The sequence below is a fragment of the Durio zibethinus genome, chromosome 1 (genome assembly GCF_047325235.1).
Source record: "Durio zibethinus cultivar Kanyao isolate XHJ-2024 chromosome 1, ASM4732523v1, whole genome shotgun sequence".
NCBI lineage: Eukaryota > Viridiplantae > Streptophyta > Magnoliopsida > Malvales > Malvaceae > Durio > Durio zibethinus.
The window spans coordinates 38,825,423-38,897,511 of NC_143162.1; positions in this window are offsets into that span (position 1 = coordinate 38,825,423).

The window sequence follows — 72,089 nt, forward strand, 5'->3', positions numbered from 1 at the left end:
ATTATTATGACTATTTGAACAATTATGTATTTGAAATTGCTATAACCTTTTATTTTGTCATAAAATAATTTTTTCTATTCATACAAGCTTATTTCGAATAAATTAATACAAATTTATTAATATTAAGATAATTAATAAGTAAAGATTTAAAAGATAAATCTGTTTATCGAACACATTAAAATCATTATGGCTATTTAAACAATTATTTATTTCAAATTGTTATGATTTTTTGTTTTGTCATAAAAACAATTCTTTTTGTTCGTACAAGGTTTTTTAGATTAAAATGATATTAGTTTATTAATATTTTGACAATTAATAAGTAAAAGATTTAAAAGATAAATATGTGTATCGAACAAGTTCAAATAGTCATGACTATTTGAATAATTATCTATTTCAAATCATTATGACATTTTGTCTTATAATAAAAAAATTGTTTTAGTTCATATATGCTTATTTGAAATAAAATACTAATTTATTAATATTCCTAAAATTAATGAGTGAGATAATTAAAAAATGAATCTGTTTACCAAACATGTTCAAATAGTTATCATTATCTGAACAATTATCTAAACAATTATCTATTTCAAAATATTATAACATTTTGTTTTGTCATAAAACAATTGGTTATGTTCATGCAAGCTTATTTTGAAGAAAATAATATAAATTTATTAATATTCCAAAAATTAATAAGTAAAAATCTAAAAAAATATATGTTTTCTTAACATGTTCAAATAGTTATGACTATTTGAATAATAATCTATCTCAAATCGTTATCACCTTTGTTTTGTCATAACATAATTGTTTTTATTTATACTAGCTTATTCAGAGTAAAATATTGCTAAAGTGATAATATTCTAAAATTTAATAAGTAAGAGATTTAAAAAATAAATGTTTTTCCCAAACCAATTTAAATAGTTAAGACTATTAGAACAATTATATATTTCAAATCATTTTGACCTTTTGTTTAGTCATAAAATAATTGTTTCAGTTCATACATACTTATTCGAAATAAAATAATACTAATTTATTAACATTCAAAAAATTAATAAACAAGAAATTTTAAAAAAATAAATCTGTTTATCGCACAAGTTCAAATAGGTATGACTATTTGAGCAATTATATATTTAAAATAGATATGACCTTTGTTTTATCATAAAACAATTGTTTTAGTTCGTAAAAACTTATCCAAAATAAAATAATATTACTTTATTAATATTTCCAAAATTGATAAGTTAGAGATTTAAAAAAAAAATCAGTTTATCGAATCAGTTCAAATAATTATAGCCATTTGAACAATTATCTCTTTCAAATCATTATGAACTTTTGTTATGTCATAAAACAATTGTTTGTTTTTTGTCATACAAGCCTATTGGAGTAAAATAATACTAATTTCTTAATATTTCAAAAAACATAAGTAGAAGATTTAAAAAAATAAATCTGTTTACCAAACCATTCACTATTTGAACTAATATCTATTTCAAATAATTATAACCTTTTGTTCTATTATAAAATAATTGTTTCAGTTCATGTAAGCTTATTCAGAATAAAATAATACTAATTTAATAATATTCCAAAAATTAATAACTAGGAGATTTAAAAAATATATTTATTTGTCAAAGCAATTCAAATAGTTAAGACTATAAGAACAGTTATCTATTTCAAATCATTATGACATTTTATTTTGTCATAAAACAATTGTTTCAATTCATACAAGCTTATTCAAAATAAAATAATACTAATTTATTAATATTCCAAAAATTAATAAGTGATTTCAAAAGTAAATTTGTTTAAGGAAATTAGTTCAAATAATTATGGTTGTGTCAACAATTATCTATTTCAAATCATTTGGTCATATAACAATCGTTTTTTGATTAGTCAAGTATATTAAGATTAAAATAACACTAATTTATTAATCTTTCAAAAATTAATAAGCAAGAGATTTAAAAAAATAAATTGGTTTACCGAATTAGTTTAAATAGTTATGACTATTTGATCAATTGTGTACTTCAAATCGTTATAACCTTTTGTTTTGTCATAAAACAATTATTTTTGTTCAAACAAGCTTATTAGGAATAAAATAATACTAATTTAATAATATTCCAAAAATTAATAACTAAGAGAATTAAAAAATATATTTGTTTGCCTAACTAGTTCAAATATTTAAGACTATGTGAACAACTATCTATGTCAAATCTTTATGACCTTTTATTTTCTCATAAAATAACTTTTTCAATTCATACTAGCTTATTTGGAGTAAAATAAAATGAATTTATTAATATTTCAAAAATTAATAAGTAAGAGATTTAAAAAATAATTTTATTTAGCTAACCACTTTAAATAATTATGACTATTTAAATAATTATCTATTTCAAATCATTATGACCTTTTTTTTTTGTCATAAAACAAATATTTTTGCTCATATAAGTTTGTTTGGAATAAAATAATACTAATCTATTAACTTTTCAAAAATTAATATGAGATTTAAAAATAAATCTATTTCTCAAACTAGTTAAAATAGCTATGACTATTTGAGCAATTATTTATTTTAAATTGGTATGCTTTTTATTCTATTATAAAACAATTATTTATGTTCATACAAGCTTATTCAGATTAATATAATGCTAATTTATGAATATTTTAACTATTAATAAGTGAAATATTTAAAAAATAAATATGTTTACCAAACTAGATCAAATAATCATGACTATTTCAATAATTATCTATTTTAAATTGTTATGAACTTTTGTTTTGTCATAAAAGAATTGTTTTAGTTCATATAAGCTTATTCAAAATAAAATAATACTAATTTATTAATAATCCAAAAATTAATAATAAAGAGATTTAAAAAATGAATCTATTTATTGAATAAGTTTAAATAATTATGACTGTTTGAATAATTATGTATTTGAAATCGCTATAACCTTTTATTTTGTCATAAAATAATTTTTTCTATTCATACAAGCTTATTTCAAATAAAATAATACAAATTTATTAATATTAAGACAATTAATAAGTAAAAGATTTAAAATATAAATTTGTTACCAAACAAGTTCAAATTGTTATGACTATTTGTATAATTATTTATTTCAACTTGTTATGACTTTTTGTTTTGTCATAAAACAATTGTTTCTATTCATACAACCTTATTTGGATTAAAATAATTTTAATTTATTAATATTTAGATAATTAATAAGTAAAAAATTTTAAAAATAAATATGTTTACCGAACAACTTTAAATAATCATGACTATTTGAATAATTACCTATTTCAAATCATTATGACCTTTTTTTTTATAACAAAACAATCGGTTCAACTCATATAAGCTTATTTGAAGTAACATAATACTAATTTATTAATATTCCAAAAATTAATGAGTAAGAGAATTAAAAAAAGAATTTGTTTATCAAATAAGTTCAAATAGTTATGATTATCTAAACAATTATCTATTTCAAAACATTATAATATTTTGTTTTTCATAAAATAATTGGTTCTGTTCATGCAAGCTTATTTTAAAGAAAATAATATAAATTTATTAATATTCCAAAAATTAATAAGTAAAAATTAAAAAAATAAATATGTTTTCTTAACATGTTCAAATAGATATGACTATTTGAATAATTATTTATTTCAAATCGTTATAACCTTTTGTTTTGTCATAAACCATTTATTTCTGTTCATACAAGCTTATTCAAAATAAAATAATAGTAATTTATTAAAATTTCAAAAATTAATAAGTAAAAGGTTTAAAAAATAAATTTGTTTATCGAGTGAGTTGAAATAGTTATGACTATTTAAAAAATTATTTATTTAAAATCGTTATGATCTTTTGTTTTCTCATAAAATAATTGTTTCTATTCATACACGTTTATTCATAATAAACTAGTACTAATTTATTAATATAATAAAATTAATGAGTTAGAGATTTAAAAAATAAATCTATTTATCGAACAAGTTCAAATAGTCATGTTCATTTGAACTATTATCTATTTCAAATCGTTATAATATTTTGTTTAAATTGTCCATTTAAACTTTTGTTCTCTCTATTTGAGCCAGTTGCCTGCCTTTTTCATTTTGTCTTTGACTCTTAGTAATATGCTCCTACTAGGCCTTTTCTTTGCGAGACTCTTTTTTCCTAGTGGGAGTGATCTTATATGAAGTTGGATTTGGATAGTTGGTAATATGATCCAACCAAGGGTCAAAAATTTTTGATCCCAACCCTAATGGTCTTTCAAATAGCGTCTTTCCTCTTATACTATCCCTGAAGGTATGGACAGGTAAAGGAAGCAATCTAGGACTGAAAAGTGCTTAGTTAACGAGAGCAAGGGAGGGTTTCAAAGCTTTATTTTTTAAATATATTCGAGAAATAGATTTGTTTTTTTAAATCTCTTGCTCATTAATTTTTTGAATGTAAATAAATTAGTATTATTTTATTATAAATAAGGTTGTATGAACTAAAATAATTGTTTTATGACTAAACAAAAAGTCAAAACAATTTGAAATAGATAATTATTCTAATAGTCTTAAATATTTGAACTAGTTCGACAAACATATTTATGTTTTAAATCTCTTACTTATTAATTTTTAAAATATTATTAAATTAGTATTATTTTAATCTAATAGGTTAATAATTTTTGAAATATTAATGAAGTAGTATTATTTTATTTCTGATAAGTTCCTATGAACTTAAACAATTGTTTTATGACAAAACAAAAGGTCAAAATGATTTTAAATCAATAATTGTTCAAATATTCATATCTATTTGAACTTGTTCGGTAAACAAATTTATTTTTTCAAATCTCTTGCATATTAATTTTTTAAATGTTAATAAATTAGTATTATTTTATTTTGAATAAGTTTGTATGAACTAAAATAATTGTTTCATGACTAAACAAAATAATTGTATAAACAAATTTGAAACAATAATTGTTCTAGTAGTCATAACTATTTGAACTAGTTTGACAAACACATATTTTTTAAATTTCTCACTTATTAATCTTTGGAATATTATTAAATTAGCATTATTTTAATCCAATAAGCTTGTATGAAAAGAAACAATTGTTCTATGACAAAATAACGATCATAACAATTTAAGATAGATAATTGTTCAAATATTCATAACTATTTGAACTTGTTCTATAAACAGATTTATTTTTTAAATCTATTATTAATTTTTAAAATATTAATAAATCAGTATTATTTTAATTTTGAATAATTCTTTATGAATAGAAACAATTGTTTATTGACAAAACAAAAGGTCATAATGATTTGAAATAGATAACTATTCAAATGGACATAACTATTTGAATTTGTTCGATAAACAAATTTATTTTTTAAATCTCCTACCTATTAATTTTTAGAATATTAATACGTTAGTACTATTTTATTTCGAATAAACTTGTATGAGTAGAAATAATTATTTTATGACAAAACAAAAAATCATAACTATTTGAAATAAATAATTGTTCAAAGAATCTAACAATTTGTGCTTACTTGCTAGACTGATTTATTTTTTAAATCTTTTACTTATTAATTTTTGGAATATTAAAAAATTAGTATTATTTTGTTTTGAATAAGCTTGTATGAATAGAAACAATTGGTATATAATAAAATAATAGGTCATAACTTTTTGAAATAGATAATTGTTTAAATAGTCAAAACTATTTGAATGTGTTCAGGAAATAGATTTATTTTTTAAATTTTTACTTATGAATTTTTAGAATATTAATAAATTTATTTTATTTTATTCAAAATAAGCTTTTATGAACATAAACAATCATTTTATAACAAAAAAAAAGGTCATAATTATTTGAAATAGATAATTATTCAAATAGTCATAACTATTTGAACTTTTCGATAAACATATTTATTTTTTCAAATCTCTTGCTTATTAATTTTTTGAATGTTAATAAATTAATATTATTTTATTTCAAATAACTTTTTATGAACTAAAATAATTGTTTTATGACTAAACAAAATAATTGTATAAACATATTTGAAACAATAATTATTCTAGTAGTCTTAACTATTTGAACTAGTTTGACAAACACATATATTTTTTAAATTTCTTACTTATTAATTTTTGGAATATTATTAAATAGCATTATTTTAATCCAATAAGCTTGTATAAAAAGAAACAATTGTTCTATGACTAAATAACGATCATAATAATTTGAGATATATAACTATTCAAATAGTCATAACTATTTAAACTCATTAGATAAACAGATTTATTTTTTAAATCTCTTATTAATTTTTAAAATATTAATAAATTAGTATTATTTTAATTCTAAATAATTCTTTATTAATAGAAACAATTGTTTAACGACAAAACAAAAGGTCATAATGATTTGAAATAGATAATTGTTCAAATGGATATGACTATTTGAATTTGTTAAGTAAACATATTTATTTTTTAAATCTCCTACCTATTAATTTTTAGAATATTAATAAGTTAGTACTATTTTATTTCAAATAAACTTGTATGAGTAGAAACAATTGTTTTATGACAAAACAAAAAATTATAACTATTTGAAATAAATAATTATTCAAACAGTTATAACTATTTACACTTACCTTGTAAACAAATTTTATTTTTTAAATCTTTTACTTATTAATTTTTGGAATATTAAAAAATTAGTATTATTTTGTTTTGAATAAGCTTGTATGAACAAAAACAATTGGTATATAATAAACTAACAGGTCATAACATTTTGAAATAGATAATTGTTCAAATAGTCAAAATTATTTGAACGTGTTTAGAAAATATATTTATTTTTTAAATTTTTACTTATTAATTTTTGGAATATTAATAAATTTAAGTTATTTTATTCAAAATAAGCTTGTATGAACAAAAACAATTGTTTTATGACAAAACAAAAGGTCATAACGATTTGAAATAGATAATTATTCAAATAGTGATAATTATTTGAACTTGTTCGGTAAACAAATTCATTTTTTAAATCTTTTACTTAATAATTTTCAGAATATTAATAAATTAATATTATTTTATTTCAAATAATCCTATATAAACTGATACAATTGTTTTATGACAAAACAAAAGGTCATAACAGTTTGAAATAGATAATTATTTAAATAGTTATGACTATTTAAACTTGTTCAATAAACAAATTTATTTTTAAAATCTTTTACTTATTAATTGTCAAAATATGAAGAAATTAATATTATTTTAATTTGAATAAGGTTGTATGAACAAAAACAATTATTTCATGACAAAACAAAAAGTCATAACAATTTGAAATAAATAATTGTTCAAATAGTCATAACTATTTGAATTTGTTTTGTAAATAGATTTATTTTTAAATCTTTTACTTATTAATTGTTTGAATATTAATAAATTTGCATTGTTTTATTTGAAATAAGTTTGTATAAATAGAAAAAATTATTTTATGACAAAACAAAAAGTTATAGTGATTTGAAATATATAATTGTTCAAATAATCATAAATATTTAAACTTGTTTGGAAACAGATTCATTTTTTAAATCTCTTATTAATTTTTGGAATATTAATAAATTAGAATTATGTTATTTTGAATAAGTTTGTATGAATAGAAACGATTGTTTTATGATAAAAATAAAAGATCATAATGATTTGAAAAAGATAATTGTTCAAACAATTATAACTATTTGCACTGGTGAAGCCAACAGTTTCATTTTTTAAATCTATTACTTATTAATTTCTAAAATATTAATAAATTAGCATTATTTTTATTCCAAATAAGAGTGTGAACAGAAACAATTATTTTATGACAAAACGAATGATCATAACAATTTAAAATAAATAATTGTTCAAATAGTTATAAGTAATTGAACTAGTTTAGTAAATAGATTTATTTTTTAAATCTCTTAGTTATTAATTTTTAAAATATTAATAAATTAATATTATTTTATTACGAACAATCTTATATGAACAAAAACAAAAGGTCATAACAATTTGAAATATTAATTATTCAAATAGTCATAATTATTTGAACTGGTTTGGCAAACATAATTAATTTTTAAATCTCTTACTTATTGAATATTAATAAATTTGTTTTATTTTATTTCAAATAACTTAGTAAGAACTGAAAAAATTATTTTACGACAAAATAAAAGGTCATATGAACAATTGTTTTATGATAGAACAAAAGGTTATAACAATTTGAAATATATAATTATGCAAATAGTAATAACTATTTGAACTAGTTCGATAAACAAATTTATTTTTTAGATCTTCTACTTATTAGTTTTTGAAATATTAATAAATTAGTATTTTTTATTTTCAATAGGCTTGTGTGATGAAAAAAAATTGTTTTATGACAAAAAAAAGTTCATAATGATTTGAAATGGATAATTGTTTAAATGACCATAATTATTTGAACTAATTCGATAAACTAATTTATTTTTTAAATCTATAATTGATCAAATTTTGAAATATTAATAAAGTAATATTATTTTATTTTTGATAAGCTTTTAAGAATTGGAATAATTGTTTTATGATAAAATAAAAAGTCAAAACGATTTTAAATAGATAATTGTTCGAATAGTCATAAATATTTGAACTTGTTCGATATATTGAATTTTTTTAATTTTTTGCTTATTAATTTTTTAAATGTTAATAAATTAGTATTATTTTATTTTGAATAAACATGTACGAATTGAAACAATTATTTTATGACTAAACAAAATGTCAAAATGATTTGAAATTTTTTCAGTAAATAGATTTATTTTTCAAAATCTCTTTCTTATTAATTTTCTAAATGTTAATAAATTAGTATTAATTTATTCTGAATAAGTTTATATGAATTGAAACAATTGTTTTATGACTAAACAAAAGGTTAAAATGATTTGAAATCGATAATTGTTATAATAGTTTTAACCAATTGAACTGATTTCGTAAACAAATTTATTTTTTAAATCTCTTACTTATTAATTTTTGAAATAGTATTAAATTAGTATTATTTTAATCAAAATAAGCTTTTACAAACAAAACAATTGTTTTATGATAAGAAAAGGTCAAACAATTTGAAATAGATAATCGTTTATAGAGTCTTAACTATTTGAACTACTTTGGCAATTAGATTTATTTATTAATTTTCTTTGTTAGTATGTTACAAAATATTATTAAATTAGTATTATTTTATTCTGAATAAAATAGTATAAACAAAACCAATTGTTTGATGACAAAATAAGAGGTTATAATGATTTGAAATAGATAATTATTCAAATAGTCAAAACTATTTGAAATGGTTTGGTAAACAGATTTACTTTTTAAATCACTTACTGATTAATTTTCTAAATATTAATAAATTAATATTATTTTATTTTGAACAAACTTATATTAACAAAAGCAATTGTTTTATGACAAAACAAAAAGTAATAATAATTTGAAATAGATAATTGTTCAAATAGTTATAATTAATTGAACTGGTTCAATAAAGAGAATTATTTTCTAAATCTCTTACTTATAAATTTTTGAAATATTTATAGATTAGTTTATTCTATTTCAGATAACCTTGTATGAGTTGAAATAATTATTTTATGACAAAACAAAAGGTCATAACAATTTGAAATAAATAATTATTCATATAGTTTTAACTAGTGGAACTGTTCGGCAAATGGATTTATTTTTTAAATCTTTTAGTTTTTAATTTTCAAAATATTACTAAATTAGTATTACTTTATTTTGAATAAGCTTGTATCAATAGAAACAATTGTTTTATGATAAAACAAAATGTTATAACAATTTGAAATAGATAATTATTCAAATAGTCATAACTATTTAAACTAGAACGGTAAATATATTTATTTTTTAAATCTCTTATTAGTTCTTGAAATATTAATAAATTAGTATTATTTTATTTCAAATAGGCTTGTATGTTGAAAAAAAATTGTTTTATGACAAAACAAAAGGTAATAACGATTTGAAATAGATAATTGTTCAAATGGCCATAATTATTTGAACTGATTCAGTGAACTAATTTATTTTTTAAATCTCTTACTTATTAACTTTCAAAATATTAATAAAGTAGTATTATTTTATTTTGGATAAGCTTTTATAAACTAAAACAATTTTTTTATGACAAAACAAAAGGTCATAACAATTTGAACTTGTTTGGTAAAGAAATTTATTTTTTCAAATCTCTTACTTATTAATTTTTCAAATGTTAATAAATTAGTATTATTTTATTTTGAATAAGTTTGTATGAATTGAAACAATTATATATGACTAAACATAAGGTCAAAATGATTTGAAATAGATAATTATTCTAATAGTCTTAACTATTTGAACTAGTTTGGCAAAAACTTTTCTTTTTTAAATCTCCTATTGACTTTTGGAATATTATTAAATTAGTATTATTTTTATCCGAATGAGCTTGTATAATCAGAAAGAATTGTTTTATGAGAAAACAAAGATCATAACAATTTGAGATTGATATTTGTTCAAATAGTCATAACTATTTAAACTGGTTTGAAAAATAGCTTTTGTTTTTAAATCTCTTGCCTATTAATTTTGAAATATTAATAAAGTAGTATTTCGAAAGTGTTTTTATGAACTGCAACAATCGTTTTATAAAAAAATCAAAAGGTTATAATGACTTCAAATAGCCAATTGTTCAAATAGCCAAATCTATTTGAGTTCGGTAAATAGATTTATTTTTTAAAATGTCTTGCTCACTAATTTTTTGAATGTTAATAAATTAGTATTATTTTATTCTGAATAAGCTTGTATAAACTGAAATAATTATTTTATGACTAAACAAAAGGTCAAAACAGTTTGAACTAGATAATTTTTAGCAAAAACATTTATTTTTTTAAATCTCTTTCTGATTAATTTTTTGAATATTATTAAATTAGTATTATTTTAATTTGAATATGCTTATATGGAAATAAACAATTTTTTTTATGATAAAACAAATATCTTAATGATTTGTGATAAATAATTGTTTAAATAGTCATAACTATTTGAATTGTTTTGGTAACAAATTTAGTTTTTACATCTCTTATTAATTTTCAAAATATTAATATATTAGTATTATTTTATTCTGAATAATTTTGAATGAACAGAAACAATTTTTTTATGACAAAACAAAAGGTCATAACAATTTGAAATGGATAATTGTTCAAATGGACATGATTATTTGAACTTGTTTGGTAAACAAATTTATTTTTTAAATCTCCTACCTATTAGTTTTTAGAATTTTAATAAATTAGTATTATTTTATTCTAAATAAACTTGTACGAATAGAAACAATTGTTTTATGACAAAACAAAAGATCATAACTATTTGAAATAAATAATTGTTTAAATAGTCATAATTATTTGAACTTGTTCGGTAAACAGATTTATTTTTTAAATCTTTTACTTATTAATTTTTGGAATATTAATAAATTAGTATTATTTTATTTCGAATATGCTTGTATGAACAGAAACAATTGGTTTGTGACAAAACAAAAGGTCATAACTATTTGAACATGTTTAGAAGGTAGATTTATTTTTTTGAAATTTTTATTTACTAATTTTTGAAATATTAATAAATTTATATTATTTTATTTGAAATAAGCTTATACGAACAAAAATAATTATTTTATGACAAAACAAAATGTCACAATGATTCGAAATAGAAAATTGTTTAAATAGTCTTAACTATTTAAACTTGTTTGATAAATAGTTTCATTTTTTAAATCTCTTACTCAATAATTTTTGGAATATTAATAAATTAGTATTATTTTATTTCAAATAACCTATATGAATTTATATAGTTATTTTTTATGAAACAAAAAGTCATAACGATTTGAAATAGATAATTATTCAAATAGTTTGACTATTTGAACTTGTTCGGTAAACATATTTATTTTTAAAATCTTTTACTTATTAATTGTTGAAATGTTAATAAATTAATATTATTTTAATCCAAATAAGCTTGTATGAATAGAAATAATTGTTTTATGGCTAAACAAAAAGTCATAATAGTTTGAAATAAAATAATAATGTCATAACGATGTGAACTTGTTTGATAAACAAATTTATTTTTTAAAATCTTTTACTTATTAATTATTTTAATAAGTATAAAGTTATATTATTTTATTTGAAATAGGCTTGTATAAATAGAAAAAATTATTTTATGACAAAACAAAATGTTATAGCAATTTTAAATAGATAATTGTTCAAATTGTCATAACTATTTAAACTTGTTCAGTAAACAAATCATTTTTTAAATCTCTTAATTATTAATTTTTAGAATATTAATAAATTAGTATTATTTTATTTTAATAAACTTATATGAAAGAAACAATTCTTTAATAACAAAACAAAAGGTCATAATGATTTGAAATAGGCAAATTATTCATATAGTCATGACTAATTGGTCTATTTCAATAAATATATTTATTTTTAAAATATTTATTAATTGTCAAAATATTAATAAATTAGTATTAATCCAAATAAGCTTTTATGAACAAAAACAATTGTTTTATAATAGAACAAAAAGCCATAATGATTTGAAATAAATAATTTATCAAATAGTCATAATTATTTGAACTGGTTTGATAAATAGATTTTATTTTTTAAATCTCTTATTAGTTTTTGAAATGTTAATAAATTTGTATTACCTTATTCTGAACAAACTTATATGAACAAAAACATTTTTTTATGACAAAACAAAAAGTCATAATAATTTGAAATACATAATTGTTCAAATAGTCATAATTATTTAAATTGGTTAGGTAAATAGAATTATTTTTTTAATCTCTTATTAATTTTTGCAATATTAATAAATTTGTTTTATTTTATCATGAATAAGCTAGTATGAATTGAAAATTTTGTTTTATGACAAAACAAAATGTCATAACGTTTTGAAATAGATAATTGTTATTATAGTCTTAAATATTTTGAGCTGGTTTAACAAACAAATTTATTTTTAATTCTCTTAGTTATTAATTTTTAGAATATTATTAGATTAGTATTATTTTATTTCAAATAAGCTTGTGTGAACAGAAATAATTTTTTTATGATAGAACAAAAGGTTATAACAATTTGAAGTATACAATTGTTCAAATAGTCATAACTATTTAAACTGATTCAGTAAACAAATTTATTTTTTAAATCTCTTACTTATTAATTTTTGAAAAATTAATAAATTGGTATCATTTTATTCTGAATAAGCTTGAATGATAAAAAATGTTTATTATATGACCAAACAAAAGGTAATAATGATTTGAAATAGATAATTGTTGAAATGGCAATAATTATTTGAAACGATTTGTTTAACATATTCACATTTTAAATCACTTATTAATTTTTGGAATATTAATAAATTTGTGTCATTTTATTTTGAATAAGCTTGTATAAGTTGAAATGATTGTTTTATGACAAAACAAAAGGTATAACAATTTGAAATAGATAATTGTTCATGTAGTCTTAATTGTTTGAATTGTTTCAGCAAACAAATTTATTTTTTAAATCTTTTAGTTATTAATTTTTAAAATATTATTAAATTAGTATTATTTTATTCTAAATAAGCTTGTATAAACTGAAACAATTATTTTATAACAAAACAAAAAGGTTGTAATGATTTGAAATAGGTAATTATTCAAATAAGAGTTGGTTCAGTAAACAGATTTATTTTCTAAATCTCCTACTCATTAATTTTTGACATATTAATAAATTAGTATGATTTTATTCCGAATAAGCTTGTATGATGAAAAACAATTGTTTTATGACAAAACAAAAGTTCATAACGATTTAAAATAGATAGTTGTTGACATAGCCATAAGTATTTGAGCTAATTCGGTAAATAGATTCACTTTAAATTACTTACTTATTAATTTTTAGAATATTAACAAATTATTATTATTTTATTTCAAATAAGCTTGTATGAATTGAAGCAATTATTTTATGTCAAAACGAAAGGTCATAATAGTTTTAAATATACAATTGTTCAAATAGTCATAACTATTTGAATTTGTTTAGAAAATATGATTTATTTTTTTAAATCTATTGCTTATTAATTTTTGAAATATTAATAAATTAGTATTATTTTATTTTGGATAAGCTTTTATGAACTGAAATGATTGTTTTATGACAAAACAAAGGTCATAACAATTTTAAATAAGTAATTGTTCAAATAGTCATAACTATTTGAGCTTGTTCGATAAACAAATGTATCTTTTCAAATCTTTTGCTTATTAAGTTTTTGAAAGTTAATTTATTAGGATTATTTTATTCCAAATAAGCTTGTATGATATTAAACAAATATTTTATAACTAAAAAAAGGTCAAAACGATTTGAAATAGATAATTATTGTAATAGTTTTAACTATTTAAACTAGTTTGTTAAACACATTTATTTTTTAAATCTCTTACTTATTAATTTTCTAAATATTATTAAATTAGTATTATTTTTAATCGATTAAGCTTCTATGATAAGAAACAATTCTTTTATGGCAAAACAAAGATCATAACAAATTGAGATTGATAATCATTTAAATTGTCATAACTATTTAAACTGGTTTGATAAATAGATTTATTTTTCAAATCTTTTATTTATTAATTTTTGAAATATTAATAAATTAGTATTATTTTACTTCGACTAAGCTTGTATGATAAAAAACAATTGTTTTATAACAAAATAAAGGTCATAATGATTTGAAATAGATAATTGTTCAAATAGCCATAATTATTTTAACTGATTTGGTAAACAAATTTATTTATTAAATCTCTTACTTATTGATTTTAGAAATATTAATAAATAGTATTATTTTATTCCTTATAAGCTTGTATTAATTGAAACAATTGTTTTATGACAAAAGAAAAGGTCATAATGATTTTAAATAGACAGTTGTTCATATAGTAATAAGTATTTGAACTTGTTCAATAAATAGATTTATTTTTTAAAATCTCTTTCTTATTAATTTTTTGAATGTTATTAAATTAGTATTAATTTATTTTGATTAAGCTTGTATGAAGTTAAACAATTGTTTTATGACTAAACAAAAGATGAAAATGATTTGAAATAGATAATTGTTATAATAGTGTTAACCATATGAACTGGTTCAGTAAACAAATTTATTTTTCAAATCTCTTACTTATTAATTTTTGAAATATTATTAAATTTGTATTATTTTAATTTGAATAAGCTTATATGAACAAAAAAATTGTTTTATAACAAAACAAAATATCATAACGATTAGAAATTGATAATCATTCATATAATCTTAACTATTTGAATTGGTTCAACAATTAGGTTTATTTTTTATTTTCTTGGTTCTTAAGTTTCAAAATATTATTAAATTAGTATTATTTTATTCTGAATAAAATGGTATGGATAGAACCAACTGTTTGATGACATGATAGAAGATTATAATGATTTGAAATAGATAATTATTCAAATAGCCAAAACTATTTGAAATGGTTTGGTAAATAGATTTACTTTTTAAATGTCTCACTGATTAATTTTCTAAATATTAATAAATTATTATTATTTTATTTCAAATAGACTTTATATGCACAAAAACAACCATTTTATGACAAAAACAAAAAGTAATAATAATTTAAAATACATAATTGTTCAAATAGTTATACTTATTTGAACCGGTTTAGTAGAAAGAATTATTTTTTAAATCTCTTACAAAATTTTGAAATGTTAACAAATTAGTTTTATTTTATTTTGAATAAACTTATATGAGCTGAAATAATTATTTTATAACAAAACAAATGGTTATACCGATTTGAAATAGGTAATTGTTCACATAGTCTTAACTATATGAACTGCTTCAACAAACAAACTTATTTTTTAAATCTCTTAGTTATCAATTTTCAAAATATTATTAAATTAGTATTATTTTATTTTGAATAAACGTGTATGAACAAAAATAATTGTTTTATGATAGAACAAAAGGTTATAACATTTTGAAATAGATAATTATTCAAATAGTCATAACTATTTGAACTAGTTTAGTAAATAAATTTATTTTTTAAATCTCTTACTAATTCTTGAAAATTAATAAATTAGCATTTTGTATTTCAAATAAGCTTGTAGGTTGAAAAAAATTTGTTTTATGACAAAACAAAAGGAAATAATGATTTAAAATAGATAATTGTTCAAACGACCAAAGTATTTGAACCAATTCGGTAAAATGATTTATTTTTTAAATTTCTTATTAATTTTCAAAATATTAATAACGTAATCCTATTTTATTTTGGATAAGCTTTTATGAACTAAAAAAATTGTTTTATGACAAATCAAAAGTTCATACCGATTTTATATAGATAATTGTTGAAATAATCATAACTATTTGAACATGTTTAGTAAACAGGTTTATTTTTTTAAATCTCTTGCTTATTAATTTTTTGAATGTTAATAAATTAGTATTAGTTTATTCCAAATAAGCTTGTATGAACTAAAACAATTATTTTAAGACTAAACAAAAGGTTAAAACAATTTGAAATAGATAATTATTCCAATCGTCTTAACCATTTAAACTGATTCAACAAACACGTTTATTTTTTTAAACTTTTACTTATTAATTTTCAAAATATTATTAAATTAGTATTATTTTTATCTAAATAAGCTTGTATGATTAGAAACAATTTTTTTATGACAAAACAAAGATCATAACAATTTAAAATTGATATTTGTTCAAATAGTTATAACTATTTGAATTGGTTCAAAAAATAGCTCTAGTTTTTAAATCTTTTGCTTAATAATCTTTGAAATATTAATAAAGTAATATTATTTTATTTCAGATAAGTTTTTATGAACTGAAACAATTGTTTTATTACAAAACAAAAGGTCATAATGATTTTAAATAGATAATTGTTCAAATAGTCATATCTATTTGAGCTTATTCGGTAAACAGATTTATTTTTTTAAATCTCTTATTAATTTTTGTAATGTTAATAAATAAGTATTATTTTATTCTATAGAAGCTTGTATGAATTGAAATAATTATTTTATGACCAAACAAAAGGTTCGAACACTTTGAAATAAATAATGATTCTAATAGTCTTAACTATTTGAACTGGTTAGACAAAACACATTTATTTTTTTATTATAAATTAGTATTATCTTAATCTAAATAAGTTTTTATGAAAAAAAAAACAACTGTTCTATGACAAAAATAAAGATCATAACGATTTGAGATTGATAATTGTTCAAATAGTCATAACTATTTAAACTGGTTTGATAAACAGATTTAGTTTTTAAATCTCTCATTGATTTTTAAAATATTAATAAATCAGTATCATTTTATTTTGAATAATTATGTATGAATAGAAACAATTGTTTTACAACAAAAAGAAAAGATCTTAATTATTTGAAATAGATAATTATTCAAATGAACATGACTATTTGAACTTGTTTGGTAAATAGATTTGTTTTTTAAATCTCCTACCTATTAATTTTCAAAATATTAATAAATTAGTATTATTTTATTTGGAAAGAAACAATTGTTTTATGGCAATATAAAAGATCCATAACTATTTGAAATAAAATTGTTCAAGCAATCATAACTATTTGAGCTTGCTAGATAAATAAATTATTTTTTTAAATCTTTTACTTATTGATTTTTGAAATATTAATAAATTAATATTATTTTATTTTGAATAAGTTTCTATGAACAGAAACAATTGGTTTATGACAAAAAAAAAAAGGTCATAACTATTTGAAATAGATAATTGTTCAAATAGCCATAACTACTTGAACGTGCTCAGAAAACAAATTTATTTTTTAAATTTCTACTTATTAATTTTTGAAATATTAATAAATTTATATTATTTTTTTTGGAAAAATCTTATATGAAAGAAACAATTGTTTTATGACAAAACAAAATGTCATAACAATTTGAAATAGATAATTGTTCAAATGCTCATAACTATTTGAACTTGTTCAATAAATAGATTCATTTTTTAAATCTCTTACTCCTTAACTTTTAGAATATTAATAGATATATATTATTTTATTCCGAATAAGCCTATAAAACTAGTACAATTGTTTTATAATGAAACAAAAGTTCATAACTATTTGAAATAGATAAGTATTCAAATAGTTATGACTATTTGGACTTGTTCGATAAACATATTTATTTTTAAAATATTTTACTTATTAATTGTCTAAATATTAATAAATTAATATTTTTTTAATCTGAATAAGCTTGTATGAACAGAAAACAATTGTTTTATGACAAAACAAAAAGTCATAAAATTTAAAATAAATAATTATTCAAATAGTCATAATTATTTGAACTTATTTTGTAAACAGATTTATTTTTTAAATTTTTTACTTATTAATTGTTTGAATATTAACAAATTTGTATTATTTTATATAAAATAAGCTTGTATGAATAGAAACAATTGTTTTATGACAAAAAAAAAGGTTATAGTGATTTGAAATAGATAATTGTTCAAATAGTAATAAACTATTTGAACTTGTTTGGTGAACCGGTTCATTTTTTAAATCTCTTACTTATTAATTTTTGAAATAATAATAAATTAGAATTATGTTTTTATGAATAAGCTTGTACAAACAGAAACAATTGTTTTGTGATAAAACAAAATGTTATAATGATTTGAAATAAATAATTGTTCAAACAGTCACAACTATTTGTATTGGTCATACCAACAAATTCATTTTTTAAATCCATTACTTATTAATTTTTAGAATATTAATAAATTAATATTATTTTATTCTGAATAAGACTATATGAACAAAAACAATTGTTTTATGACAAAAAAAATGATCATAACAATTTGAAATAAATAATTATTCAAAGAGGTATAAATAATTGACCTAGTTTAGTAAGCAGATCTAGTTTTTAATTCTCTTGCTTATTAATTTTTAAAATATTAATAAATTAATATTACTTTATTTTGAATAAACTTATTTAAACAAAAACATTTATTTTATGACAAAACAAAAGGTCATAATGACTTGAAATAGATAATTGTTCAAATAGTCATAATTATTTCAACTAATTTGGCAAACAAAATTATTTTTTAAATCTCTTACAAATTAATTTTTGAAATATTAATAAATTTGTTTTATTTTGTTTTGAATAAGGTAGAATTATGTTTTTATGAATAAGCTTGTACGAACAGAAACAATTGTTTTGTGATAAAACAAAATGGTATAATGATTTGAAATAGATAATTGTTCAAACAGTCACAACTATTTGCATTGGTCATACCAACAAATTCATTTTTTAAATCCATTACTTATTAATTTTTAGAATATTAATAAATTAACATTACTTTATTCTGAATAAAACTATATGAAAAAAAACAATTATTTTATGACAAAACAAATGGTCATAACAATTTGAAATAAATAATTATTCAAATAGTTATAAATAATTGACCTAGTTTAGTAAGCAGATTTATTTTTTAATTCTCTTACTTATTAATTTTTAAAATATTAATAAATTAATATTACTTTATTTCGAATAAACTTATTTAAACAAAAACATTTATTTTATGACAAAACAAAAGATCATAATGACTTGAAATAGATAATTGTTCAAATAGTCATAATTATTTCAACTAATTTGGCAAACAAAATTTTTTTTAAATCTCTTACAAATTAATTTTTGAAATATTAATAAATTTGTTTTATTTTGTTTTGAATAAGGTAGTAAGAACTGAAAAAATTATTTTATGACAAAAAAAAATATCAAAACAATTTAAAATAAAGAATTGTTTATATAGCCTTAACTATTTGAACTGGATCAACAAAAAAATTTATTTTTTAATTCTCTTGGTTATTAATTTTTAGAATATTATTACATTAGTATTATTTTATTTCAATAAAACTTCTATGAACAAAAATAATTGTTTTATGAAAAAACAAAAAGTTATAAGAAATTGAAATATATAATTGTTCAAATAGTCATAACTATTTAAATTAGTTTGGTAAATAAACTTTTTTTAAATCTCCTATTTATTAATTTTTAAAATATTAATAAATTGGTATTATTTTATTTTGAGTAGGCTAGTATGATGAAAAATAATTGTTTTATTGCAAAACAAAAGTTCATAACGATTTGAAATAGATAATTTTCAAATGGCCATAATTATTTGAATTGATTCGATAAACTGATTTATGTTTTAAATCTCTAATTTATCAATTTTTAAAATATTAATAAAGTAATATTATTTTATTTCAAATAAGCTTTTATGAACTAAAACAATTATTTTATGATAAAATAAAAAGGTTATAATGATTTTAAATAGATAATTATTCAAATAGTCATAACTATTTGAACTTGTTTAGTAAACAAATTTATTTTTTTAAAATTTCTTGCTTATTAATTTTTTGAATGTTAATAAATTAGTATTATTTTATTTTGAATTAGTATATGTGAACTGAAACAATTATTTTATGACTAAACAAAAGGTTGAAACGATTTGAAATAGATAATTATTCTAATAGTCTTAACTTTTTGAACTAGATTGGTAGATACATTTATTTTTTAAGTCCTTACTTATTAATTTTTAGAATATTATTAATTTAACAATATTGTACTCCAAATAGGCTTTTATGAATAGAAACAAATGTTTTAGGACAAAACAAAGATCATAATGATTTGAGATAAGTAATTGTTTAAATAGTCATAACTATTTGAACTAGTTCAGTAAAGAGATTTAGTTTTTAAATCTCTTATTAATTTTTGAAATAGTAATAAATTAGCATTATTTTATTCTAAATAATTTTGCATGAATAGAAACAATTGTTTTACAACAAAACAAAATGTCATAACGATTTGAAATAGATAATAGTTCAAATGGACATGACTATTTGAACTTGTTAGGTAAACAGATTAATTTTTTAAATCTTCAACTTATTAGAGTATTAATAAATTAGTATTATTTTATTCCAAAGAAACTTTTATGAATAGAAACAATTATTTTATGACAAAACAAAAGAACATAATGATTTGAAATAAATAATTATACAAATAGTCATAACTATTTGAACTCGCTTGATAAACAAATTTATTCTTTAAATATTTTTAATTTTGGAATATTAATAAATTAGTATTATTTTATTCTGAATAAGCTTGTTGGAATAGAAATATTTAGTTTATGACAAAACAAATAGTCACAATGATTTGAAATAGATATAGTTATAACTATTTGAATATGTTCAGAAAATAGTTTTATTTTCTAAAATTTTACTTATTAATTTTTGAAATATTAATAAATTTATATTATTTTATTCAATATAAGCTTGCATGAATAGAACCAATTGTTTTATGTCAAAACAAAAGGTCATAATGTTTTGAAATAGATAATTATTCAGATTCTCATAACTATTGGAACTTGTTCGATAAGCAAATTCATTTTTTTAATTCTTTTACTCTTTAATTTGTTAAATATTAATAAATTAGTATTATTTTATTTCAAATAAGGTTATATGAACTAAAACAATTGTTTTGTTACAAAACAAAAGGTCAAAATGATTTCAAATAGATAATTATTCAAATAGTCATGACTAGTTGAACTTGTTCGATAAACATATTTATTTTTTAAATCTTTTACTTATAAATTGTCAAAATATTAATAAATTAATATTATTTTAATTTGAATAAACTTATATGAATAGAAATAATTATTTTATGGAAAAAATCATAACAATTTGAAATAAATAATTGTTTAAATAATCATAGCAATTTGAACTTGTTCGGTAAACATATTTATGTTTTAAATCTTTTACTTATTAATTGTCTTAATATTAATAAATTTGTATTATTTTATTCAAAATAATCTTGTATGAACAAAAAAAAATCATTTTTTGACAAAGCAAAAGGTTATAGTGATTTCAAATAGATAATTTTTCAAAAAGTTATAATTATTTAAACTCGATCAATAACATATTCATTTTTTAAATCTCTAAATTATCAATTTTCAAAATATTAATAACTTACTGTTATTTTATTTTGAATAAGCTTATCTGAATTGAAATAATTATTTTTATGACAAAAGAAAAGGTCATAACAATTTGACAAAAGAAAAATATAATTATAACTTACCAAACCAGTTCAAATAATTATAACTATTTGACTAATTATCTATTTCAAATCATTGCTACTTTTTGTTTTCTCATAAAATAATTATTTTTATTAATATAAGTTTGTTCGAAATAAAATAATACTAATTTATTAATATTTAGAAAATTAATCAGTAAGAGATTTAAAATGTAAATCTATTTAACAAATCATTTCAAATAGTTACGACTATTTGAATAATTATCTAATTTAAATTATCATAATCTTTATTTTGTCATCAAACAGCTGGTTTTGTTCATACTATTTTATTCAAAATAAAATAATACTAATTTAATAAAATTTCAAAAATTAAAAAGTAAGAGATTTAAAAAATAAATTGTTTACCATATCAATTCCAATGGTTAAGACTATCAGAATAATTATCTATGTCAAATCGTTCTAACCTTTTGTTTAGTCATAAAACAATTGTTTCAGTTCATACAAGCCTATTCAGAATAAATTAATACTAATTTATTAACATTCAAAAAATTAATAAAAATGAGATTTAAAAACTAAATATGTTTACCGAACAAGTTCAAATAGTTATTACTATTTGAACAATTGTTTATTTAAAATCATTATAACCTTTTGATTTGCCATAAAACAATTGTTTTAGTTAATACAAGCTTAGACAGAATAAAATAATACTAATGTATTAATATTTCCTAAATTAATAAGTAAGAAATTTAAAAAATAAAATATGGCCATTTAAATGATTATCTATTTCAAATTGTTATGACCTTTTGTTTTGTCATAAAACAATTATTTTTTATCATATAAGTTTATTCAAAATAAAATAATACTAATTTATTAATATTTCAAAAATAAATAAGAGATTTAAGAAATAAATCTGTTTATCGAACCAGATCAAATAGTTATGACCATTTGAATAATTATCAATCTCAAATCATTAAGATCTTTGTTTTGTCATAAAATAATTGTTCTTGGTCATAAAAGCTTATTTGGTTAAAAATAATACTAATTTAATAATATCCAAAAATTAATAAGTAAGAGATTTAAAAAATAAATGTATTTGTTAACCTAGTTCAAATAGTTAAAACTATTAGAATAATTATGTATTTCAAATTGTCCTAACCTTTTGTTTAGTCAAAAATATTTGTTTCATATCTTACAAGCTTATTTATAATAAAATAATCCAAATTTATTAACATCCAAAAAACTAATAAGCAAAAGATTTGAAAAAACAAATCTCTTTGTCAAACAAGTTCAAATAGTTATTACTATTTGAACAATTTATTTAAAATTATTATGACCTTTTGTTTTGACATCAAAAAATTGTTTCAATTTATAAAAGCTTATCCAAAATAAAATAATACTAATTTCTTAATATTTACAAAATTATTAAGCAAGAGTTTAAAAAAATAAGTTTATTTATTGAACAAATTCAAATAGTTATGACTATTCGAATAATTGTTTTTTTAAAATCGTTATGACATTTTGTTTTGTCATAAAATAATTATTTTAGTTCATACAAGCTTGTTCAAAATAAAATAATACTAATTTATTAATATTCCAAAAATTAATAAGTGATTTAAAAAGTTAATTTGTTTACCAAATCAGTTTAAATAGTCATGTCCATTTGAAGAATTATCTATTTCAAATCATTATGACATTTTGTTTGTCATAAAACAATTGTTTCTATTCATGAAAAAATATTCAGAATAAATAATACTGATTTATTAACATTCTGAAAATTAATAAGCTAGAGATTTGAAAAAATAAATCTGTTTATCGAACAAGTTCAAATAGTTTTGATTATTTGAACAATTATCTATTTAAAATTGTTATGAACTTTTGTTTTGTCATAAAACAATTGTTTTAGGTCATAAAAGCTTATCCAAAATAAAATAATACTACTTTATTAATATTTTTAAAATTAATAAGAAATTTAAAAAATAAATTAGTTTACTAAATCAAATCAAATAATTATGGCCATTTGAACAATTATCTATTTCAAATCATTATTACCTTTCATTTGTCATAAAATAATTGTTTTTCAACATACAAGCTTATTGAAAATAAACTAATACTAATTTATTAATATTTCAAGAATTAGTAAGAGATTTAAAAAATAAATTTGTTTATCGAATTAGTTAAAATGGTTATGACTATTTGAGCAATTATCCATTTTAAATTGTTCTAACCTTTTGTTTTGTTGTAAAACAATTATTTCTGTTTATACAATTTTATTCGAAATAAATAATACTAATTTAATAATATTCTAAAAATTCATAACTAGGAGATTTAAAAATTAAAATATGCTTGTGAATTAGTTCAAACAATTAAGACTATGTGAACAATTAACTATTTCAAATGTTATGACCTTTTGTTTTATCATAAAGCAATTATTTCAGCTCGTACAAGTTTTTTTGGAACAAAATAAAACTAATTTGTCAATATTTCAAAATTTTATATGGAAGAGATTTAAAAAAAATTCTATTTACCAAACTAGTTTAAATAATTTAACTATTTGAACAATTATCCATTTCAAATGTTATTACTTTTTGTTTTGTCATAAAACAATTGTTTTTGTTCATATAAGTTTGTTTGAAATAAAATAATACTAATTTATTAATATTTAGAAAATTAATTAGTAAGAGATTTAAAAAGTAATCTGTTTACCAAACATTTTCAAATAGTTTTGACTATTTGAATAATTATCTATTTCAAATTATTATAACCTTTTGTTTTGTCATTAAAAAATTGATCTGTTCATACTATTTTATTTAGAATAATATAATACTAATTTAATAATATTTCAAAACTTAATAACCAAGAAAATTTAAAAAATAAATCTAATTGCCGAATCCATTCAAATAGTCAATACTATTGAATGATTATCAATTTCAAATTGTTATAACCTTTTGTTTTGTCATTAAGCAATTGGTTTTAGAATATAATAATGCTAATTTAATAATATTTTGAAACTTAATAACCAGGAAAATTATAAAAAATCTAATTGCTGAACTAGTTCAAATAGTCAATATTATATGAATGATTATCAATTTCAAATCATTATGACCTTTTGTTTTATCATAAAATAATATTTTGTTCATACAAGCTTATTCAAACTAAAATAATACAAATTTAATGTTATTTTGAAAATTAATAAGAGATTTAAAAAATAAATTTGTTTACTAAACCAATTCATATGGTTAAGACTATTAGAACAATTATCTATTTCAAATTGTTTTAACCTTTTGTTTAGTCATCAGATAATTATTTGAGTTCATACAAGCTTATTTGGAATAAAATTAATACTAATTTATTAACATTCAAAAAATTAATAAGAGATTTTAAAAAATAAATCAATTTACCGAACAAGTTCAAATAGTTAGTCCTATTTGAACAATTGTCTATTTAAAATTGTTATGACCTTTTGTTTTGTCATAAAAACATTGTTTTAGTTAACACAAGCTTATACAAAATAAAATAATACAAAATTATTAATATGTCTAAAATTAATAAGTAAGAGATTTAAAAATATATATTTGTTTACCGAATCAATTAAAATAATTATGGCCATTCAAACAATTATTTATTTTAAATCATTATGACCATTTATTTTATTATAAAACAATTGTTTTTATCATACAAGCTTATTTGAATAGTTATGACTATTTGAACAATTATAATAATACAAATTTATTAATATTCAAACAATTAATAAGTAAAAGATTTAAAAAAGAAATATGTTTACCAAATAAGTTCAAATAGTTATGACTATTTGAACAATTATTTATTTCAAATCGTTATGACTTTTTGTTTTATCATAAAACAATTATTTTTGTTTATACAAGCTTATTCGGGTTTAAATAATTTTAATTTATTAATATTGTGACAATTAATAAGTAAAAGATTTTAAAAATAAATATGTTTACCAAAAAAGTTCAAATAATCATAACTATTTGAATAATTATCTATTTCAAATCATTATGACATTTTGTTTTGTCATAAAATAATTGTATCAATTTATATAGGCTTATTCGAAATAAAATAATAGTAATTAATTAATATTTCAAAAATTATTAAGTAAGAGATTTAAAATATGATCTATTTACCGAATAAGTTGAAATTGTTATGACTATTCGAACAATTATCTATTTCAAATTGTTATGACTCTTTGTTTTGTCATAAAATAACTGTTTATATTCATACAAGCTTCTTTCAAATAAAATAATATAAATTTATTAATATTTCAAAAATTAATTTGTTTTTTGAACATGTTCAAATAGTTATGATGATTTCAACAATTATTTATTTCAAATACTCATGACTTTTTGTTTTGTCATTAACCAATTATTTCTATTCATACAAGCATATTCAAAATAAAATAATACTAATTTATTAATATTTCAAAAATTAATAAGTAAAAAATTAAAAAAATAAATTGTTTATCAAGCAAGTTCAAATAGTTATGACTATTTGAACAATTATTTATTTCACATAGTATGATCTTTTGTTTCATCATAAAATAATTGTTTATATTCACACAAGTTTATTTGGAATAAATAATACTAATTTATTAATATTCTAAAAATCAATAGTAGGAGATTTAAAAAATAAATATGTTTACTGAACAAATTCAAATAGTCATGTCCATTTGAATAATTTTCTATTTTTGAATCATTATAACATTTTGTTTTATCATAAACTAACTGTTTTTATTCATGCAAAATTATCCAAAATAAAATAATCCTAATATATTATTATTTTAAAAATTAATAAGATTTTTAAAAACTAAATTTGTTTACCAAAACAGTTTAAATAGTTATTACTATTTGAACAGTTATCTATCTCAAATTATTATGATCTTTATTTTGTCATAAAACGACTGTTTCTTTTCATACAAGCTTATTTGGATTAAAATAATACTAATTTAAGATAATTCCAAAAATTATTAAGTAAGAGATTTAAAAAAATAAAATGTGTTTATTGATTCAGTTCAAATAGTTAAGACTATTAGAACAATTATCTATTTTAAATCATTCTGATCTTTTGTTTAGTCATAAAACAATATTTCATTTCATATAAGCTTATTCAGAATAAAAAATACTAATTTATTAACATTCAAAAATTTAATGATAAAAAATTTTAAAAAATAAATCTATTTACTGAACAAGTTTGAATGGATTTGACTATTGAACAATTATCTATTTAAAATCGTTATGACCTTTTGGTTCTGTTAGAAAACAATTGTTTCAGTTTATAAAAACTTATCCAAAATAAAATAATACTACTCTATTAATATTTCAAAAATTAATAAGCAGGGCTGTTTTCTGAACTAGTTCAAATAGTTATGAATATTTCAACAAATATCAATCTCAAATTGTTATGATCTTTGTTTTCTCATAAAACAACTGTCTAATCATACAAGCCTATTCAAGTAAAAATAATATTAATTTAATAATATTCCAAAAATTAATGAGAGACTTAAAAAATAAATATGTTTGCTAAACCAATTCAAATAGTTAAGACTATTAGAATAATTATCTATTTCAAATCATTTTGACCTTTCGTTTAGTCATATAATAATGGTTTCAGTTTATATAGGCTTATTCGAAATTAAATAATACTAATTTATTAATATTCAAAAAATTAATAAGAATGAGATTTGAAAAAAAAAATCTATTTATCAAAAAAGTTTAAATAGTAATGACTATTTAAACAATTATCTATATAAAATCGTTATTACCTTTTATTTGGCCATAAAACAATTGTTTTAGTTAATAAAAGCTTAACAAAAAAATGCTACTTTATTAATATTTAAAAAATTAATGAGTAAAAGATTTAAAAAATAAATGAGTTTATTAAATCCATTTAAATAATTATGGCCATTTGAACAACTATCTATTTCAAATCGTTATTACCTTTTGTTTTGTCATAAATTAATTGTTTTTCAACATACAAGCTTATTCGTAATAAAATAATTATAATTTATTAACATTTCAAGAATTAATAAGAGATTTAAAAAATAAATCTGTTTACTTAACTATTTCAAGTAGTTATGATAATTTGAATAATTATCTATTTCAAATTGTTATAACTTTTTGTTCTATCATAAAACAATTGTTTCTATTCATACAAGCTTATCCATAATAAAATAACACTAATTTAGTAAAATTCTAAAAGTTAATAACTAAGAGATTTAAAAAATAAATCTATTTGCCAAACCAATTTAAATAATTAAGACTATATAAACAATTATTTATTTCAAATTGTTATGACCTTTTATTTTGTTATAAAACAATTATTTTAGCTCATACAAGCTTAATTGGAATAGAATAAAACTAATTTATTAATATTTCAAAAATTTATAAGTGGAAGATTTAGAAAATAATTCTATTTATTGAACCATTTCAAATAATTATAACTATTTGAACAATTATCTATTTTTAAATCATTATTACTTTTCATTTTGTCATAAAACAATTGTTTGTATTAATATAAGTTTGCCATAAAACAATTATTTTTGTTAATATAAGTTGGTTCGAAATAAAATAACACTAATTTATTAATATTTATAAAATTAACCAGTAAGAGATTTAAAAAGTAAATCTGCTTATCAAACCATTTCAAATAATTTTGACTATTTGAATAAAAGAATAATTAACTGTTTTAAAACATTATAACATTTTATTTTATCATCAAACAATTAATTTTCTTTATGCTATTTAATTTGAAATAGAATAATACTAATTTAATAATATTCCAAAACTTAATAACCAAAAAAAATAAAAAATAAATCTAATTACCGAACCAGTTCAAATAGTTAAGACTATTAAACGATAATCAATTTCAAATCATTATGACTTTTTCTTTTGTCATAAAACAATTGTTTTGTCCGTACAAGCTTATTTGAATTCAAATAATACTAATTTAATAATATTTCAAAAAATATAAATTCATTTATTGAATTAGTTCAAATGGTTAAGACTATTAGAATTATCTATTTGAAATCATTATGACCTTTTATTTAGTTATAAAATAATTGTTTTAGTTCATACAAGCTTATTTAAAATAAAGTAATGCTAATTATTAATATTGAAAAAATTAATAAGAGAGATTTAAAAAAAAATTTATTTACCAAACAATTTTAAATAGTTAATATTAGTTGAACAATTGTCTATTTAAAATCGTTATAAACTTTTGATTTGTCATAAAATAATTGTTTCAGCTAATACAAGCTTAGATGGAATAAAATAATACTAATTTAATAATATTTCCTAAATTATTAAGTAAAAAATTTTAAAAAATAAGTCTATTTACCGACTCAGTTAAAATGATTATAACCATTTGAATGATTATCTATTTCAAATCGTTAGGGCCTTTTGTTTTTGTCATAAAACAATTGTTTCTAGTCATAGAAGCTTATTTGGTTAAAAATAATTCTAATTTAATAATATTCTAAAAATTAATAAGTAAAAGATTTAAAAAATAAAGGTATTTGCCAAACCAGTTCAAATAGTTAAAACTCTTAGAATAATTTTCTATTTCAAATCATTATAAACTTTTGTTTAGTCGTAAAATATTTGTTTCATATCTTACAAGCTTATTTGAAATAAAATAATCCAAATTTATTAACATTCAAAAAATTAATAAGCAAAAAAAAAAAAGAAAAAATAAATTTGTTTATTGAACAAGTTTAAATAGTTATGACTATATGAATAATTATTTATTTAAAATTGTTATGACCTTTTGTTTTGACATAAAACAATTGTTTCAGTTCATAAAAGCATATCCAAAATAAAATAATACTAATTTCTTAATATTCTAAAAATTAATAAGCAATAGTTTAAAAAAATAAATTTGTTTATAGAACAAATTCAAATAGTTATGACTATTGGAACAATTGTCTATTTAAAATCGTTATGACCTTTTGTTTTATCGTAAAACAATTATTTTAGTTCATACAAGCTTATTTGAAATAAAATAATACTGATTTCTTAATATTTCAAAAATTAATAAGTAAGTGATTTAAAAAAGTGAATCTATTTTGTGAATCAGTTCAAATAATTATGGCTATTTCAACAACTATCTATTTCAAATCATTATTACCTTTTGTTTGGTTATATAATAATTGGTTTTTTATCATACAAGCTTATTCAAAATAAAATAATACTAATTTATTAATTTTTCAAAAATTAATAAGATATTTAAAAAATAAATCTTTTTACCGAACTAATTTGAATAGTTATAACTATTTGAACAATTGTATACTTCAAATTGTTATAATATTTTGTTCTATCATAAAAAAATTATTTCTATTCATATAAGCTTATTTGAAATAAAAATAATACTAATCTAATAATATTTCAAAAATTAATAACTAAGAGATTTAAAAAATAAATTTGTTTGTTGAACCAGTTTAAATAGTTAAGACTATATGAACAATTATCTATTTTAAATTGCTATGACCTTTTGTTTTGTCATAAAACAAAATTTTCAATTCATACTATCTTATTAGGAATAACATAAAATGAATCTATTAATGTTTGAAAAATTAATAAGTAAAAGATTTAAAAAATAATTTTGTTTACCTAACCAGTTCAAATAATTATGACTATTTGAATTATTATCTATTTCAAATTATTATGACCTTTTGTTTTGTCATAAAACAAATGTTTTTGTTTATATAAGTTTGTTCAAAATAAAATAATACTAATCTACTGATATTTTAAAAATTAATAAGAGATTTTAAAAATAAATTTATTTATCAAACAAGTTCTAATAGTTATAACTATTTGAGCAATTATTTATTTCAAATCGTTATGACTTTTTGTTCTATTATAAAACAATAGTTTTTGTTCATACAAGCATATTCAGATTAAAATAATATTAATTTATTAATATTTGATAATTAATAAGTGAAAGATTTAAAAAATAACTATGTTTACTAAACAAGTTCAAATAATCATGACTATTTGAGTAATTTTCTATTTAAATTGTTTTGACCTTTTCTATTATAGTAAAACAATTGGTTCAATTCATACAAGCTTATTTGATGTAAAATAATACTAATTTATTAATATTCCAAAAACTAACATGTAAGAGAATTAATAAAAGAATCGATTTACTGAATAAGTTCAAATAGTTATGATTATCTAGACAATTATCCATTTCAAAACATAATGACCTTTTGTTTTGTCATAAAACAGTTGGTTCTATTCATGCAAGCTTATTTCAAATAAAATAATATAAATTTATTAATTTTCCAAAAATTAATAAGTAAAAGATTTAAAAAAATAAATTTACTACCAAGTGAGTTCAAATAGTTATGACTATTTGAACAATTATTTATTCCAAATCATAATGACATTTTGTTTTATCATAAAATAATTGTTTTTATTTATACAAAATTATCCAGAATAAAATAATACTAATTTATTAATATTTCAAAAATTAATAAAAGATTTACAAACTAAATCTATTTACTTGACCAATTCAAATAGTTATGACTATTTGAATAATTATCTATCTCAAATCAATATGACCTTTGTCTTATTATAAAACAATTGTTTCTGTTCATACAAGTTTATTCAGAGTAAAATATTGTTAAACTAATAATATTCTAAAATTAATAAGTAATAGATTTAAAAGATAATCTGTCAAACCAATTCATATAGTTAAGATTATTAGAACAATTATCTATTTCAAATCATTTTGACCTTTTGTTTACTCATAAAATAATTGTTTCAATCTTACATGCTTATTTGAAATAAAATAATACTATTTCATGAACATTCAAAAAATTAATAAGCAAGAAATTAAAAAAAAATGTTTACCAAACAAATTCAAATAGTCAAGACTATTTGAACATTTGAACAATTATCTATTTAAAATTGTTATGACCTTTTGTTATATAATAAAACAATTTTTTCAATTCATAAAAACTTATCCAAAATAAAATAATATTACTTTATTAATATTTCAAAAGTTGAGAAGTTGGAGATTTAAAAAAATAAATCAATTTATTGAATCAGTACAAATAATTTTGGCCATTTGAACAATTATCTATTCCAAATCATTATGAACTTTTGTTTGGTCATAAAACAATTATCATTCATCGTATAAGCCTATTTGGAATAAAATAATACTAATTTTAATATTTCAAAAATTAATGAGTAGGAAATTTAAAAAATAAAATCGTTTACCGAACTAGTTCAAATAGTTATGACTATTTGAATAATTATATATTTCAAATGGTTATAACCTTTTGTTTTGTCATAAAACAATTATTTATGTTCATTCAAGCTTATTCAAAATAAAATAATACTAATCTAATAATATTAAGAAAATTAATAACTAAGAGATTTAAAAAATAAATTTGTTTGCCAAACCAATTCAAATAGTCAAGGCTATATGAATAATTATCTATTTTCAATCATTATGACCTTTTGTTTTGTCGTCAAAAAATGTTTTGTTCATATAAGTTTGTTCAGAATAAAATAATATTAATTTATTAATATTTTAAAAATTAAAAAGAGATTTAAAAAATAAATCTATTTACTAAACCAATTCAACTAGTTATAACAATTTGAACAATTTTTTATTTCAAATTGTTATGACCATTTTTTTGTCATAAAACAATTTTTTCTTTTCATGTAGTCTTATTTAGAATAAAGTGATGCTAATTTATTAATATTATTAAAATTAATAAGTAATGGATTTAAAAAATGAATCTGTTGGTTTGACCAATGCAAATAGTTATGGTTGTTTCAACAATTATCTATTTCAAATTGTTATGACCTTTGGTTTTGTCAAAAAATAATTGTTTCTGTTCATACAAGCTTATTCAAAATAACATAATTCTAATTTATTAGTATTTCAAAAATTAATAAGATATTTAAAAACTAAATCTGTTTATCAAACAAGTTCAAATAGTTATAGCTATTTGAATAATTACCTATTTCAAATCACTATAACCTTTTGTTTTGTTATAAAATAATTTTTTCTATTCATACAACCTTATTTCAATTAAAATAAAACAAATTTATTAATATTCAAACAATTAATATATAAAAGATTGAAAAAAAATTTGTTTACCGAATAAGTTTAAATAGTTATGATTATTTGAAAAATTATTTATTTTAAATTGTTATGATTTTTTGTTTTGTCATAAAACAATTATTTTTATTCATACAAGCTTAATCAGATTAAAATAATATTAATTTATTAATATTTTGACAATTAATAAGCAAAAGATTCTAAAAATAAATATGTTTGCCAAACAAGTTCAAATAGTTATAACTATTTGAATAATTATCTATTTCAAATCTTGATGACATTTTGTTTCATCATAAAGCAATTGTATCAATTCATATAGGCTTATTCAAAATAAAATAATACTAATTTATTAATATTTCAAAAATTAATTAGTAAAAGATTTTAAAAATGAATCTATTTACTGAACAAGTTCATATAGTTATGATTGTTTGAATAATTTTATATTTCAAATTGTTGTGGCATTTTGTTTTATTATAAAATAATTGTTTCTGTTACAAGCTTATTCCAAATAAAATAATATAAATTTATTAATATTCCAAAAATTAATAAGTAATATTTAAAAAATAAATCTTTTTTTTAACATGTTCAAATAGTTATGACAATTTGAACAATTATCTAATTAAAAGAGTTATGACCTTTTGGTTTGGTTTATTCTTTTGGTTTGTCATAAACCAATTGTTTCTGTTCATACACCCATATTTGAAATAAAATAATACTAGTTTATCAATATTCCAAAAATTAATAAGTAAAAGACTTAAAAAATAAATCTGTTTATCGAGCAAGTTCAAATAGTTATGACTGTTTGAATAATTATTTATTTCAAATAGTTATGATATTTTATTTTGTCATAAAATAATTGTTTCTATTCATACAAGTTTATTCAGAATAAGATAATACTAATTTATTAATATTGTGAAAATTAATAGGTAGGAGTTTAAAAAATAAATCAATTCACCAAACAAGTTCATATAATCATTTCCATTAGAACAATTATCTATTTCAAATCATTATGACCTTTTGTTTTATTGTAAAATAACAATTTATGTTCATGCAAAATTATTCAAAAAAAATAATATTGTTCTATCAATATTTTGAAAACTAATAAGAGATTTAAAAACTAAATTTGTTTACCAAAATAGTTCAAATGATTATGACTATTTGAACAATTATCTATCTCAAATCATTATGATCATTATTTTATCATAAAACAATTGTTTCTATTCATACAAGTTTATTCATATTACAATAATATTAATTTAATAGTATTAATAGGTAAGCGATTTAAAAAATAAATGTGTTTGTCAAACTAGTTCAAATAGCTAAGACTATTAGAACAATTATCTATTTCAAATAATTCTAACCTTCTCTTTAGTCACAAGACAATTATTTCTGTTCATACAAGCTTGTTTAGAATAACTTAATATTTTCAAAAAATTAATGAGCAAGAGATTTAAAAAAATAAATCTGTCTAGTAAACAAGTTCATAAAGATTTGAATATTTGAACAATTATCTATTTAAAGTCATTATGACCTTTTGTTTTATCATAAAACAATTATTTTAGTTCATAAAAACTTATTCGAAATAAAATAATACTACTTTACTAATATTTCAAAAATTAATAAGCAAGAGATTTAAAAACTAAAGTTATTTCTAAACCAATTCAATGGTTATTATTATTTGAACAAATATCAATCCGAAATCGTTATGATCTTTGTTTTGTCATAAAACAATTGTTTTTGATCATACAAGCTTATTTGGATAAAAATAATACTAATTTAATAATATTCTAAAAATTAATAAAAGATTTGAAAAATGAATGTTTTTGCCCAACCAATTCAAATAGTTAGACTATTAGAAGAATTATCTATTTCAAATTGTTTTGACCTTTTGTTTACTCATATAATAATTGTTTTAGTTCATATATGCTTATTTGGAATGAAATAATACTAATTTAATAACATTCAAAAAATTAATAAGCTTTGAAAAGATAAATATGTTTGCCAAACAAATTTAAATAGTTATGACTATTTGAACAATTATATTTTTAAAATCATTATGACCTTTGTTTTGTCATAACACAATTGTTTTAGTTCATAAAAGCTTTTCAAAAAACATAATACACCTTTATTAATATTTTGAAAGTTAATAAGTAAGAGATTTAAAAAATAAATCTATTTACTGAATCAGTTCAAATAATTATGGCCATTTGAACAACTATCTATTTCAAATCATTATTACCTTTTGTTTTATCATAAAACAATTGTTTTTCAACATACATGCTTATTTGAAATAAAACAATACTAATTTACTAATATTGCAAGAATTGATAAGAGATTTAAAAATTAAATCTATTTATCGAACCAATTCAAATAGTTATGACTATTTGAATAATTATTTATTTCAAATTGTTATAACCTTTTGTTCTATCATAAAACAATTATTTCTAGTCATACAATTTTATTCGAAATAAAATAATACTAATTTAGTAATATTCTAAAAATTAATAACTAAGAGATTTAAAAAATTAATCCATTTGTTGAACTAGTTCAAACAGTTAAGACTATATAAACAATTATTTATTTTAAATTGTTATGACCTTTTGCTTTGTCATAAAACAATTATTTCAACTTAGACATGCTTATTCAGAATAGAAAAAAACTAATTTATTATTATTTCAAAAATTTATAAGTAAGAGATTTAGAAAATAATTTTATTTATCAAACTAGTACAAATAATTATAACTACTTAAAAAATTGTCTATTCCAAATCTTTGTTACTTTTTGTTTTGTCATGAAACAATTGTTTTTGTTAATATAAGTTTGTTCAAAATAAATTAATGCTAATTTATTAATATTTAGAAAATTAATCAGTAAGAGATTTAAAAAGTAAATTTGTTTACCAAACCATTTCAAATAGTTTTGACTATTTGAATAATTATTTATTTCAAATCATTATAACCTTTTATTTTGTCATCGAACAATTGGTTATGTTCATACTATTTTATTCGAAATAAAATAAACTAATTTAATAATATTTCGAAACTTAATAACTAAGAAAATTAAAAAAAATAAATGCAATTGCCTAACCAATTCAAATAGCTAAGCTATATGAACAATTATCTATTGCAAATCATTTTGACTTTTTCTTTTGTTGTAAGGCAATTGTTTTGTTTGTAAAAGCTTATTCTGATTAAAATAATACCAATTTAATAATATTTCAAAAAATAATAAGTAAGAGATCAAAAAAATAAATTTGTTTATCGAATTAGTTCAATTGGTTAAAACTATTAGAATAATTATCTATTACAAATCATTATGACTTTTTGATTATTCATAAAACAATTGTTTCAGTTTATATAAGCTTATTTAGAATAAATTAATACTATTTTATTAACATTTAAAAAATTAATAAGAAAGAGATTTAAAAAGATAAATCTATTTACTAAACAAATTAAAATAGTTATTACTATTTGAACAATTGTCTATTTAAAATCGTTATAACCTTTTGATTTGTCATAAAACAATTGTTTTAGTTAATACGAGCTTAGATGAAATAAAATAATACTAATTTATTAATATTTCCTAAATTAATAAGTAAAAAATTTTAAAAATAAATCTGTTTACCGAATCAATTAAAATAATTATGGCCATTTGAATGGATTATCTATTTTCAAATTGTTATGACCATTTGTTTTGTCATAAAACAACTATTTTTTTATCATACAAGCTTATTTGAAAGAAAATAATATTAATTTATTAATATTTCAAAAATTAATGAGTAAGAGATTTAAAAAATAAATCCGTTTACTAAACCAGTTTAAATAGTTATGACTATTTGAACAACTATCAATCTCAAATCGTTAAGAGCTTTATTTTGTCATAAAACAATTGTTTTTGTTCATAGAAGCTTATTCGATTAAAAATAATACTAATTTTATAATATTATGAAATTTAGTAAGTAAGAGATTTAAAAAGTAAATGTGTTTGCCGAACTAATTCAAAAGAATAGTTATCTATTGTCAATTGTTCAGACCTTTTGTTTAGTCATAAAATATTTGTTTCATATCTTAGATGTTTATTCGGAGTAAAATTTATTAACATTCAAAAAATTAATAAACAAAAGATTTGAAGAAATAGTAATGACTATTTGAATAATTATTTATTTAAAATAATTATGACCTTTTGTTTTGACATAAAGTAATTGTTTTAGTTCATAAAAGCTTATCCTAAATAAATTAATACTAATTTCTTAATATTTTAAAAATTAATAAGCAAGAATTAAAAGAAATAAATTTGTTTGCTGAATAAATTCAAAAAGTTACGACTATTTTAATAATTATCTATTTAAAATTGTTATGACCTTCTGTTTTGTCATAAAACAATTGTTTCAGTTTATACAAGCTTATTTAAAATAAAATAATAGTAATTTAATAATATTTTTAAAATTAATAAGTAAGTAATTTAAAAAGTAAATTTATTTATCGAATCATTTCAAATAACTATGGCCATTTCAACAATTATCTATTTTAAATCACTATTACCTTTTGTTTGGTCATATAGCAATTGTTTTTGATCATTCAAGTTTATAATGAATAAAATAATACTAATTTATTAATCTTTCAAAAATTAATAAGTAAGAGATTTAAAAAATAAATCTATTTACCGAATTAATTCAAATAGTTATGACTATGTGAACAATTTTAAACTTTAAATCATTATAACCTTTTGTTCTATGATAAAACAATTATTTTTTATTGTACAAGCTTATTCGAAATAAAATAATACTAATATAATAATATTCCAAAAACTAATAACTAAGAAATTAAAAAATAAATTTGTTTGTCGAACCAGTTCAAATATTTAAGACTATAAGAACAATTATTTATTTCAAGTCATTTTTTTTGTCATAAAACAAAAATTTCAATTCACACTAGCTTAATTAGAATAAAATAAAATGAATTTATTAATATTTCAAAAATTAATATGTAAGAGATTTAAAAAATAATTTTGTTTACCCAACCAGTTCAAATAATTATGGCTATTTGAGCAATTATCTATTTCAAATCATTATAACCCTTTGTTTTGTCATAAAAAAATTATTTCAGTTCATCTAAGTTTATTCAAAATAAAATAATACTAAGTTATTAATATTTTGAAATTTAATAATTAAGAGATTTAAAAAATGAATCTGTTTACCAAACAATTTTAAATAATTATGACTATTTAAACAATTATCTATTTGAAATTGCTATAACCTTTTATTTTGTCATAAAATGATTTTTTTTTGTTCATACAAGCTTATTTCGATTAAAATAATGCAAATTTAGTAATATTAAGGTAATTAATAATTAAAAGATTTAAAAAATAAATCTGTTTACTGAACAAAGTTCAAATCTTTATGACTATTTGAACAATTATTTATTTCAAATTGTTATGACTATTTGTTTTGTCATTAAATAATTGTTTCTGTTCATACAAGCTTATTCGAATTAAAATAAAGTTAATTTATTAATGTTTTGACAATTAATATGTAAAAGATTTAAAAAATAAATATCTTTATCATGACTATTTAACTATTTATTTATTTCAAATCATTATGACCTTTTATTTTGTAATAAAATAATTGTTTTAGTTATATAAATTTATTTGAAATAAAATAATAGTAATTTAATAATATTCTAAAAATTAATGAGTAAGAGAATTAAAAAATGAATATGTTCATAGAACATATTTAAATAGTTATGACTTTCCAAACAATTATCTATTTCAAAACATTATAACCTTTTGTTTTGTCATAAAGTAATTAGTTCTATTCATGGAAGCTTATTTCAAACAAAATAATATAAATTTACTTGTAGACACCCAATCAGGTCCGGGCCCGGATCAATTGGGCCTGACCCGGATCAATTGGGCCTGACCCAGATCATTTGGGCCTGGCCCAAATGGGCAAGGCCCAATTGAATTTTTACCCGTATTTTTTATTTTTTATTTTTTATTTTTATTTTATTTTTTTTTCTCTCTCTTGTGTATTTTATTATTTATTATTATGTATTAATATATGTATATATATATATATATATATTTTCATTAGAATAGATTTATATGTATATAGTTATATATTTATTATTATTATATTATTATTCTTATCTTTTTTTTTAAATTATCTGTTCTGATTTTTTTCTGATTTTCAGATATTATTTGAAAATTTTTTATCTTTTGATTTATCTTTCCAATTATCTAGATTTTTTTTAATTTTATTTTAATTTTTATTTTGGAGGGCTAGGATTCAAAGTTGAAGACTCCCACTCTGAAGGGGAATTCAATCAGAAGAGTCCAATTGGATTCAAAGACTGAATTCCCGTCCAAAGAGGAATTGGGATTGATCAGAAACTCCTGATCAATCCCTATAAAAGGGACCCCCCTGGAACAGTCAAGACAGAGAAAACAGAAGCAAAAGCTACTGATTGAGAGAATAGGGGTGTTTAGAGAGCTAAGGAAAAGTTTAGGAGTGTTCTGGCAGTGAGAAAAATTTTTTAGAAAAATTTGGCGAAAAAATTTTCTGGAAATTTCTGGGAAATTTCCAGATTCCGACGAAAATTCCGGCGACTTTTGAATTTTCCGGCCACAATTTCGGCTAACTTTGAAGTTTCCGGCGACAGACCCAGTTTCCGGCGGAGAATCCCAGAAATCGGCGACCATTCGGCCAACTTTCGGCCAATTTCCGGCGAAATTCCCAGATTCCGACGAATTTTCCAGAATCCGGCACCGGCGTTCTTCAAATTCTAGAGAGAAGGCAGAGAAGAAGGGAAGAAGAGAGAGAGAGGGGAGGAACGGTCTGCTGAAAAACGGAGGAAGGTGCCTTTTATACCCTCCCAAAACGACGTCGTTTTGGCTTTAAGTTAATAAGAGGATCCGCGCGTTTTGCCGAACCCGATCCGACCCGAAGCGTCGACCCGCTTTCTGACCCGCGCGTTTCAGCCCCTCCGAGCCGAGCCGAGCCGCACCAAGCCGAGCCGCGATCCGAGCCGCTCCAGGTTTTTTTTTTTTTTTTTTTTTTTGTTTTTTTGTTTTTTTGTTTTTTTTTTTTTTTGAATTTTTTTTTGAATTTTTTGAATTTTTTTTTATTTGACTTTGATTTTGATCTTGATTTTTTTTTCTTTATTCTTTAATTAATCCGACGACGGAGCCTCTACAAGTAAAAACAGTAGTTTTTCTTGCATACTCCTGAGGTGAGGGAATTTTCTCAATTTTCTGCTAAAAGTATTAGAGTCAATTGAGAATAATTTCCGATAATTAATTACTTGGCTGATTTTGATTTTTTTTTCTTTAATTAATCCGACGACGGAGCCTCTGCAAGTGAAACAGTAGTTTTTCTTGCATACTCCTGAGGTGAGGGAATTTTCTCAATTTTCTGCTAAAAGTATTAGAGTCAATTGAGAATAATTTTCGATAATTAATTAATTGGTTGATCTTGATTTTTCTTTAAATAATCCGACGACGGAGCCTCTGCAAGTGAAACAGTAGTTTTTCTTGCATACTCTTGAGGTGAGGGAATTTTTTCAATTTTCTGCTAAAAGTATTAGAGTCAATTGAGAATAATTTTCAACAACTAACTACTTGGTAAAATTTTAAGGCTTTTGGATAACACAAATTCAAGCTGGTACCATCTTTTGATGGGCGTTGTGAGGGTGCTATAACCTTCCTCACACGTAACCGAACTCCCGAACTCTGTTCTGGTTAAGCAGACCCGAACCTATTCTTTTAGGGACCCTTAAGCTTAGGTGTTCCCTAAAAGGGCAGATTCCTTAGGTGGCCAATCACACCTGGATAAAAAAAGATTGGTGGCGACTCCCTAAAGTCAATGTCTGGCGATAGATCCCCGGATCTAGACGTTATGACAGCTTGGCGACTCCGCTGGGGACCTTGAGAGTCAGGCCAGCAAATAATTTGTGTTATCCAAAAGCCTAATAAAATTGAACCTTTTTGTATATATGTATTATTATTCATTCATGTCTGTTAATTATGTCATTCATATGCATGTGCATAACATGAGCTCTACACCCGAGCTCCGTCCCTTTAGGAGGGAGTAAAGTACCTATTGCTTTCGTGAGGTCTAATGCCTCCGCAGTGGCTAGCGAAATACTCCCACTCAAATTGAACCTTTTCCGCTTGTAGCCTGTAATGGGTGAGGATTAGGGTGCCTTACTAGTCTGTGATGGACAAGGATGTAAGGAACAATTTGAGGACCTTTAGACTTTGACCCTAAAACCGCATATAGTGAACTTTAAGAGTGCCTAACCCATAGATAGAGCCATCACCCTTCCCTGTTAGAATTGACCAAAAGCATAGGATTCATCCTTTTTACTTTGTGTGATGTTTAAATTTATTTAGTTATTTATTCTTTTTCTGGGTATACTAACCTTTTTTTTTTTCTTTTGCATTGGTTCATGTGCACATCATAAAGTTGCATAAAGAACATTTGCCTGAAAAACGGTCTTCAACAAATTTTTTTTCATGGACACCAATGAACGCCTAGTTTGTTCTTCATCAGTATTAGCACCCTGTGGGACACCTAATGAGGTAAGGGCCTTGTCAGAAAAGACCCAACTGAAGATGGGAGATTGCTTGCCAATTGGGTATGAGTCTACTCTGTCTCAAGAAACATCTATCCTCCTCAAACAGAACAATTTAGAAGATTTGGTTGACATCTGGAAGAAGATGAGTCCGTCAAGACAAGAGCAGTTTTGTCAGAAACATGGGCATATAGCACACCTTCTAGCAGTGGCTGTTGATGATCAACTAATTAGAGCTGCAACACAATTCTGGGATCCTACATACAGGTGTTTCATCTTTAATGAAGTTGATATGACTCCCACCATAGAAGAATATTCGGTCTTGTTGGGTTTGTATCTCAAGACTCCTGACAAGATATATGTCAAAAAGCATAAGTCAGGATTTCGTAAAAGTCTGGCTCAACTCATGGGGATAAACAAGGAAGTTGTGGATTCTCATACAAAGAAGAAACAGGAACAGGTCTGCCTACCTTGGAAGTTCTTTCATAAGTTTCTGATGCAACATGCCAATGAAGAACGGGGGTTGGACATATTTGCCTTGGCTATATACGGACTGGTAATCTTTCCAAAGGTTTTGGGACATATTGAGATAGAGGTAGTTGATTTCTTCGAGAGTGTGATCAATGGCTGTAATCCCTCAACGGTGATATTAGCAGAGACTATCAGATCCTTGAGTTATTGTCGTCGGAATGGAGGGCGCTTCATAGGATGCATACAGTTATTGTATGTGTTGATGAAAAGCCATTTCGAACATGGAAATGGTGCTTTCTCGAAGATTTATATCCGTAATCGCTTTCCGATCAAAGAGTTCTGTGAAAGTGGGTGGTCAAAGCAGAAGTCTAAACAAGAATGGATAACTTTCTTGCAAAAGTTGGAAGGTGCCAGAGTGAGATGGTTAGTCCCATGGATGAATCGAGAGCCTATGTTATACCAATGTGGAGATAGTACAGTGGTTCCACTTCTGGGTTTATGGGGAGTGACGAATTATGCACCGCTCTTAGTGAGGAGACAATTAGGGGGAGAACAGTTTATTCCTATGACTTATGGGCTTCATCAGTTAGATTTCTCTTATAGTGAGCCTAAAGCATTTCAGAGGATGAATGGGATGATCAAAGCATGGAAAAATCCCCAAAGAGTGAGTCCTGGACCATTCACTGAAAAAGTCACTCCAAGTTACTTGGTTTGGAGAACAAAGAGAAGACAGGAAATGGTATTCACTTATGAAGTCTCTCAACCACCGACAGAAGAAAAGCTTGAAGAGATACCATCAGAGTTAGAGCTGGCAACAAAAGAGTTTGAATTTAAAAAGATCAAGTTAAAGAAAGAGATTCAAGAACTTCAAGAAGAAAAAGCCCAGTGGAAAGGTAGAGCTGAAAATTATGAAGTTAAAGTTCATAAGATTGCTAGAGAACGTGATGCAGCTACTGAAGATCTAGCAAGGTTACACCAGGAGCATAAGAGGCTATGTGTGAGAGAAAGGGCCAAAGGGATAACCATTGTCGAGCTGACTGAGGAAAACACAAGACTGAAGCAAGAGTATGCCGAATTAGAAGAAGAAAGTACTGAAACACAGGCAGAAATTAACATGCTAAACAGTTATTTGAGCGGGCTAAGTCAAAGGTTGGATGAACAAGGAGACCACATTGCTGCATTGGTTAGAGAACATAGAGAATTATCATACCAAGTCTGGTGTGGTAAAAGAGAGAACCTAGGGAGGTAGAAATACATTGAGCACTTAACAGCCCAAATTCATAAAGGGGTGCGTAAGGCAAGAGAGATGGTGGAAGAGGCAGAGGCATTAAGACAAGTGGTGGCCCCAGTAGGAGAACATGGACAGCATCTCTTGAACTTCATAGAAGAGGCCAAGGCCCAGTATGAACAGATCAAACAATTTTATGGCTATAATGCTAGGATGATAAACCCAATGTAGACCAAAGTTTTTTGGAATAAATGAAATTTTTTAGTTGAATACCGTTTTGAGGCAAATGTTCTTTGCATACATGCATTTCTCATTCATTACATTCTCATTCATTGCATTCTCATTCATTACACTTACAAAATAACCATGTGATGATCATGCCAATTTACTGATTCTAAGATATGGTACTCAAGGTTCCAGGATAGCTCCGTCTAGCGAAAATCCTACTCATCGATTCAACACCAGATTCAGAGTAAGGCAAATGGAGCAGGAAAATTCCCAAAGATTTGAAAAGATAGAGAAAGCCCAAGAGAAGATTGAGGGTGAGCTAAGCAAGATTCTGGAGGCTCTTAATAATATGAATAAAGGAAAAGGAGTTGAAGGAAGTACAAGCCAACAAATTCCCCCATTACAAGAAGTGGCTGACCCTTTGTACCCTCCAGGTTTTGGCCCGCCTCAAGCTCCGTCTGCCCAAGAGGTCCCACCACAACATTTCGCATATCCAACATATCCTGGAATGCCATCAACTTTCAACCCAGGGCAGTATAACAGTTATATAAATCCTGTCTTCACTGAAAAGGCAGTAGAACCAATTCCTGATCTAGATGACTTAAAAGAGAAGGAAAAGGAAAAGATGAAGGTAGAAGCTGAGGAAAGTTCCAAGATTAGCATGCTAGAGCAAAGGCTAAGGGCTGTAGAAGGATTTAGCTTTTATGGGTCAGTTGATGCTGCTGGGCTTTGCCTGGTTCCTGATGTGGTTATCCCCCATAAGTTCAAAGTACCGAAATTTGAAAAATATGACGGTACAAAGTGTCCCAAAACCCACATCACCATGTACTGTAGGAAAATGGCAGCTCATGCGCATGATGAAAAGCTATTGATGCATGTTTTTCAAGACAGTCTTACTGGTTCTGCGGCCAGATGGTATGTTCAGCTGGACAGAACTCGTATTCGCTCTTGGAGCGATATGGCGCATGACTTTATCAGTCAATATCGACATATCATCGATTTGGCCCCAGATCGTTTGTCTTTGCAGAACCTGGAGAAGAAGTCAAACGAATCTTTTAAAGAGTATGCCCAGAGATGGAGGGACGTTGCTTCTCAGGTACAGCCTCCTTTGACTGAGAAAGAAACTACAGCGCTATTTGTTAGCACTTTAAAACCTCCCTATTATGAAAAGATGATAGGGAATGCAACAAAAAATTTCGCTGATATGGTAATCTCGGGAGAGATCATTGAGAGTGCCATCAAAAATGGCAAGCTAGAAGGAAGTGAAGCATCTAGCAAAAGAGTCCCGAAGAAAAAAGAAACTGAAACTCAGGCTGTGAGCTTTGATAGACAGCAGGTTAGAGGTTATTCACCCTACCCACCACCAGAATACTTGCCATATCACCCTGCTGTAAATAACACTTCTTTTCACCCATACCAACCATTTACACAACCACCACACCCCCAAACCTATCAAACCCCTCATAGACCCCAAAACACCATGTACAGTACTAACATCCCACCTACCTCAAGACCACAAATTCGCCCAACTAACCCTGTTAGTGGTTCGCGGGAGCAACGAACCACTCGTGAAAAACCTACTTTTGACCCAATTCCAATGACATATACGGAGTTATACAAGGAGCTCTACAACAGTCACTTGATTGCTCCAAGTAAATTGGAACCCCTTAAGCCACCTTACCCTAAGTGGTATGATCCCACTGCCCACTGTGACTACCATTATGGGATCGCCGGTCATTCTACCGAGAATTGCACTACCCTGAAACACAAAGTGCAACGGTTGATCAAAGATGGGATGATCTGCTTTGACACTGGAGGGACGGCTGCGCCTAATGTTAGTGGAAATCCTCTACCGAATCATAATGTGAATGCTACAGGAGAAGAACAGGAGCGCCATGTGAAGAAAGAAGTGGCAGATATCAAGACACCTCTCAACCAACTGTTCAACGTTTTACAAAAAGCAGACATGATACAACTGGTAAGTCCACACAGCTATCATGGAGTATATATAGCTGGTACCAGTTGTAAGTATCATAGTGGGGGAATGGGCCATTCCCTTGAAACCTGTGAGCAGTTTCACCAGGAGGTGCAAAGACTCTTGGATTCACACCAAATGGAAGTCTATGAAGAAAAAGAAGGCCTAAAGAATGCCGAGGTATACATGACTAATAAGCCTGTAAAGTTGTTTCCAAAACCAGTGACAATTCAGTATGGAAACAAACCAAAGTCAGTCATAGATAAACTCCTTCCCAGACCGGTAACTTTTAGAGTCCCAACTCCTTTTCCATATAAGGATGATAAAGCTGTACCCTGGAAATATGGCTGTGACACTGTAATTCAGGGGCAAAAAGAAGAGGTCTCCAAAGCTGATGCTTCCAATATAACTGGTGTAGGAGGCATTACTCGAAGTGGGAGATGTTACACTCCAGAAATGCTAGAGAGAGCCAGAAGAGAGAAGGTTAAAGAAGGAGAAAAGCGAAATAATCCGGAGATAGAGCCTGAAGAAGATCAACCAAAGCCAGTATCAGAAAAGGAGGTTTGTGAATTCCTGAAGCTGATAAAACATAGTGAGTATTCAGTTGTGGAACAGTTGAACAAAATGCCAGCTCGAATCTCATTATTATCACTGCTGCTGAACTCAGAGCCACACCGAAATGCCTTGCTGAAAGTGTTGAATCAGGCATACGTGGCACATAACGTGTCTGTTGAATATGTGAACCACTTAGCTGGAAATCTAGTTATGCCAAATCACATTTCATTCAGTGATGATGAGATTTCTTTGGAGGGAAAGAGAAGTGCCAAGGCTCTGCATATCACAGTCAAGTGCAAGAGCCATATCATAGCCAAAGTCCTTGTCGATAATGGTTCTGCCATCAATGTCATGCCTATGTCAACTTTGGCAAGATTACCCATTGATTACTCTTATATGAAGGACAGTCAAATGATTGTGAGAGCCTTTGATGAGACCAGAAAAGAAGTCCTGGGGGATATTGAGATGCCCTTACAAATTGGGCCATGCACTTTTAATGTAAAATTTCAAGTGATGGATATATCTCCGTCCTACAGCTGTTTGTTAGGAAGGCCATGGATTCACATGGCAGGAGCTGTTCCCTCTACTTTGCATCAGAAGATCAAGTTCAATGTGGAAGGTCAATTAGTAGTGATAGTTGGAGAAGAAGATATGCTAGTGACCCAACCACTGAACACTCCATATGTAGAGGCTGCTGAAGAAGCTTTGGAATGCTCCTATCGATCTTTTGAATTGGTCAATACTGTAGGCGAAGGATTTCAAAATCAGCCTTTTTCAAAAATAGTGGTGAGCCAAGTCATCAACAAAGGCTGGCGTCCAGGACTTGGGCTAGGCAAAAATTTACAGGGAATTAAAGAACCTCCGACAATAGCGGACAATAGCGACAGGGCAGGCTTAGGATACGAGATGGCAGAGTGGGAAGTCAAAAGAAGGCCATCAAGAAAGACAGCAAGACTGATGTTTATCCCACAATTGTACGAAACCTTCAGACCTGGAGGATTTATGAACCCAGATGCAAAGAAAAGTGTGGAAGAGGACTTTGCCCAGTTAGCCATTAATGCTGTTGAAGATGAAGTGGGGCTCAACAAAGAAGAATGGGTTCGCCTTTGTCCACAAGACTATGAGCTGAACAATTGGAGTGCCATTGAAATGCCTCTGACTTTTGATTTTGATTCAATGTAATTGTAACATCTCAATAGCTTTTGCCCAAGGCTATGGGGTGATCCTTTTTGTTTGGGCCATTCATCATTTATTATTTTTAATAAAAAATAGGGAGGATGCATTTACATTCATTTCTTCTCATGCCTTCATTATTTTCACCTTTCAAACACATCTTGCCAACATATCCCATTTCATTCAATTTCAGGTCTTTAAATGAACAAGAAGATAATCATGATAACCATCAAGAGGTTAACTTTGAGAATTCAATTAATACTGATGAACTTGACAATGAAGAGAATTCTGAAGAATATGTTATGTCTCCGGACCTAATGAGGATGATTGAACAAGAGAATAAGCCAATTGAGCCTTATCAGGAGGTAGTGGACTTAGTGAATCTGGGAGATGAAGAAAATAAGAAAGAGGTTAGAATGGGCACTTCACTTCCATCTGGAGATAGGCGACGGTTGGCAGACCTACTTCGAGAATTTATAGATATATTCGCTTGGTCTTACCAGGATATGCCAGGACTGAGCACAGAGATAGTGGAGCACAGATTGCCCCTAAAGTCAGAATGTAAGCCCGTTCAGCAGAAACTGAGACGGATGAAGCCCGAAATGCTGCTAAAGATTAAAGAGGAGGTGAAGAAACAATTTGATGCAGGTTTTCTGCAAGTGGCCAAGTATCCAGAATGGGTAGCCAATATAGTCCCAGTTCCTAAGAAAGATGGAAAAGTACGAATGTGTGTAGACTATCGGGATTTGAATAAGGCTAGCCCAAAGGATAACTTTCCTTTACCTCATATCGACACACTGGTAGATAACACAGCTAAGCATTCGATTTTCTCCTTTATGGATGGTTTCTCGGGGTATAATCAGATAAAAATGGCTGCAGATGATATGGAAAAGACTACTTTTGTGACCATGTGGGGAACTTTCTGCTACAAAGTCATGCCTTTTGGGTTAAAGAATGCTGGGGCAACATATCAAAGGGCTATGGTAACACTCTTTCATGACATGATGCATAAAGAGATTGAGGTGTATGTAGACGATATGATTGCAAAGTCTTGTGAGGGTGAAGATCATGTTACTAGCCTCAGAAAGTTATTTGAGAGGTTAAGGAAATTTCAGCTCAAATTAAACCCAGCCAAGTGCACCTTTGGGGTAAAGTCAGGGAAGTTGCTAGGCTTTGTGGTCAGTGAAAGAGGAATTGAAGTTGATCCCGATAAGATACAGGCCATCCAAAATTTGTCACCTCCCAGCACGCCAAGAGAAGTTCGAGGTTTTCTGGGGAGATTGAACTACATCTCTCGGTTTATCTCTCAGCTTACTTACAAATGTGATCCCATATTTAAGCTTCTCCGTAAGAATAATCCTGGGAAATGGAACGAAGAATGTCAAGAGGCATTTGATAAAATTAAGCAGTATTTATCGAACCCTCCAATATTGGTGCCACCTGTTCCAGGAAGACCTTTAATTCTGTACCTAACTGTAAATGAAAATTCAATGGGATGTGTGCTGGGGCAGCAAGATGAAGCTAGCCGAAAGGAGAGAGCTACTTACTATCTGAGTAAAAAGTTCACGGAATATGAATCCAAGTATTCTTCATTGGAGAAAATGTGTTGTGCATTAGCGTGGACTGCCAAAAGACTCAGACAGTATATGCTTTATCACACTACATGGCTCATAGCAAAATTGGATCCAATTAAGTATATCTTCGAGAAGCCTTCTTTGTCAGGAAGAATCGCTAGATGGCAAGTAATGCTCTCAGAATATGACATTATATATGTGAGCCAAAAAGCAATAAAAGGAGGCGCTATAGCAGAATTTCTTGCAGATCGTGCTACTGAAGAGTATGAGCCGATGAAGCTGGAATTCCCTGACGAAGACTTAATGACTATTTCCCGACTGGAGGAAAGGGAGCATATGGAAAGATGTTGGAGAATGTACTTTGATGGAGCTGCTAACGCCTTGGGGCATGAAATTGGGGTAATTTTGATTTCTCCAGAAGAACAATACTATCCTGTAACAGCGAGGTTAAATTTTAATTGCACAAATAACATCGCTGAGTATGAGGCATGTGTCATGGGCCTGCAAGCTGCTATAAAAAGAAGAGTGAAAGTACTGAAAGTATTTGGAGACTCAGCTCTAGTCATATACCAGTTGAAAGGAGAATGGGAGACGAGAGATTCAAAACTCGTTCCGTATCATAAGTATATTCTAGAGCTGACAAAACAATTTGAAGATGTCCAGTTCGATCACTTACCCCGGGAAGAGAATGTGATTGCTGATGCATTGGCTACTCTGGCCGCGATGATTCGAATTAATCATAATACGGACATTCAGCCCATCAAGTTAGATGTTAAGGATATACCAGCGTATTGTTCTAATGTAGAGGGGGAAAGAGATGGAAAACCCTGGTATTATGACATCTTACAGTATGTCAAGGATCAGCAGTATCCAGTTCATGCAACAGAAAATGATAAAAGGGTCATCCGAAGATTGGCTATGAGCTTTTTCCTGGATGGGGATGTCCTGTACAAAAGAAGTAAAGATCAAGTATTATTGAGGTGTGTAGATGAGACTGAAGCGAAGAAAATCATTAAAGAGGTGCATGAGGGAATATGTGGGGCACATGCTAGTGGACATATGATGGCAAGACAGATCATGAGAGCGGGATATTACTGGTTGACGATGGAGAATGATTGCATCGACTATGCTCGTAAATGTCATAAATGCCAGATATATGCTGATAAGATCCTTGCTCCACCATCTGCTTTACATGTTATGGCACCATCATGGCCATTTTCAATGTGGGGCATGGATGTCATTGGTCCAATCACTCCAAAAGCTTCTAACCGGCACAGATTCATTTTTGTGATGATAGATTACTTCACAAAGTGGGTGGAAGCAGCATCATATGCAAACGTGACACACTCCGTGGTTTGCAAGTTCATAAAAAAGGAGATTATCTGTAGATATGGACTTCCGGAGAAAATCATTTCAGACAATGCCAAGAATCTAAATAGTAAGATGATGCAAGAAATATGTGCTCAATACAAGATCAAGCATCATAACTCGACACCTTATCGTCCGAAAATGAATGGGGCAGTTGAGGCAGCCAATAAGAACATAAAGAGGATTCTGGAGAAGATGACCGAGACTTACAAAGATTGGCATGAGAAGTTGCCATTTGCCTTGCTTGCATATCGAACGTCAGTTCGCACCTCTACTGGGGCAACCCCATTTTCTTTGGTTTATGGGATGGAAGCTGTACTACCAGTGGAAGTAGAGATCCCCTCTTTGAGAGTCTTAAAAGAAGTTGAGTTGGAAGAGGCTGAATGGATTCGAGAACGTTATGAGCAGTTAAATTTCATAGAAGAAAAAAGATTGACTGCGTTGTGCCATGGTCAGCTATATCAAAGAAGAATGATGAGGGCTCATGATAAGAAGATTCGACCCCGTTGCTTTCGAGAAGGAGAGTTGGTTTTGAAAAGAATTCTCCCAATCCAGCACGATGGTAGAGGAAAATGGACTCCGAATTGGGAAGGGCCGTATGTGGTAAAACGGGCTTTTTCGGGTGGAGCATTGATACTGACTGAGATGGATGGAAATGATTTACCCCATCCTGTAAATTCTGATGCTGTGAAGAAATACTATGCTTGAAAAAAAATAAAAAAATAAAAATGAGAAAAAATGAAAAAAATGGAAAAAATGAAAAAATGAAAAATGATGAAAAAATGAAAAAATGGAAAAAAGAAAAAGTGAATGAAAAAGGAGGACTCAAGGCGAAAACCCAAAAAGGGCGGTTTGAGTCATAGGGGGTTTGTCTAAGTTGAAAACCTGAAAAGGCAGCTTAGATAAGGAGGATACAGCATTGAATTTAAAAGTCTGCTGATATGGGGGCCAACAAGTTCGGAAGAGTTCCAAGTTGTTAAATACATCAAAGGGTTGAGTTTTCAGAAAAGACTTTGAGATGTGTTATCATGATTATCTGATTGTTCATTTTGGGCTTTGTCCCCATACCTATCCTTGTAATTCTTTCTTAATCAAAGTTTGCCAACATTTTGCTAATAAGAGACATTCTATTCCATTCTTTGTGTCTTTTTTTCTTATGACTGTTTCTCAACATTCAGATTCTTTTCTTCTTAATACCCCACCATTGAAGAAATGTGCAAATGCATTCTTACTTTTTGAATTTGAAATAATGATTGATGAATGAATAACAACAGGAAAGATTTTTACATTACATTGAATGAGTCAAGAGTGAAAAAGGCAGAATCGACATGTTCAGTTCCTAATTAGGAAATTGAATCTAGGAAGAGATTTCTTACAAGAAGAATGTGAGTGAAAGAGACAATTGAGAGCTACACTGGTTCGATCTTAGAAGAGCAGTGCAATTGGATCCTTGATGAATCCAAGGGCTTGACACCCAAGAAAGAAAAAAGAGCTTGAGAAACTTGAGTACCATACATTGAACAGGAATTAATTGACCAACATTTGCATAGCATGCATTGAAATTCATATGCATTTGCATAGCATACACTACTTTCAGGAAAGTATAGTGTACAAATTCAAGAAGCAGGGGTGTTCCAACATCCCACATGAAAAAGACAGATATAAAAAGACTTTGCAAGTTTGAGAAGAAACTTGTCAGGTAAGTTCCTAATCCTCAAAATAGGATGTCTCTTGGTATCAGGGTTGATTTATAAGACCTTTGGGCATAATCTCCTGAAATCCCTTCAAACACAACTTTCAACTCCTTCGGACATGATTGTCTAGGAGCAATTTACTTTTCAAAGTCGTGGTACCTCTGTTTAGAGGAGCAATTTATTTTTCCGAAGTCGTGGTACCTCTGTTGAGAGGAGCAATTTACTTTTCAAAGTCGTGGTACCTCTGTTTAGAGGAGCAATTTATTTTTCCAAAGTCGTGGTACCTCTGTTGAGAGGAGCAATTTACTTTCCAAAGTTCGTTGCCTCTGTTTAGAGGAGCAATTTACTTTCCAAAGTTCGTTGCCTCTGTTTAGAGGAGCAATTTATCTTTCCAAAGTCGTGGTGCCTCTGTTTAGAGGAGCAATTTATTTTTCAAAGTCGTAGAGCCTCTGTCAAGAGGAGCTAAAAAAAAAAAAAAAAAAAAAAAAAAAGGTTGAGTCGGGTCTTGACTGGGTGTCTACGTCTTTGCGCAATTTCTGTTTCACAGAAAATACGCAAAGAGGGGCAGCTGTAGACACCCAATCAGGTCCGGGCCCGGATCAATTGGGCCTGACCCGGATCAATTGGGCCTGACCCAGATCATTTGGGCCTGGCCTAAATGGGCAAGGCCCAATTGAATTTTTACCCGTATTTTTTATTTTTTATTTTTTATTTTTATTTTATTTTTTTTTCTCTCTCTTGTGTATTTTATTATTTATTATTATGTATTAATATATGTATATATATATATATATTTTTTTTTTTTTCATTAGAATAGATTTATATGTATATAGTTATATATTTATTATTATTATATTATTATTCTTATCTTTTTTTTTAAATTATCTGTTCTGATTTTTTTCTGATTTTCAGATATTATTTGAAAATTTTTTATCTTTTGATTTATCTTTCCAATTATCTAGATTTTTTTTTAATTTTATTTTAATTTTTATTTTGGAGGGCTAGGATTCAAAGTTGAAGACTCCCACTCTGAAGGGGAATTCAATCAGAAGAGTCCAATTGGATTCAAAGACTGAATTCCCGTCAAAAGAGGAATTGGGATTGATCAGAAACTCCTGATCAATCCCTATAAAAGGGACCCCCCTGGAACAGTCAAGACAGAGAAAAAGAAGCAAAAGCTACTGATTGAGAGAATAGGGGTGTTTAGAGAGCTAAGGAAAAGTTTAGGAGTGTTCTGGCAGTGAGAAAAATTTTTTAGAAAAATTTGGCGAAAAAATTTTTTGGAAATTTCTGGGAAATTTCCAGATTTCAGCGAAAATTCCGGCGACTTTTGAATTTTTCGGCGACAATTCCGGCTAACTTTGAAGTTTCCGGCGACAGACCCAGTTTCCGGCGGAGAATCCCAGAAATCGGCGACCATTCGGCCAACTTTCGGCCAATTTCCGGCGAAATTCCCAGATTCCGGCGAATTTTCCAGAATCCGGCACCGGCGTTCTTCAAATTCTAGAGAGAAGGCAGAGAAGAAGGGAAGAAGAGAGAGAGAGGGGAGGAACGGTCTGCTGAAAAACGGAGGAAGGTGCCTTTTATACCCTCCCAAAACGACGTCGTTTTGGCTTTAAGTTAATAAGAGGATCCGCGCGTTTTGCCGAACCCGACCCGACCCGAAGCGTCGACCCGCTTTCTGACCCGCGCGTTTCAGCCCCTCCGAGCCGAGCCGAGCCGAGTCGAGCCGAGCCGAGCCGCACCAAGCCGAGCCGCGATCCGAGCTGCTCCAGGTTTTTTTTTTTTTTTTTTTGTTTTTTTGTTTTTTTTTTTTTTTGAATTTTTTGAATTTTTTTTTTATTTGACTTTGATTTTGATCTTGATTTTTTTTTCTTTATTCTTTAATTAATCCGACGACGGAGCCTCTACAAGTAAAAACAGTAGTTTTTCTTGCATACTCCTGAGGTGAGGGAATTTTCTCAATTTTCTGCTAAAAGTATTAGAGTCAATTGAGAATAATTTCCGATAATTAATTACTTGGCTGATTTTGATTTTTTTTTCTTTAATTAATCCGACGACGGAGCCTCTGCAAGTGAAACAGTAGTTTTTCTTGCATACTCCTGAGGTGAGGGAATTTTCTCAATTTTCTGCTAAAAGTATTAGAGTCAATTGAGAATAATTTTCGATAATTAATTAATTGGTTGATCTTGATTTTTCTTTAAATAATCCGACGACGGAGCCTCTGCAAGTGAAACAGTAGTTTTTCTTGCATACTCTTGAGGTGAGGGAATTTTCTCAATTTTCTGCTAAAAGTATTAGAGTCAATTGAGAATAATTTTCAACAACTAACTACTTGGTAAAATTTTAAGGCTTTTGGATAACACAAATTCAAGCTGGTACCATCTTTTGATGGGCGTTGTGAGGGTGCTATAACCTTCCTCACACGTAACCGAACTCCCGAACTCTGTTCTGGTTAAGCAGACCCGAACCTATTCTTTTAGGGACCCTTAAGCTTAGGTGTTCCCTAAAAGGGCAGATTCCTTAGGTGGCCAATCACACCTGGATAAAAAAAGATTGGTGGCGACTCCCTAAAGTCAATGTCTGGCGATAGATCCCCGGATCTAGACGTTATGACATTACTAATTTTTCAAAAATTAATAAATAAAAATTTTAAAAATAAATATGTTTTCTAAACATGTTCAAATAGTTATGACTATTTGAACAATTATCTATTTCAAATCATTTTGACTTTTTGTTTTGTCATAAACCAATTGTTTCTATTTATTAAAGCTTATTCAGAGCAAAGTAATTCTAATTTATTAAAATTCCAAAAATTAATAAGTAAAAGATTTAAAAAATAAATCTATTTATCGAGAAAGTTTAGATAGTTATAACTATTTGAATAATAATTTATTTCAAATCATTATTATCTTTTGTTTTGTCATAAAACAATTGTTTCTATTCATACAAGTTTATTCGAAATAAAATAATACTAATTTATTAATATTTTAAACATTAGTAAGTTGAAGATTTAAAAAATAAATCTATTTATTGAACAAGTTCAAAAAATCATGTCCATTTGAACTATTATCTATTTCAAATAGTTATGATATTTTGTTTTGTCATAAAACAATTGTGTCTATTCATACAAAAATTATTCAGGATAAAATAAAACTGATCTATTAATATTTTGAAAATTAATAAGAGATTTAAAAACTAAATCTATTTATTAGACCAGTTCAAATAGTTATGACTATTTGAGCAATTATCTATCTTAAATCGTTATGAACTTTTTTTTTTCATAAAACAATTGTTTCTGCTCATACTAGCATATTCGAAGTAAAATATTCCTAAATTAATAATATTCTAAAAATTAACATGTAAGAGATTTAAAAAATAAATGTCTTTGCTAAGCCAGTTCAAATAGTTAAGACTATTAGAACAATTATCTATTTCAAATTATTCTGACCTTTTGTTTAGTCATGCTTATTTGAAATAAAATAACACTAATTAATTAAGACTCAAAAAATTAATAAACAAGAAATTAAAAAAAATAATTTTGTTTACTGAACAAGTTCAAATAGTTATGACTATTTGAACAATTATCTATTTAAAGTAAATATGACCTTTTGTTTTATCATAAAACAATTGTTTTAGTTCATAAAAGCTTATCCGAAATAAAATAATATTACTTTATTAATATTTCAAAAATTGATAAGTTAGAGATTTAAAAATAAATTAATTTATCGAATTTGTTCAAACAATTATGGCCATTTGAGCAATTATGTATTTCAAATCATTATGAACTTTTGTTATGCCATAAAACAATTGCTTTTCATCATACAAGCCTATTCGAAATAAAATAATATAAATTTATTAATATTTCAGAAATTAATAAGAGATTTAAAAAAAAAATTGCTTACAGATCCAATTCCTATTTGAATGATTATCTATTTCAAATCATTATAACATTTTATTCTATTATAAAATAATTATTTCAATTCATATAAGCTTATTCAGAATATAATACTAATTTAATAACATTCCAAAAATTAATAACTAAGAGATTTAAAAAATAAATCTGTTTGCTGAAGCAGTTCAAACAATTAAGACTATATGAACAATTATCTATTTTCAAATCATTATGACCTTTTGTTTTGTCATAAAACAATTGTTTTAGTTCATACAAGTTTATTCGAAATAAAATAATACTAATTTATTAATATTTCTAAAATTAAAAAGCAAGTGATTTAAAAAGTGAATCTATTTATTGAATCAGGTCAAAATAATTATAGCCATGTCAATAATTATCCATTTCAAATCGTTATTATTACCTTTTGTTTGGTCATATAATAATTGTTTTTGAACATTCAAGCTTATTCAGAATAAAATAATACTAATTTATTAATCTTTGAAAAATTAATAAGTAAGAGATTTAAAAATAAATCTATTTATTAAACTAGTTCAGATAGTTATAGCTATTTGGACAATTGCAAATTTCAAATCATTATAACATTTTATTTTGTCATAAAACAATTATTTTGTTCATACAAGCTTATTCGAAAAAAATAATACTAATCTAATAATATTCCAAAAATTAATAACTAAGAGAATTAAAAAATAATTTTCTTTGCCGAACTAGTTTAAATATTTAAGACTATATGAATAATTATCTATTTCAAATCATTATGACCTTCTGTTTTGTCATAAAATAAGTTTTTTTAAATTCATACTAGCTAATTTGGAATAAAATAAATGAATTTATTAATATTTCAAAAATTAATAAGTAATAGATTTAAAAAATAATTCTATTTACCTAACTAGTTCAAATAATTATGACTATTTAAACAATTATCTACTTTAAATCATTATAGCCTTTTGTTTTGTCATAAAAAAAATGCTTTTGTTCATATAAGTTTGTTCAGAAAAAGGTAAAACTAATCTATTAATATTTTAAAAATTAATAAGAGATTTAAAAAATAAATCTCTTTATCAATCTAGTTCAAATAGTTATGACTATTTGAGCAATTATTTATTTCAAATTGTAATGATTTTTTGTCTTATTTTAAAACAATTGTTTCTATTTATACAAGCATATTTGGATGAAAATAATATTAATTTTTAATATTTCGACAATTAATAAGTAGAAAATTTAAAACATAAATATGTTTACTGAACTAGATCAAATAATCATGGCTATTTGAATAATTATCTATTTCAAATAATTATGATCTTTTTTTTTTATAAAAAAATTGTTTCAGTTCATATAAGCTTATTAAAAATAAAATAATACTAATTTACTAATAATTTTAAAATTAATAATAAAGAGATTTAAAAAATGAATCTATTTATCGAATAAGTTTAAATAATTATGACTATTTGAACAATTATCTATTTAAAATTGCTATAACCTTTTGTTTGGTCATAAAATATTTCTTTTTTGTTCATAAAAGCTTATTTCAAATAAAATAATACAAATTTATTAATATTAAGACAGTTAATAAGTAAAAGATTTAAAAAAATAAATCTGTTTACCAAACAAATTTAAATCATTATAACTATTTGAGCAATTATTTTATTTCAATTTGTGATGATTTTTTTGTTTTGACATAAAAAAATTGTTTCTGTTCATACAAGGTTATTTGGATTAAAATAATATTAATTTATTAATATTTTGACAATTAATAAGCAAAAGATTTAAAAATTTCATATGTTTACTAAACAAGTTCAAATAGTCATGATTATTTGAATAATTATTTATTTCAAATCATTATGACCTTTTCTTTTGTAATTAAAACAATTGTTTTAGTTTATATAATATTATTTGAAGTAAAATATTATTAGTTTATTAATATTTCAAAAATTAATGAGTAATAGAATTAAAAAAATATGTTCATAGAATAAGTTAAAATAGTTATGACTACCTGAATAATTATTTATTTCAAAACATTAGGACCCTTCGTTTTGTCATAAAACAATTGGTTCTATTCATGCAAGTTTAATTTGAATAAATTAATTTAAATTTATTAATATTTCAAAAATTAATAAGTAAAAATTTTAAAAATAAATCTATTTTCTAATCATGTTTAAATAGTTATGACTATTTGAACAATTATCTATTTCAAATCATTATGACCTTTTGTTTTGTCATAAACCAATTGTTTCTGTTCATAAAAGCTTATTTGGAATAAAATAATACTAATTTATTAAAATTCTAAAAATTAATAAGTAAAAGATATAAAAAATAAATATATTTACTGAGTGAGTTCAGATAGTTATGACAATTTGAATAATTTTTTATTTCAAACTATTATGACCTTTTGTTTTGTCATAAAACAATTGTTTCTATTCATACAAGTTTATTAAAAATAGAATAATACTAACTTATTAATATTTTAAAAATTAATAAGTTGGAGATTTAAAAAATATATCTATTTGTCAAACCAGTTGAAATAGTTAAAACTATTAGAACAATTGTTTTGACCTTTCGTTTAGTCATAAAATAATTGTTTCAGTTCATAGATGCTTATTCAAAATAAAATAATACCAATTTATTAACATTAAAAAAATTAATAAACAAGAAATTTTAAAAAATAATTTTGTTTATCAAACAATTTCAAATGGTTATGACTATTTGAACAATTATCTATTTAAAATAAATATGACCTTTTGTTTTATCATAAAACAATTGTTTCAGTTCATAAAAGCTTACCTGAAATAAAATAATCATAATTTATTAATATTCCAAAAATTAATAAGTAGGAGATTTAAAAAAAAATCTATTTATCGAACTAGTTCTTATTTGAACAATTATCTCTTTCAAATTGTTATAATCTTTTGTTTTGTTATAAAATAATTGTTTCAATTCATATAAGATTATTTGAAATAAAATAATACTAATTTAATAATATTCAAAAAATTAATAACTAAGAGATTAGAGAAATAAATCTGTTTGTCGAAGCAATTCAAATAGTTAAGACTATATGAACAATTATCTATTTCAAATTATCATTACTTTTTGTTTGGTCATATAACAATTGTTTTTGAACATTCAAGCTTATTTGGAATAAAAAAATACTAATTTATTAATCTTTCAAAAATTAATAAGTAAGAGATTTAAAAAATAAATTTGTTTACTGAACTAGTTTAATAATTATGACCTTGTCAACAATTATCTATTTCAAATTGTTATTACCTTTTGTTTCGTCATATAACAATTGTTTTTAAATATTCAAACTTATTTGGAATAAAATAATACTAATTTATTAATCTTTCAAAAATTAATAAGTAAAAAATTTTTAAAAAAATCTATTGACTGAATTAGTTCAAATAGTTATGACTATTTCAACAATTGTAAACTTCAAATCGTTATGATCTTTTGTTTTGTCATAAAACAATTATTTTTGTTTATACAAGCTTATTCGGAATAAAATAATACTAGTCTAATAATACTTTAAAAATTAATAACTAAGAGAATTAAAAAAAAATTTGTTTGTTGAACCAGTTCAAATATTTAAGACCATATGAACAATTATCTATTTCAAATCATTATGATTATTTGAACAATTATCCATTTCAAATCATTATGACCTTTCATTTTTTCTAAAATAATTGTTTATGTTCATACAAGTTATTTTGAATAAAATAATATAAATTTATTAATATTTCAAAAATTAATAAGAAAAAATTTTAAAAATAAATCTGCTTTCTAAACACGTTTAAATAGCTGACTATTTGAACAATTAACAATTTCAAATAGTTATGACCTTTTGTTTTGTCATAAAACCAATTGTTTCTATTCATACAAGCGTATTTGAAATAAAATAATGCTGATTTATTAAGATTTAAAAATTAATATGTAAAAATTTTCAAAATAAATATGTTTATAAAAAAAGTTCAAATACTTATGACTATTTGAATAATTATTTATTTCAAATAGTTATGATCTTTGGTTTTGTCATAAAATAATTGTTTCTATTCATACAAGTTTTATTCATAATAAAATAATACTAATTTATTAATATTCTAAAAATTAATAGGTAGGAGATTTAAAAAATAAATCTATTTACTGAACAAGTTCAACTAGCATGTCCATTTAAACAATTATCTTTTTCAAATCATTATGACCTTTTATTTTGTCATAAAACAATTGTTTTTGTTCATGCAAAATTATTCAAAATAAATAATACTAATCTATTAATATCTTGAAATTTAATAAAAAAATTTTTAAAAATAAATCTATTCACCAAAATAGTTCAAATAGTTATGACATTTAGGCAAATATCTATCTCAAATCATTATGATTTTTTTTTTGCCATGAAACAATTGTTTCTTTTCATACAAACTTATTCGGATTAAAATAATATTAATTTAATAATATTTCAAAAATTAGTAAGTAAGAGATTTAAAAAATAAATGTGTTTGCTAAAATAGTTCAAATAATTAAGACTATTAGAACAATTATCTATTTCAAATTGTTCTAACCTTATGTTTAGTCATAAAACAATTATTTCATTTTATACAAGTTTATTCAAAATAAAATAATACTAGTTTATTAGCATTCAAAAAATTAAAGAGTAAAAGATTTAAAAGAATAAATCTATTTACTACACAAGCTCAAATAGATTTGATTATTTGAACAATTATCTATTTTAAAGTCGTTATGACCTTTTTGTTTTATCATAAAACAATTGTTTTAGTTCATAAAAACTTATCCAAAATAAAATAATACTACTTTATTAATATTTCAAAAATTAATAAGTAAGAGATTTAAAAACTAAAGCTGTTTTTGGAACCAATGCCAATAGTTATGACTATTTCAACAAATATCAATGTCAAATTGTTATGATCTTTGTTTTCTCATAAAACAATTGTTTTTTATCATAAAAGCTTAATTAGATAAAAATAATACTAATTTAATATTATTTCAAAAATTAATAAGAGATTTAAAAAATAAATGTGTTTGCCGAAGCAGTTTGAATATTTGAGACTATTAGAATAATTATCTATTTCAAATCATTCTAACCTTTTGTTTAGTCATATAATAATCGTTTCAGTTCATAAAAGTTTATTTGGAATAAAATAATACTAATTTATGAACATTTGAAAAATTAATAAGCATGAGATTTGGAAAAATCAATCTACCTACCGAATAAGTTCAAATTAATTTTTAGAATATTAATAAATTAGTATTATTTTATTCTAAAAAAGCTTGTATGAATAGAAACAATTATTTTGTGATAAAACAAAAAAAATTATAACTGTTTGAAATAAATAATTATTCAACCAATCATAACTATTTGAACTTGCTCAGTAAATAGATTTATTTTTTAAATCTTTTACGTATTAATTTTTGGAATATGAGTAAACTAGTATTATTTTATTTTGAATACGCATGTAAGAATAGAAACAATTGGTTTATGACAAGACCGAAAGTCATAACAATTGGAATAAATAATTGTTTAAATAGTCATAACTATTTGAACGTGTTTTATGACAAAATAGTCTTAACTATTTGAATTGGTTTAGCAAACACATTTATTTTTTTAAATCTTTTACTTATTAATTTTTGGAATATTATTAAATTAGTATTTTTTTAATCCAAATAAGCTTGTATGAAAGGAAGCAATTGTTTTATGACAAAATAAAGATCTTAATGATTTAAGATAGAAAATTATTCAAATAGTTAATAGTCATAACTATTTGAACTCTTTTAGTAAATAGATTTAGTTTTTAAATCTCTTATTAATTTTTAAAATATTAATAGATCAGTAAAATTTTACTTTGAATAATTTTGCATGAACAGAAACAATTATTTTATGACAAAACAAAAGGTCATAATGATTTGAAATAGATAATTGTTTAAATGGACATGATTATTTGAACTTGTTCGGTAAGCAAATTTATTTTTTAAATCTCCTACCTATTAATTTTTAGAATATTAATAAATTAGTATTATTTTATTCTAAATAAACTTGTGTGAATAGAAACAATTGCTTTATGACATAACAAAAGATCATAACTATTTGAAATGAATAATTATTCAAACAGTTATAATTATTTGAACTTACTCAATGAACAGATTTATTTTTTAAATCTTTTACTTATGAATTTTTGAAATATTAATAAAATAGTATTATTTTATTTTGAATACACTTGTATGAACAAAAACAATTGGATTATGACAAAACAAAAGGTCATAACTATTTAAAATAGATAATTGTTCAAATAGTCATAACTATTTGAACGTATTCAGAAAATAGATTTATTTTTAAAATTTTTATTTATTAATTTTTGGAATATTAATAAATTTATATTATTTTATTCAAAATAAACTTGTATGAATAGAAACAATTGTTTTATGACAAAACCAAAAATCATAACGATTTGAAATGGATGATTATTCAAATAGTTATAACTATTTGAAATTACTCGATAAATAGATTCATTTTTTAAATCTCTTACTCATTAATTTTTAGATAGTAATAAATTAGTATTATTTTATTTTGAATATGCCTTTTATGAACTGATACAATTGTTTTATGATGAAACAAAAGGTCATAACAATTTGAAATAGATAATTATTTAAATAGTTATGACTATTTGAACTTGTTCGGTAAACATATTTATTTTTAAAATCTTCTACTTATTAACCATTGAAATATTAATAAAACTAATATTATTTTAATCTAAATAAGCTTCTATGAGTAAAAATAATTGTTTTATGACAAAATAAAAAGTCATAACAATTTGAAATAAATATTTGTTCAAATAGTTATAACTATTTGAACTTATTTGATAAACATATTTATTTTTTAAATCTTTTACTTATTAATTGTATGAATGATAATAAATTTGTATTATTTTAATTGAAATAAGCTTGTAGGAATAGAAAAAATTATTTTATGACAAAACAAAAAGTTATGGCGATTTGAAATAGGTAATTGTTTAAATAGTCATAACTATATAAACTTATTCAATAAACAAATTCAATTTTTAAATCTTTTATTTATTAATTTTTGGAATATTAATAAATTAGAATTATGTTATTTCAAATAAGCTTCTATGAACGTAAACAATTGTTTTGTGACAAAACAAAAGGTCATAATGATTTGAAATAGATAATTGTTCAAACAATCATAACTATTTTTACTAGCCATGCCAATCTATTCAATTTTTAAATCTATTACTTATTAATTTTTAGAATATTAATAAACTAGCATTACTTTATTTCGAATAAGACTATACCAATAGAAATAATTGTTTGATCACAAAACAAATGATCATAACTTTATGAAATAAATAATTATTTAAATTGTTATAACTAATTGAACTAGTTTGGTAAACAAATTTATTTTTTAAATCTCATATTAATTTTCAAAATATTAATAAATTAATATTCTTTTATTCCAAACAAACTTATATGAACAAAAAAATTTATTTTACGACAAAAGAAAATGAAATATTGATTTGAAATAAATAATTATTCATATAGCCTTAACTATTTGAACTAATTCAACAAACAAATTTATTTTTCAAATCTCTTATTTATTAATTTTCATAATATTATTAGATTAGTATTATTTTATTTCAAATAAGCTCATATGAACATAAATATTGTTTTATGACAAAACAAAAGGTTTTAACGACTTGAAATATATAATTGTTCAAATAGTCATAATTATTTGAATTGGTTTGGTAAATAGATAATCTCCTAGTTATTAATTTTTGAAATAATAATAAATTAGTATTATTTTATTATGAATAGGTTGTATGATGAAAAACAATTGTTTTATGACAAAACAAAACTTAAAATGGTTTGAAATAAATAATTGTCTGAATGGCCATAAATATTTGAACTAATTCGATAAACTAATTTATGTTTTAAATCTCCAACTTCTTAATTTTTGAAATATTAATAAAGTAATATTATTTTATTTTGATAATCTTTTATGAAATGAAACAATTATTTTATAATAAAACAAAAGGTCATAACGATTTTAAATAAATAATTGTTCAAATAGTCATAACTATTTGAACTTGTTTGGTAAATAGTTTTTTTTTTCAATTCTTTACTTATTGTTTTCTGAATGTTAATAAAATAGTATTATTTTATTTCAAATAAGCATGTATGAACTGAAACAATTATTTTATGACTAAACAAAAGGTCAGAATGATTTGAAATAGATAATTGCTCAAATAGTCTTAACTATTTGAATTGGTTTAATAAATACATTTATTTTTTAAATCTCTTACTTATAAATTTTTAGAATATTATTAGTTTAGTAATATTTTACTTTGAATAAGTTTGTATGGACAGAAACAACTATTTTATGACAAAACAAAGATTATACCAATTTGAGATAGATAATTGTTCAAATAGTGATAACTATTTAAACTGGTTCGATAAACAGATTTAGTTTTTAAATCTTTTATTAATTTTCAAAATATTAATAAATTAGTATTATTTTATTCTAAATAATTTTGTATGAATAGAAAAAATTATTTTATGACAAAACAAAAAATGTAATGATTTTAAAATAAATAATTATTTAAATAGTCATAACTATTTGAACTCACTCGATAAACAAATTTATTTTTTAAATCTTTTACTTATTACGTTTTGGAATTTTAATAATTTAGTATTATTTTATTTTGAATAAGCTTTTATGATTAAAAATGCTGGTTTATGACAAAACCAAAAGTTATAACGATTTGAAATAGATATTGTTCAAATAGTCATAACGATTTGAAATAATTAATTATTCAAATAGTCATAACGATTTGAATGTGTTCAAAAAAACATATTTATTATTAAAAATTATATTTATTAATCTTTGGAATATTAGTAAATTGATATTATTTTATTCGAAATAAGCTTGTATGAACAGAAACTATTTTTTTTTATGCAAAACAAAAGGTCATAACGATTTTAAATAGATAATTGTTCAAATAGTCATAATTGTTTCACCTTGTTCAGTAAACAGATTCATTTTTTAAATCTCTTACTCATTAATTTTTGAAAAAGTAATAAGTTAGTATTATTTTATTTCGAATAAGCCTATATGAATTGATACAATTGTTTTATGATGAAATAAAGGTCATAACAATTTGAAATAGATAATTATTCAAATAGTAATTGCTATTTGAACTTGTTTGGTACATATATTTATTTTTTAAATCTTTTACTTATTAATTGTCGAAATATTAATAAATTAATATTATTGTAATCCAAATAAGCTAGTATGAACAAAAATAATTGTTTTATGATAAAACAAAAGGTCATAACAATTTGAAATAAATAATTGTTCAAATAGTCATAAATATTTGAAATTATTTGGTAAACAGATTTGAAATAAGCTTGTATGAATAGAAAAAGCTATTTTATGATAATACAAAAGGTTATAGCAATTTGAAATAGCTAATTGTTTAAGTAGCCATAACTATTTAAACTTCTTCAATAAACAGATTCAATTTTTAAATCTCTTACTCATTAATTTTTGGAATATTAATAAATTAGAATTATGTTATTTCAAATAAGCTTGTATGAAGAGAAACAATTGTTTTGGGGCAAAACAAAATGTCATAACGATTTGAAATAGATATTGATTCAAACAGTCATAATTGTTCGCACTAGTCAGGCCAATAGATACATTTTCTGAATCTGTTACTTATTAATTTTCAGAATATTAATAAATTAGCATTACTTTATTTCGAGTAAGACTGTATGAAGAAAAACAATTGTTCTATGACAAAACAAAAGAAAATAATGATTTGAAATCGATAATTATTCAAATAGTCATAATTATTTGAAATAGTTTTGCAAACAGAATTGTTATGACTTTTTGTTTTCTCATAAAATAATTGTTGCTATTCATACAAGCTTATTCAGATTAAAATAATATTAATTTATTAATATTTCGACAATTAATAAGTAAAAGATTTAAAAAATAATACGTTTACTGAACAAGTTGAAATAGTCATGACTATTTCAATAATTATCTATTTTAAATCATTATGACCTTCTGTTTTGTAATAAAATAATTGTTTTAGTTAATATATGCTTATTTGAAATAAAATAATACTAATTTATTAATATACCAAAAATTAATTAGTAAGAGAATTAAAAAAATGAATTTGTTTGCTGAACAAGTTCAAATGGTTATGATTATTTGAACTTTTATCTATTTCAAATCATTATGACAATTTGTTTTTGTCACAAACCAATTCTTTCTGTTCATACAAGCTTATTTGGAATAAAATAATACTAATTTATTAATATTTCTAAAATTAATAAGTAAAAGATTTAAATAATAAATTTGTTTACCGAACAAGTTCAAATAGTTTGACTATTTGAACAATTATTTATTTCAAATCATCATGATCTTTTGTTTTGTCATAAAACAATTGTTTCTAGTATACAAGTTTATTTGGAATAAAATAATATGAGTTTATTATTATTCTAAAAATTAATAAGTTAGAGATTTAAAAAATAAATATGTTTACTAAACAAGTTCAAATAGTCATGTCCATTTGAACTATTATCTATTTCAAATCATTATGACATTTTATTTGCCGTAAAACAATTTTTTCTATTCATACAAAATTATTCAGAATAAAATAATATCAATTTATTAGTATTTTGAAAATTAATAAGGATTTAAAAAATAAAATGTATTTTCTGAGCCAGTTCAAATAGTTAAGACTATTAGACCAATTATCTATTCCAAATCATTTTGATCTTTTGTTTAGTCAAAAAATAATTGTTTCAGTTCATACATCTTTATTCAAAATATAATAATAATAATTTATTAACATTCAAAAAATTAATAAGTAAGGAATTTTAAAAAAATAAATCTATTTACTGAACAAGTTCAAATAGTTATGACTATTTGAACAATTATCAATTTTAAGTCATTATGACCTTTTATTTTATCATAAAACAACTGTTTTAGTACTTAAAAGTTTATTCGTAATAAAATAATATTATTTTATTAATATTTCAAAATTTGATAAGTTAGAGATTTAAAAAATAAATCAATTTATCAAATTAGTTCAAATAATTAAGGTCATTTGAACAATTACCATTATGAACTTTTGTTTTGTCATAAAAAAATTATTTTTCATCATACAAGCCTATTCAAAATAAAATAATACTAATTTACTAATATTTAAAAAATTAATAAGTAAGAGAATTAAAAAGTTAATTTGTTTACAGAACTGATTCAAATAGTTATGACTATTTAAACAATTATATATTTGAAATTGTTATAACCTTTTGTTATCTCATAAAATAGTTATTTTTGTTCACACAAGTTTATTCAGAGTAAAATAATACTAATGTAATAATATTCTAAAAATTAATAACTAAGAGATTTAAAAAATAAATTTGTTTGTTGAACTAGTTCAAATAGTTAAGGCTATATGAACAATTCTTTATTTCAAATTGTTATGACCTTTTGTTTTGTCGTACAATAATTTTTTAATTCTTAGAAACATATTTAGAATAAAATAAAACAAATTTATTAATATTTCAAAACTTAATAAGTAAGAGATTTAAAAAAACAATTATGTTTGCTGGACCTGTTCAAATAATTATGGCTATTTGAACAATTATCACTTATACTTCTATATTATTTTATTGAATTTTGAATTTGAATATGTCTCAAAATCTGAAAAATTCATGGGAGGGGTCATTTTTGGATCCAGAATGGATAGATTCAAGAAATAAGAGAATTAAGGATACCCACTAGAAAAACTAATCCTATCCATAAAGATGTACAAGAAAATACAATATTTTTGTTACTCAACCAACCATCAGGAGAAGCGAATACAATAGGTATACTAATCCAATAAGATTGATGAAGTAGCAATTAATGCAAAAACAGCCAATTGGAAAGCAATAGTCATGTTTCTAATCCTCCAAGCTACCAACAAAAGAACTATACCATTTCAAATCGTTATGACTTTTTGTTTTGTCATAAAACTAATGTTTTTGTTCATATAAATTTGTTTGAAATAAAATAATATTAATTTATTAATATTTTGAAATTTAAGAAGTAAGAAATTAAAAAAAAAGTTTTTTTACTAAACCAGTTCAATTAGTTAAACTATTTGAGCAATTGTTTATTTCAAATCATTATGACCATTTGTTTTGTCATAAAACAATTATTTCTATTCATACAGTCTTATTTGGAATAAAGTAATGCTAATTTATTAATATTCTAAAAATTAATAAGTAACTAATTTATAACATGAATCGTTAACCTGGCCAATGCAAATAATTATGACTATTTAAACAATTATCTATTTTAAATCGTTATGACCTTTTGTTTTATCATAAAACAATTGTTTCTATTTGTACAAGCTTTTTTAAAATGACATAATTTTATTTTATTAATATTATAAAAATTAATAAATAAGAGATTTAAAAAATGAATCTGTTTATTGAACAAGTACAAATAGTTATGACTATTTGAGCAATCATCTATTTCAAATCACTATAACCTTTTGTTTTATCATAAAAATATTTTTCTATTCATACAAGCTAATTTCAAATAAAATTATATAAATTTATTAATATTCAGACAACTAATAAGTAAAAGATTTAAAAAATAAATCTATTTACTAAATAAGTTCAAATAGTTATGACTATTTGAATAATTATTTATTTCAAATCGTTATGACCTTTTGTTTTGTCATGACACAATTGTTTTTCTTCATACAAGCCTATTTGGATTAAAATAATATTAATTTATTAATATTTCAAAACTTAATAAGTAAAATATTTTAAATAAATATGTTTACTAAAAAATTTTAAATAGTCATAACTATTTGAATAATTATCTATTTCAAACCATTATGACCTGTTGTTTTATCATAAAACAATTGTATCAGTTCATATAGGCTTATTTGAAATAAAATATCACTAATTTATTAATATTCTAAAAATTAATGAGTAAGAGATTTTAAAAAATGAATCTGTTTACTGAACAAATTCAAATAGTTATGACTATTTGAACAATTATCTATTTCAAATTGTTATGACCTTTTGTTTTGTCATAAAACAATTGTTTCTGTTCATACAAGCTTATTTTGAATAAAATAATTAAATTTATAAGTATTCCAAAATTTAATAAGTAAAAATTTAAAAAATAAATTTGTTTTCTGAACACATTAAAATAGTTATGACTGTTTGAACAATTATCTATTTCATATAGCTATGACCTTTTGTTTAGTGATAAACAGATTGTTTCTATCCATATAAGTTTATTTGAAATAAATTAATACTAATTTATTAATATTACAAAATTAATAAGTAAAAGATTTAGAAAAATAAATCTACTATCGAATAAGCTTAAATAGTTATGGCTGTTTGAGCAATTTGTTATTTCAAATATTCATACAAGTTTATTCAGAATAAAATAATACTACTTTATTAATATTATGCTAATTAATAGGTAGGAGATTTAAAAAATAAATCTATTTACCAAATAAATTCAAATAGTCACATCCATTTGAACAATTATCTATTTCAAATCATTATGACCTTTTGTTTTTGTCATAAAACAATTGTTTCTGTTCATACAAAATTATTCAAAATAAAATAATACTGATTTATTAATATTTTGAAAAGCAATAAGAGATTTAAAAACCAAATCTATTTACCAAACTAGAACAATTATCTATCTCAAATTGTAATGATCTTTATTTTGTCATACAACAATTGTTTCTTTTCAAACAAGCTTATTTGGATTAAAATGATACTAAGTTAATAATATTCCAAAAATTAATAAGAGATTTAAAAAATAAATATGTTTGCTGAACTAGTTCAAATAGTTAAGACTATTAGAACAATTATCTATTTCAAATTGTTCTAACCTTTTGTTTAGTCATTAAACAATTATTTCAATTCATACAAGCTTATTTAGAAAAAAAAATAATACTAATTTATTAACATTTGAAAAATTAATAAGCAAGAGATTTAAAAAAATAAATCCATTTACTGAACAAGTTCAAATAGATATGACTATTTGAACAATTATCTATTTAAAATTGTTTTGACCTTTTGTTTTGTCATAAAACAATTGTCTCAGTTAATAAAAACTTATCCGAAATAAAATAATACTACTTTATTAATATTTTAAAAATTATTAACCAAACTAAAACTATTTTTTGAAGCAATTCTAATAGTTAGACTAATTGAACAAATATCAATCTCAAATTGTTATGTCTTTGTTTTGTCATAAAACAATTGTTTCTTATCATACAAGTTGATTCAAATAAAAATAATACTAATTTAATAATATTTTTAAAATTAATAAGAGATTTAAAAAATAAATGTGTTTGTTGAATCAATTCAAATAGTTAAGACTATTAGAATAATTATCTATTTCAAATTATTCTAACCTTTTGTTTAGTCATAAAATAATTGTTTTAGTTCATACAAGCTTATTCAAAAGAAAATAATACTAATTTATTAACTTTCTAAAAATTAATAAGCAAGAGATTTGAAAAAATAAATTTGTTTACTAAACAAGTTCAAATACTTATGACTATTTGAACAATTATTTATTTAAAATTATTATGAACTTTTGTTTTGTCATAAAACAATTGTTTTAGTTCACAACAGTTTATCAAAAATAAAATAATAATACTTTATTAATATTTTAAAAATTAATAAGTAAGAGATTTAAAAAATAAATCAATTTACTAAATCAGTTTCAATAATTATATCCATTTAAACAATTATCTATTTCAAATCGTTATTAGCTTTCATTTTGTGATAAAACAATTGTTTTTCAACATACAAGCTTATTTGAAATAAAATTGTTAGTACCTTTCATTTTGTCATAAAACAATTATTTTTGAACATACAAGTTTATTTGAAATAAAACAATACTAATTTGTTAATATTTCAAGAATTAGTACGAGATTAAAAACATAAATCTATTTACTGAATAAGTTTACATAGTTATGACTATTTGAATAATTATTTATTTCAAATTGTTATGATCTTTTGTTCTGTCACAAAACAATTATTTCTATTTAAATAAGTTTATTAGGAATAAAATGATACTAAATTAATAATAATCTAAAAATTCATAACTAAGAGATTTAAAAAATAAATTTGTTTTGTTGAACCAATCCAAACAGTTAAGACTATTTGAAGAATTATCTATTTCAAATTGTTATGACCTTTTGTTTTGTTATAAAGTAATTATTTCAGCTCATCCAAGTTTATTCATAATAAAATAAACTAATTTATTAATATTTCAAAATTTATAAGTAAGAGATTTAAGAAATAATTTTATTTATTGAACCAATTCAAATAATTATAATTATTTGAACAATTATATATTTCAAATTGTTATAAATATTTTTGCTATCATAAAATAATTATTTCTGTTCATACATGCTTATTCAAAATAAAATAATAGTAATCTAACAATATTTTGACAATTAATAACTAAGAGATTTAAAAAATAGATTTATTTGCAAAACCTCTTCAAATAATTAAGGCTATATGAACAATTATCTATTTCAAATCATAATGACATTTTATTATGTTGTAAAACAATTTTTTTAGCTTTTACTAACTTATTCAAAATAAAATAAATTGAATTTATTAATATTTCAAAAATTAATAAGTAAGAGATTTAAAAAATAATTCTATTAGTTGAACAAATTCAAATAATTATGACTATTTGTATAATTATCTATTTTAAATCATTATCACCTTTGTTTTGTCATAAAACAAATGCTTTTGTTCATATAAGTTTGTTTAGAATAAAATAATATTAATTTATTAATATTTTGAAAATTAATAAGTAAGAGATTTTAAAAATAAATCTATTTGCCAAACTAGTTCAATTAGTTATAACTATTTAAATAATTATTTATTTCAAATTGTTATGACCATTTTTTTTACCATAACACAATTGTTTTCGTTCATACAGTCTTATTTGGAAAAATGTAATGCTAATTTAAATTAATAAGTAACGAATTTAGAAAATGTCTCTATTGGCCTGACTAGTGCAAGCAGTTATGATTGTTTGAACAATTATCTACTTTAAATCATTATGACCTTTTGTTTTATCACAAAACAATTGTTTCTATTCGTACAAGTTTATTCAAAATAACATAATTTTAATTTATTAATATTCTAAAAATTAACAAGCAAGAAATTTAAGAAATGATTCTAT